Here is a 72089-nt window from a genome sequence, read left to right as displayed (position 1 = left end):
AACATCAGCTTTCATACCCGGCCACCAAAAATGTTTCTTGAGATCCTTGTACATCTTCCCCGTTCCATGATGTATTGAGTATCTGGTTTTATGAGCTTCTCTAAGTACCATTTCTCTCATATCTCCAAATTTTGGTACCCAAATCCTTTCAGCCCTATACCGGGTTCCGTCTTCCCGAATATTAAGATGCTTCTCCGATCCTTTGGGTATTTCATCTTTTAAATTTCCCTCTTTTAAAACTCCTTGTTGCGCCTCCTTTATTTGAGTAGTAAGGTTATTGTGAATCATTATATTCATAGATTTTACTCGAATGGGTTCTCTGTCCTTCCTGATCAAGGCATCGGCTACCACATTTGCCTTTCCCGGGTGGTAACGAATCTCAAAGTCGTAATCATTCAACAATTCAATCCACCTACGCTGCCTCATATTCAGTTGTTTCTGATTAAATATGTGTTGAAGACTTTTGTGGTCGGTATATATAATATTTTTGACCCCATATAAGTAGTGCCTCCAAGTCTTTAATGCAAAAACAACCGCGCCTAATTCCAAATCATGCGTCGTATAATTTTGCTCTTGAATCTTCAATTGTTTAGACGCATAAGCAATCACCTTCGTTCGTTGCATTAACACACAACCGAGACCTTGCTTTGATGCGTCACAATAAATCACAAAATCATCATTCCCTTCAGGCAATGACAATATAGGTGCCGTAGTTAGCTTTTTCTTCAATAACTGAAACGCTTTCTCTTGTTCATCCTTCCATTCAAATTTCTTCCCTTTATGCGTTAATGCAGTCAAGGGTTTTGCTATTCTGGAAAAGTCTTGGATGAACCTTCTGTAGTAACCAGCTAGTCCTAAAAACTGGCGTATGTGTTTCGGAGTTTTCGGGGTTTCCCACTTTTCAACAGTTTCTATCTTTGCCGGATCCACCTTAATACCTTTTTTGTTCACTATGTGACCGAGGAATTGAACTTCTTCCAACCAAAATGCACACTTTAAAAATTTAGCGTACAATTCTTCCTTCCTCAATACTTCTAACACCTTTCTCAAATGTTCACCGTGTTCTTGGTCATTCTTTGAGTAAATAAGTATGTCATCAATGAAAACAATGACAAACTTGTCAAGGTATGGTCCACACACTCAGTTCATAAGGTCCATGAACACAGCTGGTGCATTAGTTAAACCAAACGGCATGACCATAAACTCGTAATGACCGTAACGTGTTCTGAAAGCAGTCTTTGGAATATCATCTTCTTTCACCCGCATTTGATGATACCCGGAACGTAAGTCAATCTTTGAATAAACAGTTGAGCCTTGTAGTTGATCAAATAAGTGGTCGATTCTCGGTAGTGGGTAGCGGTTCTTGATGGTAAGTTTGTTCAACTCTCGGTAGTCGATACACAACCTGAATGTACCATCTTTCTTCTTGACAAACAAAACAGGAGCTCCCCAAGGTGATGTGCTTGGTCGAATGAAACCACGCTCTAAAAGTTCTTGTAATTGGCTTTGCAGTTCTTTCATCTCGGTGGGTGCGAGTCTATAAGGAGCACGTGCTATTGGTGCAGCTCCTGGTACAAGATCTATTTGAAATTCAACAGATCGATGTGGAGGTAGTCCCGGTAATTCTTTCGAAAATACATCGGAAAATTCTTTTGCGACGGGAACATCATTGATGCTCTTTTCTTCAGTTTGTACTTTCTCGACGTGTGCTAGAACAGCATAGAAACCTTTTCTTATTAGTTTTTGTGCCTTCAAATTACTAATAAGATGTAGCTTCGTGTTGCCCTTTTCTCCGTACACCATTAAGGGTTCTCCTTCTTCTCGTACAATGCGAATTGCATTTTTATAACATACGATCTCTGCTTTCACCTTCTTCAGCCAGTCCATGCCAACTATTACATCAAAACTCCCTAACTCTACTGGTATCAAATCAATCTTAAATATTTCGCTACCCAGTTTAATTTCTCGATTCCGGCATATATTATCTGCTAAAATTAATTTACCGTTTGCTAATTCGAGTAAAAATTTACTATCCAATGGCATCAATGGACAACTTAATTTAGCACAAAAATCTCTACTCATATAGCTTCTATCCACACCCGAATCAAATAAAACGTAAGCAGATTTATTGTCAATAAGAAACGTACCCGTAACAAGCTTCGGGTCTTCCTGTGCCTCTGCCGCATTAATATTGAAAACTCTTCCGCGGCTTTGTCCATTCGTGTTCTCCTGGTTCGGGCAATTTCTAATAATGTGGCCCGGTTTTCCACATTTATAACAAACTACATTGGCATAACTTGCTCCGACACTACTTGCTCCGCCATTACTCATTCCGACACCATTTTTTCCTTTCGTTCTGTTAACCCCTGGTCTGTAGACCTCACACTTCGCTGCGCTATGACCATTTCTTTTATACTTGTTGCAAAATTTGGTGCAGAACCCCGAGTGATACTTTTCACACCTTTGGTATAGCTGCTTCTGATTGTTGTTGTTGTTGCGGTTGTTATTATTATTGGGATGATTGTTGTTGTTGTTGCTATTGTTGTTGTTGTTGTTGTTGTTGTTGTTGTTGTTGTTGTTGTTGTTGTTGTTGTTGTTGTTGTTGTTGTTGTTGTTGTTGTTGTTGTTGTTGTTGTTGTTGTTGTTGTTGTTGTTGTTGTTGTTGTTGTTGTTGTTGTTGTTGTTGTTGTTGTTGTTGTTAGGCCGTTTGTTGTAGTTGCGATTGATGTTGCGATTGTTGGGATAGTTGTTGCGATTATTGTTGTAATTTCTGTTGTTGTTGTATTGGTGATTCTTATCACCGTTTTCCTCCCACTTTCTTTTGACTTGCTTCACATTGGCCTCTTCAGCCGTCTGTTCTTTAATTCTTTCCTCAATCTGGTTCACTAGTTTGTGAGCCATTCCACATGCATGTTGTATGGAGGCGGGCTCGTGTGAACTTATATCTTCTTGGATTCTTTCCGGTAATCCTTTCACAAATGCGTCGATCTTCACTTCCTCATCTTCTAACGCTCCCGGACACAATAGGCACAATTCTGTGAATCGTCTTTCGTACGTGGTAATATCAAATCCTTGGGTTCGTAACCCTCTAAGTTCTGTCTTGAGCTTATTGACCTCGGTTCTGGGACGGTACTTCTCGTTCATCAAGTGCTTGAATGCTGACCACGGTAGTGCGTAAGCATCATCTTGTCCCACTTGCTCTAGATAGGTATTCCACCATGTTAACGCAGTACCTGTGAAGGTATGGGTAGCGTACTTCACTTTGTCCTCTTCAGTACACTTACTTATGGCAAACACCGATTCGACCTTCTCGGTCCACCGTTTCAATCCGATCGGTCCTTCGGTTCCATCAAATTCTAAAGGTTTGCAGGCAGTGAATTCTTTGTAGGTGCATCCTACACGATTTCCTGTACTGCTAGATCCAAGGTTATTGTTGGTATGTAGCGCGGCCTGTACTGCGGCTATGTTTGAAGCAAAAAAAGGCACAAAATTCCTCTTCACTCATATTCAAGGTGTGTCGAGTAGTCGGTGTCATTTCCTTCAAAATAGTCAAATGAAATGAGTTAATCATATAGAATATCAAGAGTAGTCAATAGTATTTCGTAGCGTAATATGAACTTATTTATAAAAGCTCTTTCTTCATATTAGCATTTTATACTCTTTAATTAGGGTAGAACCTACCCGTTAAGTTCATACTTAGTAGGTAACATACCATTTCGACTACTACAATTCTATATCAAAAACTAATCACAAAAAAAAAAAAAATCATATTCAAACCTTTATACAATAACTTGCAAACTTACAATACCGCTATTTTACATATAGCATGAAATATAGCACATAAAACTTTGATACAAAGTAGTTGCAAAGATAATTCTAGTTAATAAATAAGGCGTTCAGCAAAGGCAATAAAGACACGTAATTCATACATCCAGAAACAAGTCATACATTCTGGTTTTACTAATACCACTTCACATCCTTGGTTTTGTGGAACATAATCGTTGTGACCAATAGTAAGACAATGTGTTGTAACGTCGTCAAAAGGATGAAGGTTACGTAATGACCAACAGTCTCGTAATAACCTAAAAACCTCATTTCTTATCCCAATTACCGACTACGTAAGCATAACATGCTTCTTTATGTTGCATGTTAGCCACTTTTTCTAAATCACGAAGTCCTATATTCGGATATATTGAGTCAAAATAATTTCTTAATCCGTTGCGTAAAATAGCATTTGGGTTTCCCGTAATATATATGCGTCAAAGTAAACAAATCGTAACTTATGGATTTCCCAATGTGATATCCCCCATCTTTCGAACGAAAGCCTTTTATAAACCAAGACATTCTTGGAACGTTCTTCGAATGTCTTACAAACTGATCTCGCCTTAAATAGTTGTGCCGAGGAATTCTGACCGACTCTAGACAAGATTTCATCAATCATGTCTCCGGGTAGGTCTCTTAAAATATTAGGTTGTCTATCCATTTTGTGTTTTTATACTGTAAAATAGACAAGAGTTAGATTCATAAAAAAATACTTATTAATACAAGCAATTTTTACATATATCATAAAGCATAAGCACACTATATTACATATATTACACCACACGAATACAACTATCTTATTCCGACTCGCTCGTTTCTTCTTCTTCGGTTTTGGTTCGTTTTGCCAAGTTTCTAGGGATATATGATGTTCCCCTAATATGAGCCGTCATTTTCCACATTGGTTTAGAAAAACCTAGTGGTTTAGAGGTTCCCGGGTTATTGTCACAACTTAAGAAATACGAGTGTTGACGATACATATAAAGTTCATCGGGTTTGGAATCAAATTTCTCTATTTTTATGCCCTTTCCCTTATTGTTTTCTTTTGCCTTATTAAATTGTGTTGGGGTAATTTCTATAACATCATCGAAATCCTTATCGGGATCCGATTCATCGGAGAATTGGTAATCCTCCCAATACTTTGCTTCCTTGGCGGAAACACCATTGACCATAATTAACTTATATCGGTTGGTTGAGGATTTTCTTCTACTTAACCGTTTTATTATTTCCTCCACTGGTTCTATTTCTTCTTCCGGTTCTGATTCTTCTTCCGGTTCCGATTCTTCTTCCGGTTCCGACTCTTCTTCCGGTTCCTCTTCGGGAACTTGTGAATCAGTCCACGAATCATTCCAATTTACATTTGACTCTCATTATTATTAGGTGAGTCAATGGGACTTGTTCTAGAGGTAGACATCTATCACATAATATTAAACATGTTAAGAGATTAATATATCACATAATATTCACATGTTAAAAATATATAGTTTCCAACAAAATTTGTTAAGCAATCATTTTTCAAGTAAACACGGTTGAAGTCCAGACTCACTAATGCATCCTAACAAACTCGATAAGATACACTAATGCAAAATTCTTGTTCTCTAAGACCAACGCTCGGATACGAACTGAAATGTCCCGTTCTTATTGATTAAAAACGTTCCATATTAATTGATTTCGTTGCGAGGTTTTGACCTCTATATTCGACGTTTTTCAAAGACTGCATTCATTTTTAAAACAAACCATAACCTTTATTTCATAAATAAAGGTTTAAAAAGCTTTACGTAGATTATCGAATAATGATAATCTAAAACATTCTGTTTACACACGACCATTACATAATGGTTTACAATACAAATATGTTACATCGAAATCAGTTTCTTGAATGTAGTTTTTACACAATATCATACAAATATGGACTCCAAATCTTTTCCTTATTTTAGTATGCAACAGCGGAAGCACTTAGTATTCACCTGAGAATAAACATGCTTTAAACGTCAACAAAAATGTTGGTGAGTTATAGGTTTAACCTATATATATCAAATCGTAACAATAGGCCACAAGATTTCATATTTCAATACACATCCAATACATAGAGATAAAAATCATTCATATGGTGAAAACCTGGTAACCGACATTAACAAGATGCATATTTAAGAATATCCCCATCATTCCGGGATCCTCCTTCGGACATGATATAAATTTCGAAGTACTAAAGCATCTGGTACTTTGGATGGGGTTTGTTAGGCCCAATAGATCTATCTTTAGGATTTGCGTCAATTAGGGTGTCTGTTCCCTAATTCTTAGATTACCAGACTTAATAAAAAGGGGCATATTCGATTTTGATAATTCAACCATAGAATGTAGTTTCACGTACTTGTGTCTATTTTGTAAATCATTTATAAAACCTGCATGTATTCTCATCCCAATAATATTAGATTTTAAAAGTGGGACTATAACTCACTTTCAAAGATTTTTACTTCGCCGGGAAGTAAGATTTGGCCACTGGTTGATTCATGAACCTATAATAATATATACATATATATCAAAGTATGTTCAAAATATATTTACAACACTTTTAATACATTTTGATGTTTTAATTTTATTAAGTCAGCTGTCCTCGTTAGTAACCTACAACTAGTTGTCCACAGTTAGATGTACAGAAATAAATTGATAAATATTATCTTGAATCAATCCACGACCCAGTGTATACGTATCTCAGTATTAATCACAACTCAAACTATATATATATTTTGGAATCAACCTCAACCCTGTATAGCTAACTCCAACATTCACATATAGAGTGTCTATGGTTGTTCCGCAATATATATATATAGATGGGTCGACATGATAGGTCGAAACATTGTATACGTGTCTATGGTATCTCAAGATTACATAATATACAATATAAGTTGATTAGGTTATGGTTGGAATAGATTTATTACTAACTTTCACGTAGGTAAAATGAGCAGTTTTTATCAATCTTGTTTTACTCGACATTTCTTCGTTTCTAATCCGTTTTGAGTGATTCCAGTGGCCACGATTTCGTATTGAACTTAAATTTATGAATCTAAACAGAAAAAGTATAAGTTTATAGTCGAAAATACAAGTTACAAGTCATTTTTGAAAGAGGTAGTCATTTCCGTCGAAAGAACGACATCTTGATGACCATTTTGAAAAAAACATACTTTCACTTTGAGTTTAACCATGATTTTTGGATATAGTTTCATGTTCATAAGAAAAATCATTTTTCCAGAAGTATAGCTTTTAAATCAAAGTTCTTCTTAGCTTTTAATTATCCCAACCAAAACAGCCCCCGGTTTTACTACGACGGCGTATATCCAGTTTTATGGTGTTTATCGTGTTTCCGGGTTTTAAATCATTAAGTTAGCATATCATATAGATATAGAACATGTGTTTAGTTGATTTTAAAAGTCTAGTTAGAAGGATTAACTTTATTTGCACACAAGTTTAGAATTAACTAAACTATGTTCTAGTGATTACGAGTTTATAACGTTGAATAAGACAGCTTTTTATGTATGAATAAAATGATGTTATGAACATCATTACTACCTCAAGTTCCTTGGATAAACCTACTGGAAATGAGAAAAGTGGATCTAGCTTCAAAGGATCCTTGGATGGCTTGAAAGTTCTTGAAGCAGAATCATGACACGAAAACAATTTCAAGTAAGATTTCCACTCGAAATAAGATTGTTATAGTTATAGAAATTGAATTAAAGTTTGAATATGATTATTACCTTGTATTAGAAAGATAACCTACTGTAATTAACAAAGTTTTCTTGATCTTGGATAATTACTTGGAATGGATTTAGAAAACTTGGAAGTAAACTTGCAATCTTGGAAGTATTCTTGATTTTATGAAACTAGAACTTTTAGAATTTATGAAGAACACTTAGAACTTGAAGATAGAACTTGAGAGAGATCAATTAGATGAAGAAAATTGAAGAATGAAAGTGTTTGTAGGTGTTTTTGGTCGTTGGTGTATGGATTAGATATAAAGGATATGTAATTTTGTTTTCATGTAAATAAGTCATGAATGATTACTCATATTTTTGTAATTTTATGAGATATTTCATGCTAGTTGCCAAATGATGGTTCCCACATGTGTTAGGTGACTCACATGGGCTGCTAAAAGCTGATCATTGGAGTGTATATACCAATAGTACATACATCTAAAAGCTGTGTATTGTACGAGTACGAATACGGGTGCATACGAGTAGAATTGTTGATGAAACTGAATGAGGATGTAATTGTAAGCATTTTTGTTAAGTAGAAGTATTTTGATAAGTATCTTAAAGTCTTTCAAAAGTGTATAAATATATATTAAAACACTACATGTATATACATTTTAACTGAGTCGTTAAGTCATCGTTAGTCGTTACATGTAAGTGTCGTTTTGAAACCTTTAGGTTAATGATCTTGTTAAATGTTGTTAAATCATTGTTTATTAAATCAAATGAGATGTTAAATTATTACATTATCATGATATCATGATGTATTAATATATCTTAATATGATATATATACATTAAATGTTGTTACAACGATAATCGTTACATATATGTCTCGTTTCAAAATCATTAAGTTAGTAGTCTTGTTTTTACATATGTAGTTCAATATTAATATACTTAATGATATGTTTACTTATCATAATATCATGTTAACTATATATATATATCCATATATATGTCATCATATAGTTTTTACAAGTTTTAACGTTCGTGAATCACCGGTCAACTTGGGTGGTCAATTGTCTATATGAAACCTATTTCAATTAATCAAGTCTTATCAAGTTTGATTGCTTAACATGTTGGAAACACTTAATCATGTAAAATAACAATTTCATTTAATATATATATATATATATATATATATATATATATATATATATATATATAAACATGGAAAAGTTCGGGTCACTACACATGTAGGGTATATATAATGTATTTAATCACTTCTTAAGGACTTAAATACATAAAATAATATAAGTATATTCACAAAAAATAGCTATATTTGAATTCTCATTCCGTTTCCTCAAGATTTCTATACGTATATCTAGGGTATATGTACCCGTATCATACCCAGCTTCTATATGTAATTACTATTGGTATATACACATCAAATCAACATCCTAATCAACATTATTACTGCCCTAGATATGAGGTAACTAGGATTTGTCAAGTAGCATGAATTATTAGTAAGAAAATAAAATTAGGAATCCTTTTCTTTCTTTATAAACTAAAAACGTTTTTATGAATGAACACCATTTCTTCACTCCATTTTCTCATACCTACACCCTCATTTCTCTCTTAAAATACTCCTAACTTCATACTTGATCATCTCCAAGCATTTTCCCCATCATTTAGCTTCAATAACAAGCCTTAAACACCATAAGAAAACTCTTTCAAGAACATATCAAAATAACCACCCATTTGAAGAAGTATACTTCCAACCTTTTGATCTAACTTCACCACTCTTTGAATCCAAGATTTTTTCTTATCTCTTACAGTAACTTGAGGTAGTAACCTTGTTCATAATCTTGTTCGATTCATAATTATATAGCTATCTTATTTTATGTTGTAAAATTTTAACAACAAGAACATAGTTTGAATGATTTCAAACTTGTTTGCAAACTAAATAGATCCTTCTAACTTAACTTTTAAAACACTTCAAGACCTGTAATATATCATAATGATATTCTAACTTAACAAGATATAACTTAGTTTTACAAAGAACACCTTAAAAAATGAATCTACGTCGTCGGAGTGCAACCGGGGGCTGTTTTGGGTTGGATAATTAAAAACCATCTTGAACTTTGAATTGGAAGTTAATGTTCTGGAAAAATGATATTTATTATGAATATGTTAACACATAAAAATTTCATAGTTTAACTCAAAGTGTAAGTATTTTTAGAAAAATGATCATTAAATGTTGTTTTTATGATGGAAAATGATCACTTTCATAAGTTTTACCAAAGTTTGACCTATAACCTGTGATTTTGAATACAAACTAAGGTATTTTCAGTTCATATTCTTAAAATTTGACTCGATCCAAGGAAGTGGCAAGTTGAACCAACAAAAACAGAGTTGTAATGAAGAAACCACGACTAAAATAAGATTGGGTATCCGAAGCTAGTTTAGCTACGAAAATATTTGGAGATAAAGTAAATTAATCATATCTTTTCTAATTAATATAATATTTTATATATAATTACTTATGATTTGATTTTATATATTTCAGGACCACCCGTAAACAACACGAGAAGATTAATCATAAGACCTCATGATTGTACGCAACACGTCATTTGACAACATGGTACTTTATGTACGCAACACGTCATTTGACAACATGGTACCATGGGTCGAGATTAATTCTGATCAATACGAATACGATGGGGTCTTTATTTATTTTATTGAGCAACTAATTGTGGACCACTAACATCGGACTGCTAACTACTGACTAAGAAAATATTAAAAGTATTATAAGTATATATATACGTAACGATTACTTGAAAAGAAAATATGTTGATATATTATATATATATATATGGTTAGGTTCGTGATATCTATCGGAGACCAAGTCGAGTTAAATACCTTCAAGGCAAAAGTGAGTATATAGTCCCACTTTTAAACTCTAAATATTTCGGGATGAGAATACATGCATTTTATGATTTACGTTATGGACACAAGTGATAAAAAAAAATATATTCTACGTTGAGTTGTACCACTGGCATACTTCCCTGTAGCTTGGTAACTACTATTTACATGTGGTATTGTAAACGCGAATCCTATTGATAGATCTATCGGGCCTGACAACCCCAACCGGACTGGACGACCAGTATTCAACGGTTGCACAGTACTTCGTTTCGGTGACTACACTTGGTACAGTGTAGTGAGATTTCATAATAAAGGGAATATGCGACGTTGATTAAATGTTAAGTATGGTTATCAAGTGCTCAACCACTTAGAATATTTTTATTAAAACGTTTATGTATATGAAATCTTGTGGTCTATATTTATAACGCTGCTAGCATTAAACCTATATCTCACCAACTTTATGTTGACGTTTAAAGCATGTTTATTCTCAAGTTCCTAGAAGTCTTCCGCTGTTTGAATATATGTTAGAGAAACCATGTGCATGGAGTCATACATGTTTTATTAGAGGAAGCATTGTATTCACAAAATCATCACCGTGTATTTATTTTGACTGCATTGTCAATGGAAGTATTCTTGTAAACTGTTATTTACGGTGATTGTCTATATGTAGAAATCATCAGATGTCGAAAACGTTGAATTTTAAATATTCATTTATGGTATATCTTTTCAAAAGATTGTAATGTTTATAAAACTTATCATATAGAGGTCAAATGCCTTGCGATGTAATCATATGTTATTGTATTCATCCCTATGGATTGGGTCGGGTCGTTTCATGTGGTATCAGAGCGGTGGTCTTAGCGAACCAGGTCTGCATTAGTGTGTCTAACTGATAAGTCGTTAGGTTGCATTACTGAGTCTGGACTTCGATCGTGTCTGCATGTCAAAATTTTGCTTATCATTTTGTGTCGAAAATCATCTACTTATCATCTGTAGGAAATTACCTACTTATCATCTTAAGTCTAAACGCGTCTTACTGCATTCATTGCCTGAATGGTGTATAGACAAAATTCATATCTTAGCGTATTTGCTAATTCATATCTACGCGTATCTGTTACTGTAAACTTTGTCTGACATATTCTGTAAATCCCTCCGTAATCTATGAGATCTTTTGTTCTATATATGTAGATATTCTATATAATTAGAATACCACCCGATAGCCGGAAAATCATTTCATATCGAAAAATCCTTTATTCAATCATACGAAATGGAACTCGTCACTAGTTGAAGTCCCTCCGATTCCGATATGGAATACCACTCATGCTCCGAAAGCTGTGTGACCGGAATGGATCAACCAATCAGTCATCATCTATTTTGGATGGATTGGGGATGGGTTCGTAGCCTCCTCAATCATTAGAGACAAGAAGAAGGTGATCCCTTCCATCCACCAAATTGCCCTCTTGACGATAAACCTGAAGCACTTACCGGCGAACCTGTTCGAGAAACCATTTTCTCTCTCATTTCCAGAGTATCTCGTCACGATTATATACTACATCAAATTCTAGATTTTATTTATCCGCTCGTCCGAACCGACAATCACCCCGGTGTAATAGAAGAAGTCAACGAGCTTCGCACTCGGGTAGTGGCTTTGGAGAATACGGTACGAAGGTTACAAACACCGTCAGCAGCATCAGCAGCATAACCAGTACCGTCAATAACATCAACATCGCAAGCCTCAATACCCTAAGCGCCAGCAGCCTCACCAGCATCAACGTTATCACCATCATCAACACCAACAGGATCATTACCACCACCAACAATCACATCCGCATCACACGCTTCAATATCACCATCCGTACCTCGGATATCAACGTCACACGCACCATAGATTCCAAGAAGTACCAAAAACAACAAACGATGAAGTATTGATTCATAACTTCATCGGAGAAACATTCTATGGTGATTATGTAATCTCTAAAGACATAGAGATTACCTATTTCTGCCTTAACCATAAATCAGATGAGTGGACAGAAATGATAAAAGGAAGAGTAGAAACCCCGACAAGAATGATGCGTAAGGTACAAGCTAGACTTGTTTTACCAACTGCATCAGCAGTACCCTCAGCCTCACCAACACAGTCAGTGCTGTCAACATCGTTAGAATCGTCAGCAACTTTAACATCACAAGCTCCACCAGTTCAAGAATCATCGTGGACATCATCAATAACGCGTATATTGCATCAACGAGTTATGAAGTATTAACTCATTCTTCTGAAGAATTTATATAAATATTTTATATATATGAATTCGGAAACTAAAATAAATCTTTTCGTACTAAGCTATTAAGTATGAATTGAAAAAGGGTAGATACTACTCGTTTAAATTCATACTACAAATATGCAATGATGTACGTCCTTCGTCAGCAACTTAATCATCATTAACTACAATCCCTGTTTCAATTCAATTTATTTCGTTTTATAATAAACCAAGTGTATTATTCAATAATATGTTTGATTTTACACTTTCATCTTCAATGTACTCGAAGCTTACTGGGAAACAACATTCATATCTTGCGAAGTTAGCAAGAGTTCAATGAGTATCAGGATGATTCACTAAGGAAATATATATAAGAATAAATAATGAAGTATTGATCCATAACTTCATTAATATTCTGTGAAGAATATGTGGTTCCTAATCGTTTGAGAGATTACTTATTCTAGCTCAAACCGAAAATCAAATGAGTCTAATATTATATTGACTTATTAAATTCATGATTACATCTGAAGAAGATATATATGTACATATATTTTCATAAAGATTGTAATAAAATTCTCTGGTACAAAACATTACTTGTGAAAATTTTTAACGGGTAGGTAATACCCGAGAGATATATAAATTCACAATTAATATGATTATATTCTTCGACTCTGATTCAACAATCATCAAATATACTCACTACCTTCACAATAATATACATTCTTTCATAGAAATCAAAACAACCATTTTCATCCAAATTTGATTACGACAAAACGAAATCCAAGTCAAGACTTAACAGAAGACATCACTCTTAGGACTCTTACATCTTTCAAAACTATACTTTGACTTCAAAACTATGCTAGAGCATCATTCGATTCTTGGAACCCAGAAAAATATTTGTATCATTCAAAGTCCTAAAACATCATATGTATATTAACAATTACAATCTATGATCAAACCCTTCGAAATTCCTGAAGACACTTCAAATAATGGACAATCGAGATGATGATCCAACCACACATTACCCGCAGTCTTGCACCTGAAAAGCTCTCGAAACCAAGGACATAATTTAACACGTATCCGTGTTAAATCTTTTAGCATTTATTAGCAAAAATAACTTTGCGATTCCTTTTCAAAATAGCAAATTTTGTCACAGTTTCAGCAAGTCAACCTCGACTTTCCATTCGAAGTAGACTTATTATAAACTGTAATACATACGATTACCCTTTTGTTATCAGGGAACCTTTTATATTCCACGACATTATCAGCAGATGTACCAGCAACTCGTTACCCCTTTGGCGGAATCAACAATTGGTATTTTGAAATCCCGCAGCATTTCTATTTCGGCAGTTATATATATATATATATATATATATATATATATATATATATATATATATATATATATACAATGTCTATCCCCAAGAATTACATATTTCAAATGTGAAGTTTCTGAAAAATGCTCCAGTCTACGAATTAGTGCTATTAAGTTTTGGAAAAGACTGATAAAGTGGTAAAGACAGTAGACAACAATTACGGTCAGAAGTTTGACAATAAAGAATAATAGATTGGAAAAGCTCGAACGAAAAATTTGGTACTGGAAAACGGATTGAGCAAAGTATAAAGGAGGTCGTGGACAAATCACAATGACGAAATCTACCTTCAAAGGATTCAAATGATTCAGTGTCTGCTGAAACCGTTAGTAAGAACCTTACTCCTTATTCTAAACCTTCACAGACAGATTTTCCGCGTCATTCCATGATCTTAGATATTCTAAGATATCATCGTATTTTTCATTATAAATATCTCCAATATTCCTGAAGATATATTCCCAACTATCCTCATCAAAAATCATTTATCTCTTCACAATATTTGCGTTACAATATAAAAGAAACTGTGTTAGTTTCTAAATTCTAAAAAATTCGAGTTTAAAATATGAATGTTTTGAAGTAGTGTTGGAAACTGAAGCATGAATTAGTATAATATAATGACACTTGATCAACGTGATTATATTACAGTAATTCATGCTGAGTTTCTAGATGGAACATAATGATTCACAGATCATAACGTCATCATGTGCCATGTTACACAACTCTTACATTCTACCCAATCTCCAAACATATTAAGAACATATCTCCTTGATAATTCTATCTTTTCGGACATTTTGGTAACTTACCAAATCAAGATCGTGCAATTACTATTTTCTTCTTAGAACATTAACTATGTTTATTTCAAAATCCATACCTACGAATTCCGGACCATTATTCGCTTGACTCGAAGTCGGGAAGAGGAAACAGAAGTATGGAACTGTTGAATATAAAAGAAAATATAAAGCTCGACAACAACAAATAAATTACAAACCGTGTATATCAATACTTATTGCAACGTAAAGGCACGAGAGAATTAATAATACTATAACCCCAAGGTAATAGTAGAAATAAATAAAATCCTCCGGAGGTAGATGAAAAAGAAGAATGACAGAGATGAAAGTTAAGAGTATATCCAGGATCAGTACTGGATGAAGCATACTGATAAATGTTTTAAAGTATGAATTGAGGAAGGAAGAATAGAAGGTATGAGTTGTAAGGAAATGAAGGGAGGTGGATTTATAGTAAAAGATCCGACAGAGCAATCAAAACAGATGATCGCATTTAAAGCGGATTCTAATTTCCTTGATTATCGAAGAATCAAATCTCATTATGAAGATTTTACTCCAAATCTCTTGAACTTGGAAATCAATCCTATCTACGTCAAAAGATATGACGAATCTATACCTACTCATTTCACCCTTTGGTGATAGCCTCACTCGTACTCTTCCCAAAAATCAAATTGCTTTATCAATATTACTTGATGATAATAAAACTCTAATTTCCAACTCGTATACATCATGAAAACATACTTATTGTCAGCCATGACCATCCCATTCAAATTTCGGGACGAAATTTATTTAACGGGTAGGTACTGTAACGACTCGGATTTTTCCAATCGTTTTATACTTATGGGATTAATATTTACATAAATTAAACCTTACCAACATGATAAGCAATCCAAATTGTTGAGACTTGTGTTTTTGAAAAGAGTTTTACACAACGTTTGACCGTCCAATTTGACCGATGATATCAAGAACTATATAACATACGATAATTATACGTTTGTGTATATATATGTATTTATATATATTTAACATGATATAAGGATGGTTTAACATCTCATTATGTACTAATGACAATGAGTTATAAGTATATTTTGAAACTACTAACTTAAGTTTTCAAAACGATAACTATACGTAACATTCTTTGATATATATACTTATAACCTATAATGCTTATACGTGTATCGTATATATAATGTATTTAATCACTTCTTAAGGACTTAAATACATAAAACAATATAAGTATATTCACAAAAGATAGCTATATTTGAATTCTCATTCCGTTTCCTCAAGATTTATATACGTATATCTAGGGTATATGTACCCGTATCATACCCAGCTTCTACATGTAATTACTATTGGTATATACACATCAAATCAACATCCTAATCAACATTATTACTGCCCTAGATATGAGGTAACTAGGATTTGTCAAGTAGCATGAATTATTAGTAAGAAAACAAAATTAGGAATCCTTTTCTTTCTTTATAAACTAAAAACGTTTTTATGAATGAACACCATTTCTTCACTCCATTTTCTCATACCTACACCCTCATTTCTCTCTCAAAATACTCCTAACTTCATACTTGATCATCTCTAAGCATTTTCCCCATCATTTAGCTTCAATTACAAGCCTTAAACACCATAAGAAAACTCTTTCAAGAACATATCAAAATAACCACCCATTTGAAGAAGTATACTTCCAACCTTTTGATCTAACTCCACCACTCTTTGAATCCAAGATTTTTTCTTATCTCTTACAGTAACTTTGTCCAAGTAACTTGAGGTAGTAACCTTGTTCATAATCTTGTTCGATTCATAATTATATAGCTATCTTATTTTATGTTGTAAAATTTTAACAACAAGAACATAGTTTGAATGATTTCAAACTTGTTTGCAAACTAAATAGATCCTTCTAACTTAACTTTTAAAACACTTCAAGACCTGTAATATATCATAATGATATGCTAACTTAACAAGATATAACTTGGTTTTACAAAGAACACCTTAAAAACTGAATCTACGTCGTCGGAGTGCAACCGGGGGCTGTTTTGGGTTGGATAATTAAAAACCATCTTGAACTTTGAATTGGAAGTTAATGTTCTGGAAAAATGATATTTATTATGAATATGTTAACACATAAAAATTTCATGGTTTAACTCAAAGTGTAAGTATTTTTTAAAAAATGATCATTAAATGTTGTTTTTATGATGGAAAATGATCACTTTTATAAGTTTTACCAAAGTTTGACCTATAACCTGTGATTTCGAATACAAACTAAGGTATTTTCAATTCATATTCTTAAAATTTGACTCGATCCAAGGAAGTGGCAAGTTGAACCAACAAAAACAGAGTTGTAATAAAGAAACTACGACTAAAACAAGATTGGGTATCCGAAGCTAGTTTAGCTACGAAAATATTTGGAGATAAAGTAAATTAATCATATCTTTTCTAATTAATATGATATTTTATATATAATTACTTATGATTTGATTTTATATATTTCAGGACCACCCGTAAACAACACGAGAAGATTAATCATAAGACCTCATGATTGTACGCAACACGTCATTTGACAACATGGTACTTTATGTACGCAACACGTCATTTGACAACATGGTACCATGGGTCGAGATTAATTCTGATCAATACGAATACGATGGGGTCTTTATTTATTTTATTGAGCAACTAATTGTGGACCACTAACATCGGACTGCTAACTACAGACTAAGAAAATATTAAAAGTATTATAAGTATATATATATACGTAACGATTACTTGAAAAGAAAATATGTTGATATATTATATATATATGGTTAGGTTCGTGATATCTATCGGAGACCAAGTCGAGTTAAATACCTTCAAGGCAAAAGTGAGTATATAGTCCCACTTTTAAACTCTAAATATTTCGGGATGAGAATACATGCATTTTATGATTTACGTTATGGACACAAGTGATAAAAAAATATATTCTACGTTGAGTTGTACCACTGGCATACTTCCCTGTAGCTTGGTAACTACTATTTACATGTGGTATTGTAAACGCGAATCCTGTTGATAGATCTATTGAGCCTGACAACCCCAACCAGACTGGACGACCAGTATTCAACGGTTGTACAGTACTTCGTTTCGGTGACTACACTTGGTACAGTGTAGTGAGATTTCATAATAAAGGGAATATGCGACGTTGATTAAATGTTAAGTATGGTTATCAAGTGCTCAACCACTTAGAATATTTTTATTAAAACGTTTATGTATATGAAATCTTGTGGTCTATATTTATAACGCTGCTAGCATTAAACCTATATCTCACCAACTTTATGTTGACGTTTAAAGCATGTTTATTCTCAGGTTCCTAGAAGTCTTCCGCTGTTTGAATATATGTTAGAGAAACCATGTGCATGGAGTTATACATGTTTTATTAGAGGAAGCATTGCATTCACAAAATCATCACCGTGTATTTATTTTGACTGCATTGTCAACGAAAGTATTCTTGTAAACTGTTATTTACGGTGATTGTCTATATGTAGAAATCATCAGATGTCGAAAACATTGAATTTTAAATATTCATTTATGGTATATCTTTTCAAAAGAATGTAATGTTTATAAAACGTATCATATAGAGGTCAAATGCCTCGCGATGTAATCATATGTTATTGTATTCATCCCTATGGATTGGGTCTGGTCGTTTCAGTTGAGACGTTGAATGATTATGATTGCGAACTTTTATATCATCCTGGAAAGGCCAATGTTATGGCCAATGCGTTAAGTCATAAAGAGAGGGCTGAACCTCGCAGGTTTAGAGCCTTGAATATGAAAATTCGAACAAACCTCGCTAGGCAGATTCTTGAGGCACAACAAGAAGCCTTGAAGGAGGAGAATTTTGTGAACGCGAAAGTCAGAGGCATGGCTAAGAAGTTTGAGATACTAGCAGATGGTACTAGGTACTTTGCGGGACGTCTTTGGGTTCCAAAATTTGGTGATCTGCGACAACTTGTTTTAGATGAAGCTCATAAATCGAGATACTCTATTCATCCTGGTTCAGGAAAGATGTATCATGATCTTAAGGAGCTGTATTGGTGGCCTAATTTGAAAGGTGATGTGGCTACGTGTGTGGCTAAGTGTTTAACCTGTGCTAAGGTTAAAGCTGAACATCAGAAACCGTCTGGAATTTTAGTGCAACCTGAGATTCCCGAGTGGAAGTGGGAAGGTATTACGATGGATTTTATTACAAAGTTACCGAGAACTGTGGGTGGTTATGATACCATTTGGCTAATTGTTGACCGACTCACAAAGTCAGCTCATTTATTACCGATTAAGGAAACGGATTTGATGGAGAAGCGTACTCGTTTGTATTTAAAGGAGATTGTTTCTAGACATGGTGTTCCTGTATCTATTATTTCAGACCGAGACAGTCGATTTATATCGAGGTTTTGGCAATCCTTACAGGAAGCTTTAGAAACTAAGTTGGATATGAGCACCACTTATCATCAACAGACGGATGGTCAGAGTGAAAGGACCATTCAAACGTTGGAAGACATGTTACGGGCGTGCGTCATTGATTTTGGTAATGGGTGGGATAGATATTTGTCGCTAGATGGATTTTCTTATAATAACAGTTATCATGCAAGTATTAAAACTACACTGTTTGAAGCTTTGTGTGGTAGAAAGTGTAGGTCTCCTATCTGTTGGAATGAGGTTGGGGATGCTCAACTCACATGCCCATAATGTAGTGACCCGAACTTTTCCATGATTATTCCATGATTATATATTAAATGAAAACTATATTTGCATGATTAAATGTTTCCAACATGTTAAGCAATCAAACTTGTTAAGACTTGATTATTTGAAATGAGTTTCATGTAGACAATTGACCACCCAAGTTGACCGGCGATTCACAAACGTTAAAACTTGTAAAAACTATATGTTGATATATATATGGACATATATGTAACGATTATCGTTGTAACGACATTTTAAAGTATATATCATATCAAGATATATTCATTGTTGGTGATTTATGTCACCAATATGATTTAATTGTAATGGGATTAAATTGTTAACCAAAATAACCTTGTTAAATATCGAACAAGTTTGGGGAAAGTGTGGAGTGCACAATTGTTTGAACTTATCTTAATTATGACGGGGGTTCGGGGGCAGCGCCCCTGATAGCGGGGTCCAAGGGGTGACAACCCCTGGCGGGGTCCAAGGGGCAGAGCCCCTGGCTGGGGTCGAGCTGTATTATACACATATCCATTCATTAAAAATGTGTTAAAAATTTGATTTTAAGATTTCAACAACATTAAATAAGATCGTTAACTAAGACACATATCAAAGTACTTCTACTTAGCAAAAATGCTTACAATTACATTTCCATTCATTTTTCATCAACAATCGTACCCGTATTATACACAGCTGCTAGACGTACTTACTATGAGTATATACCAATAGGAACTAGCATGAGATTCCACTCTTGATTATGTCATGCATGACTAATCAAATTTAACTTCTACCATGAACTAGTCAACTAACTAGAGCTCCTTTTAACCCCACTCACCACTCATCATCCACCACTCACCAATCAATCCATTTCACTTCCAATTCTCTTTATAATTCTCTCTAAAGACACACACACTTAGGAACGAAATTTCCAGTAAACTAATCATCATCTTCATCAAAAATTACTTCAAGAATCAAGCTATAATCATGATAGGAAGAACACTTCAAGAACACTTCGAAAATCCTTTCAAGTTTGCTAGTTTACTTTTAATCTTGCAAATCCATTCCAAGTAATCATCTAAGATCAAGAAACCTTTGTTAATTACAGTAGGTTATCTTTCTTATTCAAGGTAATACTCATATCTAAACTTTGATTCGATTTCTATAACTATAAACTATCTTGATTCGAGTAATAATCTTACTTGAAATTGTTTTCGTGTCATGATTCTGCTTCAAGAACTTCCAAGCCATCAAAGATCCATTCAAGCTCAAGATTATTTTTGTCATTTACAGTAGGTTTACCTACTATACTTGAGGTAGTAATGATGTTCGTAACATCATTCGATTCATATATAAATAACTATCTTATTCGAAGATTTGAAAACGTAATCACTAGAACATAGTTTAGTTAATTCTAAACTTGTTCGCAAACAAAGTTAATCCTTCTAACTTGACTTTTAAAATCAACTAAACACATGTTCTATATCTATATGATATGCTAACTTAATGATTTAAAACCGGAAAACACGAAAAACACCGTAAAACCGGACATACGCCGTCGTAGTAACACCGCGGGCTGTTTTGGGTTTGATAATTAAAAACTATGATAAACTTTGATTTAAAATTTGTTCTTCTGGGAAAATTATTTTTCTTATGAACATGAAACTATATCCAAAAATCATGGTTAAACTCAAAGTGGAAGTATGTTTTTCAAAATGGTCACCAAGACGTCGTTCTTTCGACTGAAATGACTACCTCTTACAAAAAATGACTTGTAACTTATATTTCCGACTATAAACCTATACTTTTTCTGTTTATATTCATAAAATAGAGTTTAATATGAAACCATAGCAATTTGATTCACTCAAAACGGATTTAAAACGAAGAGGTTATGGGTAAAATATTGTAACAATTCTATACAAATTATATCCTAGCTAACTTATATTGTATTATACATGTATTCTAATATAGTATGTAATCTTGAGATACCATAGACACGTATGCAAATGTTTTGACATATCATATCGACCCATGTATATATATTATTTGGAACAACCATAGACACTCTATATGCAGTAATGTTGGAGTTAGCTATACAGGGTTGAGGTTGATTCCAAAAATATATATGCTTTGAGTTGTGATCTAGCCTGAGACGTGTATACACTGGGTCGTGGATTGATCCAAGATAATATATATTGATTTATTTCTGTACATCTAACTATGTACAACTAGTTGCAGGTTATTAACGAGGACAACTGACTTAATAAGCTTAAAACATTAAAACGTATTAAAAAGTGTTGTAAATATATTTTGAACATACTTTGATATATATGTACATATATGTTATAGGTTCGTGAATCGACCAGTGACCAAGTCTTACTTCCCGACGAAGTAAAAATATGTGAAAGTGAGTTATAGTCCCACTTTTAAAATCTAATATTTTGGGATGAGAATACATGCAACTTTATAAATGTTTTACGAAATAGACACAAGTAAATGAAACTATATTATATGGGTGAATGATCGAAGCCGAATATGCCCCTTTTAGCTTGGTAGCCTAAGAATTTGGGAACAGACCCCCAAATTGACGTGAATCCTAAAGATAGATCTATCGGGCCCAACAAGCCCCATTCTGGAATTTGGAATGCTTTAGTACTTCGAAATTATCATGTTCGATGGGTGTCCCGGAATGATGGGGATATTCTATATGCATCTTGTTAATGTCGGTTACCAGGTGCTCACCATATGAATGATTTTTATCTCTATGTATGAGATGTATTGAAATATGAAATCTTGTGGTCTATTATTATGATTTGATAATATATAGGTTAAACCTATAACTCACCAACATTTTTGTTGACGTTTTAAGCATGTTTATTCTCAGGTGATTATTAAGAGCTTCCGCTGTTGCATACTAAAATAAGGACAAGATTTGGAGTCCATGCTTGTATGATATTGTGTAAAAACTGCATTCAAGAAACTTATTTTTGATGTAATATATTCTTATTGTAAACCATTATGTAATGGTCGTGTGTAAACAGTATATTTTAGATTATCATTATTTGATAATCTACGTAATGCTTTTTAAACCTTTATCGATAAAATAAAGGTTATGCTTGTTTTAAAAAATGAATGCAGTCTTTGAAAAACGTCTCATATAGAGGTCAAAACCTCGCGACGAAATCAATTAATATGGAACGTTTATAATCAATATGAACGGGACATTTCACATAAATTATTCATGAGACTACCGAGAATATCATACAGATTAAAGAAAGATTGAGAACCGTCAGAAGTTGGCAAAAGTGCTATGCCGATAAGAGAAGGAAAGATATAGAATTTCAAGTTGGTGACCGTGTTATGTTGAAGGTATCAACTTGGAAAGGTGTGGTACGATTTGGTAAAAGGGGAAAGTCGAATCCTCGTTTTGTTGGACCGTTTGAAATTATTGAGAGAGTTGGACCCGTGGCTTATCGTTTGAAATTTCCACAAGAACTCAGTGCTGTTCACGACGTTTTTCATGTATCGAATTTGAATAAGTGTTTAGTCGAGGTCAATGAAACTATTCCTCTTGAGGAGCTTCATGTTGATAAACAACTCTATTTTATTGAGGAACCTGTTGAGATCATGGATCGAGAGGTTAAGACCCTCAAGCTGAGTAGAATTCCTATCGTTCGAGTTAGATGGAACACCAGATGCGGTCCTGAGTTCACTTGGGAGCGTGAAGATCAGATGAGGCAGAAGTACCCGAATTTGTTCTGAGATGCCGAGTCAACCCCTGCACCTGCTTAAATTTCGGGACGAAATTTCCGTAACGGGAAGTTACTGTCACGACCCTACTTTTTTCGTTATATTTTACCGTTTATTATTTAACGTCCATTAATTGTTATTTGTGCCACGTCATTTCTATGACCTATATTATTATTTTAGTAATAATATATTAATTATTATGTGTTAAATGAATATTTGTATTCATATTTTAAATTGTACGTTTCTACGTGTCGCGGATTTCTATCCGGCGAATCATTTCGGTTTTCAAACCAACGGTCAGACTTTTGAGATTTTTGAATCTTAATTATTTTAAATATGATATTTTGATGTCATATGAATATAGATAGTGTTTATATATTTTATTTTTCGCGTGTACGTTATATGTCCGAATATTTAATCGCGTAGCGGTGTTTTCGCGTTTCGGGCTTCGTTCGAGCGTTTGGGATAAACGATTTTAGTCTTTGTATCAAGATGGCCCACTAAGGGGGCCCACCATTTTGTTTTTGGCCGAAAATATCAAAGAGGGAGGGGTTGTTTTTGCTATTCTTTGTAATTTGTGATTTATTTGATCAAAATCACCAAAATGCTCCATTTAACCAAGCCTTTTTATTTTTCTTTTCTCCCTTCTTTCTCCTACCTCATTTTGGCCGATTTTTCTTATCATCATCATCAAATTCATCCACCATCATCTAGCATATAAGTGTTCTTCATCAATCAAGATCATCTACATAATCGGATTCACCGTCTCGCGATCTTTAATCTCCTTCTTCTCAATCTTTGATTAGGGTATAAACCCTAACCCTAGATTTTTCATTTCTATTTATTTTTACTCTTTTTAATCATATTATGATAGTATAGTGCTTGTGTATTGTTGTATTAATGATTGTATGCATAGAATCACTCGTTATTACATGTTTTCGGTTTGATTGATTGTGGACAGCAGACTAATTGTGACGACTCGGAAATTTCCAACCAAATTTAAACTTAATCTTTATATGTTTCTGACACGATAATCAAAGTCTGTAATGTTGAGTCTCGAAAACTTTGGAACTATGTTCATATATTCAATTGACCATTTGACTAGTTTCGACGATTCACGAACCTATAATTGTAAACAGAAATGTAAATATAAATAAATAACTATATTAAATATATTAACGAACTATTATGTAATTTAGTTACTATGAGAGATAACTTTAACCAACTAAAATTTGTTATTTTGAATACATAAAGTATATTAGAAATGAACGGTTTCAAATATAATTGTCAACGTTATCAAAGTATTACATGTATAATGTTATACTTTAAGTTTAATTGTCTAAGTTATATAATTAATTATCTACTTAATATTTAAAACATAACTGTATATATAGTTGTATATATATAAAAATCTATATATGATTTCTATTTATAAATATGATTATATTGTAATATATAAAATACATGCACATTAAATATTCAATGAATATTATCATATAATGTATTATATAATTATTAAATATTTACATGGTTAATGAATTGTAATATATATATATATATATTAAATGTGGTTTCAAGAAGAATATAGTTGTTATACTAATATTATTATCATTACCTCGTTATTGTTATAATATTCATGTTAACATTAACATCCGCATTATTAATAATATTAGATACGAAACTTGATACAAATAATGTGATAAAATTTCTAATATTATTATTATCATTAATAATATAAGTACTATTATTATTTATATTGTTATTACTAAATTATCATTATTATAATAATGATTTAAGTTATTAATATGATTATTTTTATTATTAGTATTATATTGATATTATTATTAATAATATCCTTAATATTAACTCTATTATAATTTTTACTAAATTATTAACAGTATTATAATTTATTAACATATTTATTTAATACTAGAATTAAGTTTAAAAATACAAAATCAGATACAGATTTATTTATAAGTTATAAAAATACAGATAATTCATATTCAGATAAATACACATATATAAAATACAGATACAATTAAATATAGATATAAATACTGTGATATATATATATATATATATATATATATATATATATATATATATATATATATATATATATATATATATATATATATATATATATATATATATATATATATATATAGCTGCAAATAAGAACGTATCTTATATTCTGTTTCCAATCGTTTTCAAAGCTGTACCATAATTTGTTTTACATCTACAATTCGATTCTCTTTGTCTCAGTATCAAACGAAATCTGTTTAGGGTTATATTCACCTTTTATTTTTTTATTCCTTCTTCGTACCTGATCAATATTTTCTGTCGACTATAATTGTTGTAAAATCTGACTAAATTCATGTAATTGATACCAAACAATGACATTATCAATAAACAACTACAATTACCCTTTAAAGAGGCTCAATTGTCAAAACTAAGCCAAATATCGAAGAACACCCAGACAATCACTCTCTTCGTGTAAATTTTTCTTATTTCTTCAAATTTTTAACAATTTTAAAAATCTATTAATGCAGTTATGTTATAAAAATTTCATATAAACTATCTGGAAAGTTTCAAGGTCCACTTTTTCTTATCACGTTCGAATTTTGGAGTCAAAGTTGATTTTTTTTAAAAGTCAAACTATATGTTCTTGGTAAAATTCGAGGTCAGTTTGATGATTTGAGTCAAATTAAAGATTCAGATAGTTTCTAGGAATCATTTACAACTTCTTTCATGTTATAACCTTTATCTAAAACGAACTAGAATTTAGGATTTGAATTTGAGTTCATAATCGATTGTTTTTCACTGTTACAGCGTTTAAATTTATTTTTGTTTCTGTTAATAGAGTTTAAAACCCATTGAACCATTTCTATTTAGATTAGGAATCCAAAAACAATCAAATACAATGTTTTAGTAAAGAGTTGATTACCTCTGGTCAATTTATTCTCGGTGATTGAGTTACGAAGGAGGAGAAGGAGATGAGGGATAACTGGTACGGGTTTTATTTTATATTGTCTGGGTTATAATCAAGAAAGCAGATACGGATTAATGGTTGGGTGTTGGTTCGGGTTACGATAGGTCGTGGGTTCGAGCCCCGTCATGGGCATTTCTTTTTGGAAAAACATTTGAAAGGGGTATACACTCTTAAATTTTACTTCTATTATTATTAGTAATTAACATGATTATTATTAATGTTATTATTATTATTATTATTATTATTATTATTGTTATTATTATTGTTATAATTCTTATCATTAGTATTATCATCAATTTAATTATTATTACTAGAATTATTATTATTATTGATATCGAAGTTATGATAACTATTATTATTATTATTATTAATTATAGTTATTATTAATAAGTAAATTATTATTATTATTAACAATTATACATGTTATATCATTATCATTATTAAGTTAGTTATTATTATTAACTATATTAGTATCATCATTTAGTATTATCATTACTAATATTATTATTTATAGTATTATTAATTGTGTTATTTTTGCTAGTAATATTATTAGGATTTCAAGAATACTAAACAAGTTAATTTATAATAAAAAGTATTATGATAAAGATTAGGAGATTGATTATAATTATATGAATACATGTAGATTATGATAATGAATACAAATTAATATTAAAAGGAACTATAGTCATTAGCTTATAAATTAAACACGAAAGTTATGATTATTATAACTATGAATATACAGGTTTAATAATATTGTTAAGGTTGAAAAAATAGAAATTTTAGATATAAATATTATTATGAAAATTATTAAAATCTTAACTAAAGTATGTTTTAAAAGAATTATTATAATTAATATTATCATAGTTACTTTAATACGATTTAATATTATTATCATTATTAATATCGTTATTAACATTATTATTATCATTTTTATTATTATTATTATAAAGTATCAATATTATTACTAATATTAGTATTAATGTAATTATTAGTTACAAACAAGTAATCCCCATATAAAAAATATATTTAACTTAACTATATTAATAATTTATATATAAAAATGAAAATATATAAATGAAACTTATAAATTATTAAATATATAAATTACATCACTAAAAATAATATATATTTAATCGATTACGATTATATGTATTAATGAATATACAAATGATATAGGTTCGTGAATCCGAGGCCAACCCTGCATTGTTCAATGTCGTCATATGTATTTTTACTACAAAATACAGTATTGTGAGTTTCATTTGCTCCCTTTTTAAATGCTTTTGCAATATATATTTTTGGGACTGGGAATACATGCGCTGTTTTTATAACTGTTTTATGAAATAGACACAAGTAATTGAAACTACATTATATGGTTGAATGGATCGAAGCCGAATATGCCCCTTTTAGCCTGGTAATCTAAGAATTGGGGAACATCACTAATATTGAGAATTAGTGCACCCCTAATTGACGTGAATCCTAAAGGTAGATCTACGGGAACTAACAACCCCCATTCTGGAATTTGGAATGCTTTAGTACTTCGAAATTTATCATGTCCGATGGGTGTCCCGGAATGATGGGGATATTCTATATGCATCTTGTTAATGTCGGTTACCAGGTGTTCACCATATGAATGATTTTTATCTCTATGCAGTTTGCGAAATGCCTGATATGAGATGTATATTTATGGAAAAATGAAAATCTTGTGGTCTATTAAAATGATGGAAATGATTGATTATAATAAACTAATGAAATCACCAACCTTGTGGTTGACACTTTAAAGCATGTTTATTCTCAGGTACGAAAGAAATCTTCCGCTGTGCATTTGCTCATCTTAGAGATATTACTTGGAGTCATTCATGACATATTTCAAAAGTCGTTGCATTCGAGTCATTGAGTTCATGAAGAATATTATCATGTCATTTATAGTTTAGATATATTATGAAATGGTATGCATTCCTGTCAACTTTCGATGAAATGAAAGTTTGTCTTTTAAAAATGAATGCAATATTTGTAAAATGTATCATATAGAGGTCAAGTACCTCGCGATGTAACCAAATGTAATGTATTCGTCCAGATGGATTAGGACGGGTCTTTACACTAATTGACCATTTTAGTACACTTAACTGATGTTTTTGATAAAGTAAAGTGTTTAGATGTGTTCCTCTCATCAAGACATTGATTTTAGACTCCGGATTCATGTTATTTCGATTCCCGGAACCTAAGATATGATTAAAATGGTGTTTTCAAGAAATCAAAATATATAAACGAACGTGTTCAGGTTTGGTCCGACTTTTTGACCACTTTTAGAGTCTCTAGGGTGTACTAATGTGTTAGGATTGATAATTGGATGAACATTCATGTTCGGGTCATCGAAATCCGAGCCATGGATCACCCGGTATGACTAAAACATGTTTTTGGTCGGATTAAAGTCCCAAGTTGAATTAGGGCTGTTGGTCACGACTTGGGGATGTTCTTAGGGTGTTCTTGAGTGCACTAATGTGTCGGGTGGTTTGGTTAGGCGGATATATATATAAGACTCGTCGAAAACCGATACTCGGGCCTCAAGTTATGACCCGATGAACTTGTAATTAAAACTTATGGTTATAACATCTAACTTATGATATAAAATAATGATTTTCATTATCATTAAATTACTTATGATATAAAAGTGATTAATTATACTTAAGACTTATGATATACATATTTATTATATCATTTATTAATTACATTTTGATTAATGAAACTTTTAATTAAACTTATGATTAATAATACTTTTATTATTAATGAAAAATACTTATGGTAAGTATTAAGCTTATGTTATGAGATTATTATAATAAGACTTATAATAAGAATTAGTTAATTATTTAATTATTATAAGGCTTAGTTATTATTTAATTATAATTCAATTATTAAATACTTATGATTTAATAATTTTAATTAAAACTTATGATATGATTAATAATTCATTATTGATTAATAATACTTATGATATGATTAAAATTTATTATTTATTAATAATAATTATGTTATGATTAATATTTAATTAATTAATTAAATACTTATGCTATATTACTTATATCATTTAAACTTATGTAACTTTAATAATTCATTTTAATTTAATTAAACTTATGATATGACATGATTATACATATATGACTTTAAATAATATTATAACTTATATTATTAATATAATTTATACTTTAAAATTCAATGTTGACTATGTTTGAATAAGGTTGACTTTTGAGTTGACTTTCGGTTAACTTTGACTTTCAGTTGACTTTTGTTGACTTTCTAATTAAGGAAACTTTCCTAAAATAGAAACTTTCTAAAAATAGAAACTTTCCTAAAATAGAAACTTTCTTAAAATAGAAACTTTCCAAAAATGAAAACCTGCTAAAAATAGAAACTTTCTAAAAATAGAAAGTACGTGTCCTTACGCTGTTCTGATCAAACCGAAGCATACTGAGTGTTATTCTATGTCTACTTGCAACAAGTACTATAGCTATCATACTAAGACTTGACATAAGTTAGTTATTTATATCGACCTTCTTTGTTTATATGTCGGCGTGTTCGCATTTTAATGTGGTTACTTCATTTGCTGTTCGCATTTTAATGTGGTTACTTCATTTGCTTTAAGGTGAGTTATAGTCCCATTTTTACATACTTTTCAAAGTATATTTTTGGAATGTGATTACATGATTTTATTTTACGTTTAGACACAAGTGGCAATTAAAGTTAAATTATTCATTATGAGTTGAACAAAAATATTCCCTAGTCTGGTAACTGTAATCACTGGTTTCTACTAGTGAACGCGAATCCTACGGATAGATCTATCGGGTTTGACAACCTCATTTCGAGCTAGTCGCGCTAGCAATTTATAATCGGAATGTTTAGTACTTCGTATTTAGTTGAAGATACACTTGTTCAGTGTATATTATTTATTGTGTTTGGCAAGGGTAAATAAAGGGTTAAGTGGTTACCAGGTGGCTCATTGATAATGAAATAATGTTTTATGATTTCTAACATTTTAAATCTTGTGGTCTAAAGCTTATACGTTTATTTAAACCTATAATTCACTCAACATTTTTGTTGACAGTTTAGTCGCATGTTTTTACAGGTACTTGAGTTTGTTTGATGCTTCCGCTGTGTTAGAAGAGTCTGCATGCATTTGGGCAGATTTTGTTAAACATTTATGAAACTTTGAACTTGCATTCTATTTTTGAATAATTTAAACTTGTGGGATTTATTGACAATGTTTTAATGTCAACTTTGGTTATTAATATGTTGGGTTGTTCAAACTACATATTTTGGTATGTTCCTTTTTTGGGAAACTTTTAAAATAAAAGAATGCAACGTTGTTTATTAAATTCATTTAAGTTCGATCAAGCTGTGGGATCAAGATAACGATGGTCATCAAGTGTACTTTGATGGGTCGTTATAAGAGGAGATTGTGATTTTGAGAGAGGATTATAAGAATGTTTTGGTACAAGAAAAGCATTAGCCTAGGTCTCTATTTATAGGTGAGGTTAAAAGAATCTAGAATTAGGGTTTAGTTAGGAGTGCTTAGGGAACAAGTTAGGGTTTAAGGAGGAGGTGATGGTGGCCGATTTTTAGAGGGGCAAAAAGGTTATTTCATCCCTTTTTTTTTATTCGGCTAGGGCAACAAGGATGGGTTTTGAACTTTTTCATTTTAGTCCTTGTACTTTTGGTTAGTTAAAATGGCTCCTTAACCGTTCTAGTTTAATTGTTTGAATGCAACAAGTTTTTGAGTATTACATTTTGTTCACGAAAGTTAATTAGATTATTATTTCCATCTTTTATTAACTTGTCAATTATTACACAAAGTTAATTAATATGTTTTATAATTTTTAATACTTAAAAATTGTTGATTAGAGTTTAATCATTAAGTTTTAATTATATTGTTGGGCATTTAATATTGGAAAAATATAGAATGGAAAAATGAGGGTCGTTATAGTACCTCCCCGTTATTAGAAACTTCATCCCGAAGTTTTAGGTAGACTTCTCGGATGCATCAGCGTTTGAGAAGAGATGGGGATATTTCCGTATCATTTGGTCTTTGCGTTCCCATGTATATTCGGGGCCTCTACGCGAATTCCAATGGTCTTTAACGATAGGTATGTTGCTTTTACTCGTTTGTTTGACCTCTTCATTCATGATTTCTATAGGTTCTTCAACAAAGTGCATTTGCTCATCAATGCGGATATCATCCAAAGGAATAACAAGTGTGTCATCAGCAAGACACCTTTTAAGATTCGAGACATGAAACACATCATGTACTTGGCTAATTTTAGTTGGTAGTTCTAATTGGTACGCTATGGGACCGACTCTTTGAGTGATTGTGAAAGGTCCAACATATCATGGACTGAGTTTACTTCGTTTACCGAAGCGGATGACACCTTTCCAAGGGGACACTTTCAACATGACTTTATCTCTAACTTGGAATTCTATATCCTTCCGATGTTTATCAGCATAGCTCTTTTGTCGGCTGCGGGCAGTTTCTAATCGTTGCTTAATCTGGACGATCTTTTCGGTAGTTTCATGAATAATTTCAGGACCAGTTAAATGTCTGTCCTCGAGTTCATCCCAACACAAAGGGGATCTACATTTCCGACCGTATAAAGCTTCAAAAGGTGCAGCTTTAATGCTAGAGTGATAACTTTTGTTATAAGAAAATTCAGCTAGAGGTAGATGTCTATCCCAACCTTTGCCAAAATCGATTGCACAAGCACGTAGCATATCTTCCATTGTTTGAATGGTTCGTTCACTTTAACCATCAGTTTGCGGATGATAGGCTGTACTCATGTCGAGTTGAGTTCCAAGAGCAGATTGCAAAGTTTTCCAGAATCTAGAAACGAATCGACTGTCGCGATCAGAAATAATTGAGATAGGAACTCCATGACGTGAGACAATTTCTTTAATATAGTGTAATGACCCGCACTTTTTCGATCGTTCTATACTTATAAGATTAATATTTACATAAATTAAACCTTACCAACATGATAAGCAATCCAAATTGTTGAGATTTATGTTTTTGAAAAGAGTTTTACACAACGTTTGACCGTCTAGTTTGACCGATGATATCATGAACTATACAATATATGATAATTATACGTTTGTGTATATATATGTATATATACATATTTAACATGATCCAAGAATGTTTTAATATCTCATTTTGTATTAATAACAATAAGTTATAAGTATATTTTGAAACTACTAACTTAAGTTTTCAAAACGATAACCATACGTAACGTTATTTGACATAAATACTTATGACCTATAATGTTTATACATATATCGTATAAGTAATGTATTTAATCACTTTTTAAGGACTTAAATACATAAAACAATATAAGTGTATTCACAAAAGATAGCTATATTTGAATTCTCATTCCATTTTTCACAAAATTTCTATACGTATATCTAGAGTACATGTACTCGTATCATACCTAGCTTCTATACGTATTTACTATTGGTATATACACATCAAATCACCACCAACTAGCCCTTGTTCAATGCCTTATGTATAAGGTAACTACTTTTGTTATCTAGTATGACAATTTCACATGATTAAAAGATTTTTTTCACAAAATTACAAACTTATACACCTTTTACATCACCATTTATACTCCATCCATTTTCAATTTTTGATTCATTTTTACCTCAAACCTCTAGCTAAAAACACACACACTTTTAAGAGTCTTAAACTCCATAACCATTCAGCTAATATCCATGAAGATCTAGCCATAAAAACATCACTTAAACACCATAAGAAAAACCTTACAAAAACACTTCAAGAATCCTTCCAAGAACACAAACTTACTTCCAATCTTTCATCCAATTCCATCACTCTTTTGGTTCTAGGTTTTTACTCCTCTTTTACAGCAATCTTGTCCAAGTAACTTGAGGTAGTAACTTTGTTCATAACCTTATTCGATTAATATATATATAGCTATCTTATTTTATGGTATACAATTTTAACAACAAGAACATAGTTTGAATGATTTCAAACTTGTTTGCAAACTAAATAGATCCTTCTAACTTAACTTTTAAAATACTTCAAGACCTGTAATATATCATAAATATATTCTAATTTAACAAGGTATAACTTGGTTTTTCAAAGAACACCTTAAAAACTGTTTTTACGACATCGGAGTGCAACCGGGGGCTGTTTTGGGTTGGATAATTAAAAACTATTTTGAACTTTGAATTGGAGGCTTATTTTCTGGAAAATTGATATTTACTATGAATATGTTAACACATAAAAATTTCATGATTTAACTCAAAGTATAAGTATTTTTAGAAAAATAATCATTTAAGGTTGTTTACATGATGGAAAATGATCAACTTCATAAGTTTCACTAAAGTTTGACCTATGACCTGTGATTTCGAATACAAACTAAGGTATTTACAGTTCATAGTCTTAAAGAGGGACTCGATCCAAGGAAGTGGCAAGTTGAATCAACGAAAACGGATTTGTAACGAAGAAACTATGACCAAAACGAGATCGGATATCTAAGACTAGTTTAGCTACGAAAATAATTGGAGAAAATTAAATAAATCACATCTTTTTAAAATAACATGATATTTTATATATATGTACTCATAATTTAATTTTATATGGTTCAGGATCACCCGTAAACAATACGAGAAGATTAATCATAAGATCCCATGATTGTACGCAACACGTCATTTGACAACACCGGTACTTTATGTACGCAACACGTCATTTGACAACACCGGTACCGTGGGTCAAGATTAATCTCGACCAATATATATACGATGGGGGTTTTTATTTATTTCATTGGGGGTTTATTAAACACCTAAAAATGAACCATTAAAATTGAATTACTAACATCGGACTGCTAACTACGGACTAAGAAATTATTAAAAGTATTAAAAGTATAATAAGTATATATATGTGACGATTGTTTTAAAAAGAAAAGGTATTGATATATTATATATGGATAGGTTCGTGATATCAATCGGAGACCAAGTCAAAATTACATATCTTCAAGACGAAAGTGAGTATATAGTCCCACTTTTAAACTCTAAGTATTTCGGGATGAGAATACATGTATTTTATGTTTTACGTTATGGACACAAGTAACTGAAAAATATATTCTACGTTGAGTTATACCACTGGCATACTTCCCTGTAGCTTGGTAACTATTATTTACAGCGGTATTGTAAACGCGAATCCTGTTGATAGATCTATCGGGCCTGACAACCCCAACCGGACTGGACGACCAGTATTCAACGGTTGCACAGTACTTCGTTTCGTAACTACACTTGGTACGGTGTAGTAAGATTTCATAATAAAGGGAATATGCGACGTGATTAAATGTTAAGTATGGTTACCAAGTGCTCAACTACTTAGAATATTTTTATTAAAATGTTTATATATGAAATCTTGTGGTCTATATATATATATATTGCTGCCGGCATTAAACCTATATCTCACCAACTTTATGTTGACGTTTTAAACATGTTTATTCTCAGGTAATAACTAGAAGCTTCCGCTGCAATATGTTAAATTTAAGCAGGATCTTGCGTACTCATATTTGTGTCAAAAACGAAACTGCATATCCGAGGATTTGTATTGTAAAATATGCTAGAAATCGTGTTGTTATCATCATATGTAAAGTTTGTAAGTCTAAGATTATCGCTAAACGATAATCATCTTTTTATTGTCTAAAGCTTGTATCAAAAATAAGAATTATGGTTTGTAATGTAAAATATATGCAGTTGTTCTTTTAAAAATGTCGCATATAGAGGTCAATACCTCGCTATGAAATCATACGTTATCTAACACGTTCTTATGGTTAAGGACGGGTTATGACATGTGGTATCAGAGCGGTGGTCTTAGCGAACTAGGTTTGCATTAGTGTGTCTAACTGATAAGTCGTTAGGATACATTAGTAAGTCTGGACTTTGACCGGGTCTGATTTAAAAACCATTGCTTATCATTGTTGGTTAAAATTTATATGTAAATATTATGTAGTACTAATGGGTTAGTTGTTGTGTGATAGATGTCGGGCTCAAAACTTGTTATCACATTCAGCGACTCCGAACCAGAATCTTCAGATGGTGTTCCAGTCATTAACCTATCCGATGACGAAAATAATATCTTTGGGGAAGACTCACAAATTCCGGATGAACCGACTATAGAGAACCCGGAAAGTGAACCCGAGGAGGAAAATGAACCCGAGGAGGAAAGTGAACCCGAGGAGTAAAGTGAACCCGAGGAGGAAAGTGAACCCGAGGAAGAAATACAGGAAATTACAAAAGATAAGTTCGAACTAGGAAAGAAACGAAAGGCTAATGAATTAGAAAATTCAAATCCCGAGTTTAGTAAGGATGATGTGGCACCAACTCCACTAGACACTACCACCCCTATTCCCGCTATTCCTATTCGTTCTATCCCGGCATCCAGTTCTTCAGTCCCACAGCCAAAATATAGGCAGACAGCTAGGATAAGCGTTAGGCGATTCATTGAACCTAAACGTCTTAGAAAATAGACCAAACGATGCGCTGCCGTATTAAATCATGGGATCATATAATGTTTTGTATAATATTATTAGTGTGGTTTGCTTAATGTTCGATGTAAGATAAGCATATGTAAAATAGTGAAGTGTGAAATGCAATAATTTTCCATGGTTAAGTATTATTTAGATGGTAGTAATTGATTCTGTACTAAGCTATTAAGTATGGACATTAACGGGTAGGTACTACCCTAGATATAATTATAAAATGCTAATAAGAAGAAAAGGCTTTTATAATAATACCTGGTTCATATTATTAATAAGCTATAATGTACTGTAAATATACACTACATCTATAATATTCCATGTGAATAATTATTTTCTTTTCATTCTTATAGAAGAATATGGCGCGATTGAACCGAATGACGGAACAAGAAATCCAGGAACTCATCAATCAGCGAGTGAACGACAGAATGTTATGGGTCGAGGCTGCAAGAGGTGCTGCAGTTAACCCAAATCCTCGTGTGGGGTGCACTTACAAAACTTTTCAAGCTTGCAAGCCCTCATCATTCAGTGGAACAGAAGGACCGATCGGTTTAACCCGGTGGATAGAAAAGATGGAGACTGTGTTTAAAATAAGTGGTTGTGTTGAAAAGGACATGACCAAGTATGCATCGTGCACTTTACAAGATAGTGCACTCACGTGGTGGAAAAATTATGTGAAGGCTGTAGGAGGAGATGTAGCTTATGATACTCCTTGGGAAGAATTCAAAACAATGTTAATCAACGAGTATTGTCCAAGGAACGAGGTTAGGAAGTTGGAAGATGAATTACGAAGCCTGAAGGTTGTTGGTACTGAAATCACCAACTACAATCAGCGATTCATGGAATTAGTTTTGCTATGTCCTGAATTGGTTCCAACCGAAGAACGGAAGATTGAAATGTACAAAGATGGTTTGCCCAAAAAGGTCAAGGCAAATGTTACAGCATCGAAACCTAAGACAATTCATGAAGCTATAACCATGGCAAACGAGCTAATGGATCAGGTCATCATGGATAAGAAAGTATCCAATACTGATGTGAAGGTATCAGGTAACAAAAGAAAGTGGAATGGAAATTATGATCGAGGTAACCAACAACAATCTTTTAAGAAACAAGAAATCACGCAAGGTGCGGGTAGTGGTTTAAGCTTTGGTTATAAAGGACAAAATCCTTTATGCAACCGATGCCACAAACATCACTCTGGTTACTGTAATGTGGTATGCAACAAATGTAATCGAAAGGGTCATCTTGCTGAAGATTGTAGGGCTCTCGTTACAAATACAAATGGTACCAAGACTCCTGCCACTAATGCAAATAGAACTGCTTTGGCTACTGTTACTTGTTATGGATGTGGGAAACAGGGTCATTATAAGAGCCAGTGCCCGAATCCAGAGAAGAATATCGGACCTGCACGAGGGAGAGCATTTGTTATTAATGCTAGAGAGGCGTGTGAAGACCCGGAGCTTGTTACGGGTACGTTTACCATTAATAACTTATCCGCATCTATTATATTTGATACTGGTGCTGATAGAAGTTACGTGTGTAGAGACTTTCACGCTAAATTGAATTGTTCATCATTACCTCTAGATTCTAAGTACATGATTGAGTTAGCTAATGGTAAACTAATTAAAGCCGATAAAATTTGCCGTGATTGTAAAATAAATTTAGCCGAAGAAACATTTAAGATTGATTTGATACCCGTAGAATTAGGAAGTTTTGATGTAATAGTCGGCATGGACTGGATGTCCAAAATAGGAGCTGAAGTTGTGTGCGCCAAGAAGGCAATTCGCATTCCTCGTAAGAATAAAACGCCAGTAATGATTTATGGAGAGAAGGGTAACTCAAAGCTAAAACTCATTAGTTATTTGAAAGCTCAAAAGTGCTTGAAGAAAGGGTGCTATGCTATCTTAGCACATGTTAATAAAGTCGAAAAGAAAGAAAAAGAGAAGTGCATCAATGACGTGCCTGTGGCAAGAGATTTTCCTGAAGTATTTCCGGAAGAGTTGCCGGGATTACCTCCATTTAGATCTGTAGAATTTCAAATAGATTTAGTACCAGGAGCTGCACCAGTGGCTCGTGCTCCATATAGACTTGCACCGTCCGAATTAAAAGAACTTCAAAGTCAGTTAAAAGAATTACTAGACCGTGGATTCATACGACCAAGTACTTCACCATGGGGAGCTCCGATTCTATTTGTTAAAAAGAAAGATGGATCTTTTAGGATGTGTATAGATTATCGTGAATTAAATAAGTTAACTATCAAAAATCGGTATCCACTACCGAGAATTGACGACTTATTTGATCAACTCCAAGGATCATGTGTGTACTCAAAAATTGACCTAAGGTCGGGCTATCATCAATTACGTGTCAAAGAAGAGGACATTCCGAAAACTGCTTTTCGGACACGTTATGGTCATTACGAATTTTTGGTCATGCCGTTTGGATTGACGAATGCGCCAGCTGTATTCATGGACCTCATGAATCGAGTTTGTAGTCCATATTTAGATAAGTTTGTTATCGTTTTCATTGATGATATTCTTATCTATTCCAAGAGTGAGCAAGAGCATGAGCAGCATTTAAGGTTGATATTAGAGTTGTTGAGAAAAGAACAGCTATATGCTAAATTTTCTAAATGTGCTTTCTGGTTGAAAGAAGTGCAATTTCTTGGCCACGTTGTTAGTAGCAAAGGAATTCAGGTTGATCCAGCAAAAATTGAAGCCATTGAAAAATGGGAGACTCCTAAGACAGCAACACAGATACGCCAATTTTTGGGTTTAGCCGGTTATTATAGAAGGTTTATTCAAGATTTTTCCCGAATAGCTAAGCCGTTGACAGCGTTAACGCAAAAAGGGAAGAAATATGAATGGACTTCTGAGCAGGAGAGTGCATTTCAATTACTGAAAAAGAAGTTAACTACGGCGCCTATTTTATCGTTACCAGAAGGGAACGATGATTTTGAAATATATTGTGACGCTTCGCGACAAGGTTTTGGTTGCGTTCTTATGCAACGGAAGAAAGTTATTGCATACGCATCCCGACAATTAAAGATTCACGAGCGGAATTATACGACGCATGATCTAGAACTGGGAGCAGTTGTGTTTGCATTGAAGATATGGAGACACTACTTATATGGGGTTAAATGCACTGTGTTTACTGATCATAAAAGCCTTCAACACATTTTTGATCAGAAACAATTGAACATGAGGCAACGTAGGTGGGTCGAACTGATAAACGACTATGATTGTGAAATTCGCTATCATCCCGGAAAAGCAAACGTGGTGGCCGATGCTCTAAGCAGAAAAGAACGAGAACCAATTCGAGTACGAGCGATGAACATAAAAATTCGCATGAATCTCAACTCACAAATCAAAGAAGTTCAACGAGAAGCACTTACTAAAGAAAATATAGGAAATGAAATAATAAAGAAGTATGAGAAGCAACTCGTTATGCGGGAAGATGGAATTCGATATTTTGCAAATCGTATTTGGGTACCGAAGTTGGGTGGATTAAGGAAGTTGATATTGAACGAGGCACATAAGACAAGATATTCGATACATCCTGGAGTTGGAAAGATGTACCAAGATCTTAAGACACATTATTGGTGGCCTAATTTAAAGACAGACGTTGCAACATATGTTGGGGAGTGTTTAACTTGTTCCAAAGTCAAAGCAGAACACCAGAAGCCGTCAGGGTTACTTCAACAACCAGAAATTCCAGAATGGAAATGGGACGGTATTACCATGGATTTCATCACGAAGTTACCAAAGACTGCCTGGGGATACGACACCATTTGGGTAATTGTTGATCGTCTTACCAAATCTGCACATTTCTTGCCTATAAAGGAAACAGATAGAATGGAGAAATTATTACGATTATATATAAAGGAAATAGTTTCAAGGCATGGAATACCTATTTCCATTATATCTGATCGTGATAGTAGATTTACCTCAAAGTTCTGGCAATCACTACAAGAGGCCCTAGGAACTCGTTTGGATATGAGCACCGCATATCATCCGCAAACCGACGGGCAGAGTGAAAGAACAATTCAGACTCTTGAAGACATGCTCAGGGAATGTGTGATCGATTTTGGAAACGGATGGGATAAGTATTTACCGTTAGCAGAATTCTCGTATAATAATAGTTATCATGCGAGCATTAAAGCTGCACCATTCGAAGCATTGTATGGAAGGAAGTGTAGATCTCCTATCTGTTGGAATGAAGTAGGAGATCGACAATTAACTGGTCCCGAGATCATACACGAAATGACTGAGAAGATAGTACAAATCAAGGAGAGATTGAAAACAGCACGTAGTCGCCAAAAGAGCAACGCCGATGTTCGAAGGAAACCATTAGAGTTTCAAATCGGTGACATGGTTATGTTAAAGGTGTCACCATGGAAAGGTGTAATACGTTTTGGAAAAAGGGGTAAACTAAACCCAAGATATGTAGGCCCGTTCAAGATTATCGAACGCATTGGACCGGTAGCTTATCGACTCGAGTTACCGCAACAACTCGCCGGAGTACATAATACCTTTCACGTCTCAAACCTTAAAAAGTGTCTTGCAAAGGAAGACCTCACCATTCCTCTTGAAGAAATCCATGTCGATGAGAAACTACAATTCATCGAAGAACCAATCGAAATCATGGACCGTGAAGTTAAACAGCTCAAGCAGAGCAACATACCGATCGTTAAGGTTCGTTGGAATGCTCGAAGAGGTCCTGAGTTTACTTGGGAACGAGAGGATCAGATGAAACAAAAGTATCCACACTTGTTTCTCGATGATGCAAAATAGGTACAATTTTAAAATTTCGGGACGAAATTTATTTAACGGGTAGGTACTGTAATGACCCGCACTTTTTCGATCGTTCTATACTTATAAGATTAATATTTACATAAATTAAACCTTACCAACATGATAAGCAATCCAAATTGTTGAGATTTATGTTTTTGAAAAGAGTTTTACACAACGTTTGACCGTCTAGTTTGACCGATGATATCATGAACTATACAATATATGATAATTATACGTTTGTGTATATATATGTATATATACATATTTAACATGATCCAAGAATGTTTTAATATCTCATTTTGTATTAATAACAATAAGTTATAAGTATATTTTGAAACTACTAACTTAAGTTTTCAAAACGATAACCATACGTAACGTTATTTGACATAAATACTTATGACCTATAATGTTTATACATATATCGTATAAGTAATGTATTTAATCACTTTTTAAGGACTTAAATACATAAAACAATATAAGTGTATTCACAAAAGATAGCTATATTTGAATTCTCATTCCATTTTTCACAAAATTTCTATACGTATATCTAGAGTACATGTACTCGTATCATACCTAGCTTCTATACGTATTTACTATTGGTATATACACATCAAATCACCACCAACCAGCCCTTGTTCAATGCCTTATGTATAAGGTAACTACTTTTGTTATCTAGTATGACAATTTCACATGATTAAAAGATTTTTTTCACAAAATTACAAACTTATACACCTTTTACATCACCATTTATACTCCATCCATTTTCAATTTTTGATTCATTTTTACCTCAAACCTCTAGCTAAAAACACACACACTTTTAAGAGTCTTAAACTCCATAACCATTCAGCTAATATCCATGAAGATCTAGCCATAAAAACATCACTTAAACACCATAAGAAAAACCTTACAAAAACACTTCAAGAATCCTTCCAAGAACACAAACTTACTTCCAATCTTTCATCCAATTCCATCACTCTTTTGGTTCTAGGTTTTTACTCCTCTTTTACAGCAATCTTGTCCAAGTAACTTGAGGTAGTAACTTTGTTCATAACCTTATTCGATTAATATATATATAGCTATCTTATTTTATGGTATACAATTTTAACAACAAGAACATAGTTTGAATGATTTCAAACTTGTTTGCAAACTAAATAGATCCTTCTAACTTAACTTTTAAAATACTTCAAGACCTGTAATATATCATAAATATATTCTAATTTAACAAGGTATAACTTGGTTTTTCAAAGAACACCTTAAAAACTGTTTTTACGACATCGGAGTGCAACCGGGGGCTGTTTTGGGTTGGATAATTAAAAACTATTTTGAACTTTGAATTGGAGGCTTATTTTCTGGAAAATTGATATTTACTATGAATATGTTAACACATAAAAATTTCATGATTTAACTCAAAGTATAAGTATTTTTAGAAAAATAATCATTTAAGGTTGTTTACATGATGGAAAATGATCAACTTCATAAGTTTCACTAAAGTTTGACCTATGACCTGTGATTTCGAATACAAACTAAGGTATTTACAGTTCATAGTCTTAAAGAGGGACTCGATCCAAGGAAGTGGCAAGTTGAATCAACGAAAACGGATTTGTAACGAAGAAACTATGACCAAAACGAGATCGGATATCTAAGACTAGTTTAGCTACGAAAATAATTGGAGAAAATTAAATAAATCACATCTTTTTAAAATAACATGATATTTTATATATATGTACTCATAATTTAATTTTATATGGTTCAGGATCACCCGTAAACAATACGAGAAGATTAATCATAAGATCCCATGATTGTACGCAACACGTCATTTGACAACACCGGTACTTTATGTACGCAACACGTCATTTGACAACACCGGTACCGTGGGTCAAGATTAATCTCGACCAATACATATACGATGGGGGTTTTTATTTATTTCATTGGGGGTTTATTAAACACCTAAAAATGAACCATTAAAATTGAATTACTAACATCGGACTGCTAACTACGGACTAAGAAATTATTAAAAGTATAATAAGTATATATATGTGACGATTGTTTTAAAAAGAAAAGGTATTGATATATTATATATGGATAGGTTCGTGATATCAATCGGAGACCAAGTCAAAATTACATATCTTCAAGACGAAAGTGAGTATATAGTCCCACTTTTAAACTCTAAGTATTTCGGGATGAGAATACATGTATTTTATGTTTTACGTTATGGACACAAGTAACTGAAAAATATATTCTACGTTGAGTTGTACCACTGGCATACTTCCCTGTAGCTTGGTAACTATTATTTACAGCGGTATTGTAAACGCGAATCCTGTTGATAGATCTATCGGGCCTGACAACCCCAACCGGACTGGACGACCAGTATTCAACGGTTGCACAGTACTTCGTTTCGTAACTACACTTGGTACGGTGTAGTAAGATTTCATAATAAAGGGAATATGCGACGTGATTAAATGTTAAGTATGGTTACCAAGTGCTCAACTACTTAGAATATTTTTATTAAAATGTTTATATATGAAATCTTGTGGTCTATATATATATATATTGCTGCCGGCATTAAACCTATATCTCACCAACTTTATGTTGACGTTTTAAACATGTTTATTCTCAGGTAATAATTAGAAGCTTCCGCTGCAACATGTTGAATTTAAGCAGGATCTTGCGTACTCATATTTGTGTCAAAAACAAAACTGCATATCCGAGGATTTGTATTGTAAAATATGCTAGAAATCGTGTTGTTATCATCATATGTAAAGTTTGTAAGTCTAAGATTATCGCTAAACGATAATCATCTTTTTATTGTCTAAAGCTTGTATCAAAAATAAGAATTATGGTTTGTAATGTAAAATATATGCAGTTGTTCTTTTAAAAATGTCGCATATAGAGGTCAATACCTCGCTATGAAATCATACGTTATCTAACACGTTCTTATGGTTAAGGACGGGTTATGACATATAGAGTTGTGATAATTTCTCCATCTTGTCGGTTTCCTTGATCGGTAAGAAATGTGCAGATTTAGTAAGACGATCAACTATGACCCAAATAGTATAGTTACCGTTTGAAGTCTTAGGCAACTTAGTAACGAAATCCATAGTGATACATTCCCACTTCCACTGCGGGATATCGGGTTGTGTCAACAGACCAGAAGGCTTTTGATGTTCAGCCTTGACTTACAAACAAGTGAGACACTTAATAACATAAGTAGCAATGTCGGCTTTCATGTTAGGCCACCAGTAGAATTCCTTCACATCGTGATACATATTACTGGAACTGGGATGAATAGAGTACCTAGTCTTATGAGCTTCGTCCAAGACTAGATTACGGAGATTAGCGAAGCGAGGAACCCAAATTCTGTTACCAAAGTACCGTGTACCATTAGCTTTCACTTGGAGTTAGTTCTCGAAACCGATAGGTCCTTCACCTTCGATAAGTGATGGTTTAATAGCTTCAAGCTGAGCTTCACATATTCGTGATATAAGATTTGATTTGATTTTCAGGTTTAAAGCACGAACACGTCTAACATTGTCTTTTCGACTAAGAGCATCGGCAACTACATTCGCCTTGCCAGGATGATATTGAAGTTCACAATCGTAGTCATTTAATAACTCAATCCAATGCCTTTGCCTCATGTTTAATTGCTTCTGGTCAAAGATATGCTGAAGACTTTTATGATCGGTATACACCATGATTCTAACCCCATAGAGGTAATGTCTCCACATCTTTAGTGCAAATACCACGACTCCTAATTCCAGGTCATGTGTGGTATAGTTCTTCTCATGTTTCTTCAACTATCTAGATACATAGGCAATAACCTTTTCACGTTGCATTAAAACACAACCAAAGCCTTGCTTTGAGGTATTGCAGTAAACAACAAAATCGTCGGAGCCTTCAGGTAAAGATAGAATCAGGGCTGTGGTCAGTTTCTCTTTCAGAACCTTAAATGCAGATTCCTGTTCTTCGGACCACTCAAATTTCTTCCCTTTGTGGGTTAACTTTGTAAGGGGTTTAGCAAGGAGGGAAAAATCTTTTATGAATCTCCGATAATAACCGGCAAGTCCCAAAAATTGACGAATATGCTTCGCAGTCTTTGGTATCTCCCAGTTCTGAATAGCGGTAATCATAGCTGGATCGACATATATTCCGTTACTATAAAAAACATGTCCGAGGAATTGTACGGTCTTGAGCCAAAACTCGTACTTTGAAAAATTAGCGTAGAGCTGTTCCTCTCGTAAGAGTTCAAGAATCATGCGCAAATGCTGCTCATGTTCTTTCTCACTCTTTGAGTAGATTAAGATGTCGTCAATGAAAACAATGACAAATTTGTCGAGATATGGTTTGCAGACACGATTCATAAGATCCATGAACACGGTAGGAGTAGTTGTTAAGCCAAAAGGCATGACACAAAATTCATAGTGCCCATAACTAGTACGAAAAGTAGTCTTAGGAATATCGGATTCCTTGACCTTAAGTTGGTGATAACCGGACCTCAGATTTTTGAATAAACACTCGACCCTTGAAGTTGGTCAAATAGATCCTCAATACGCGGTAATGGATAGCGGTTCTTGATAGTAAGCTTGTTGAGTTCGCGGTAAGCAATACACATCCTCAACGTACCATCTTTCTTTTTAACGAATAGAATAGGAGCTCCCCATGGGGACGAGCTTGGATGAATGAAACCTTTATCTAATAGTTCTTGGAGTTGGTTGGAAAGTTCTTTCATTTTGGAAGGTGCTAAACGGTATGGTGCTTTAGCAACAGGAGCAGCACCAGGAGATAAATCAATCTGAAATTCGACTTGTCGAGGAGGTGGAAGACCAGGAAGATCTTCAGGAAATACCTCAGAATAATCTCTAACCACCGGCACATCATCAATAAGCTTTTCCTTCAGTTCGACCATCTTAACATGGGCTAATATCGCGGGATAACCTTTCATAAGGCATTTACGGGTTTTGATGCAAGAAATGATGTTGAGCTTGGAACCACTCTTATCGCCTTGAATCACGAGAGTCTCTCCATTTCCCAACGGAATGTTAACGGTCTTATCGAAACACAAGATTGCAGCATTTAATGGACGTAACCAGTCCATTCCGACTACGACATCGAAGCTTGCTAAAAAGGTCAATCTTAAATTCTTGGTCGGCTAGTTTTAGATTACAGTTTTTATAGATGTGATCAACTTTCATAACTTTTCCGTTTGCTACCTCTACTAGTCGTTTAGTTTCTAGGGGTTGTGGTCTCTCGGTGAATAAGGTACAAAATTCACTAGACACATAACTCTTATCGGCACCCGTATCGAATAGAATGTTTGCGTAGCAATTATTGACAAAAAACGTACCCGTAATGACTTCATCTTCCTCCCAGGTTTCCTCAGCTGTTATGACAAACGCACGGCTCTTCGCATTGGTGGTATTGGCTCCAGTAGCAGGGGTATCTTTCTTCTTCGGGCAGTGAGGACTAATATGGCCCTTTTCTCCGCAGGTGTAACAAGTAGGAGGAGCTTTAGCAGGAACAATAGCTTTATCTTTCGGAGGAGTCTTACAAGTCTTAGCTACATGTCCCACCTTCTTACATAAGGAACAAGTAGCAGTGTACCGCCCCGGGTGGTGCCTTTCATAACGAGCACAATAGGGCTTAGTCCCTATATAACCGGTCCTAGTATTATCAGCAGGCTTCTTAGCAATATTCTGGTTTGAACCTTGAGACAGCTCAAATTTCCTTTTACCATCACTACTCTTAGTATCAACTTGCTTACTAGACAAAGCTCTTCTTCTTTTGGCCATCATCAGATTTTGAGCCATGAGAATCACGGCATCAAGGGTAACTTTCTCAGCAGCGATAACATTTCCCTGAACATCCTCAGGGAGACCTTCAATGTACCTTTCGATCCTTCTCGACTCAGTAGGAAACATTTCGGGACACAAGTTAGAAAGCTCAAGAAAACGATTAGTGTAGCTTTCAATGTCGGTACCTTTAACTTTGAGTTCCCAGAATTCGGCTTCAAGCTTTTGGACTTGACTTCTAGGAAAAAACTTATTAACCATCATGCCTTTAAGTTCATCCCATGGGGTTGCATTAGCATTATCGATTCCCACAGACTTAGCATGAGCGGTCCACCAAGTCATAGCATTGCCAGCTAATGAACTAGTGGCATATTTAACTCGGTCATTGTCCCCGCAGTTGCAGACACGGAAGATGGACTCTAGTTTTTCGAACTATCGGACTAGTTCAACGGCCTCTTCACTTCCCTTGAAAGCGGGAGGATTGCAGTTCATAAAGTCCTTGTAAGAACAAGGTTTTGGTTGATTGTTAGCATGATTAGGTTGGACGTTGCCTTGGGCGGCAACAAGTAACTGTTGAAATTGCTCATTGGTCAACACAATGTTGTTAACGGTAGGTGTGCGAGCCATGACACTTCACTACATAAAAGTGAACATAAGTTTGATAAGTTAACAAGTTATAAGTTTGAGCAATTACCAGTATGATAAGGATAAAGTATTGATATCAACATGATATAGATAAAACACTTTATATTATTAGAAACGAGGCATTAAATAAGCCTTTTTACTACACGAGTTGAATATAGAATTAGTCTTAGGCAAAGCCTTTACATAGATAAGAAATTGGAAAAAAATAAACTAGGAAATATTAAGATTGAAGTAGTCTTCATATTTCTTTTTCTCGTCCTCAACCTTCTTCATAAACTTCTCAACTTTCTCATTCTTCGCCTTTTGTTTCTCATGCAGGAACTCGAGATTATCATCGAGATTAGAGACACCATTGTTGATTACATGGTACTCGTAGTCCCTCATAGAAAGTTGATTATTCACGCGGTTTTCCTCCATCTTCAATCTAAAGTCAACATCTTCTCTTAGGTAGGAGAGAGATTGCTTCCCCCATCGGGCATTTCTATCACTGATGTGCTGAAACTATACCTTTATTTATGAACGGATTTGAGTTTTATTACACGAATTAATTTATTGAATATATGGTATTTTAATGAATTCGGGTTGATTTCACACATATATAGGCAACTAGTCCTATTTGCGTAGTTTAGTTTTATAGGTAAATCCGATTCGTTCCACAGGGAGATGGAGTGTTTAATGGTTTTTAATAGTCTTTGAAGTTAAACTAATTTTAAGGGGGTTTTGGATTAGGAATTTATTTTAAACAACAAAATAAAATACAAATTATTTAAATTAACTAAATAATAAGTTTTAATTAAATTAAAGATGAATGAAAGGAAATTATAATATTTAAACGAATTATAAATTAAGTAATTTAAAGTAATAATAAATGATTTAATTAAATTTTTAAACTAAAATATTAAACAGTGATAAAATTACACATACGCGTTTCGTGGAGTTTTATACGTGTTCCGCGTATATATAGGAACTACGCGTTTCGTGTGAAATTATACACGATCTGCGTAAGTTATAATTGATGTGGCAAAACAGTACATATTTGAACTGAAGGAAATTGATTTATAATTTAATTTTCTGAATAATGATAAGTAAAAATATAATAATAACTTGCAATATAAATAAATGGGAGTGTTCACTTAAATATTTCACCTCTAGATCCATTGATTGTTTTGAATTTAAGCCCAATTAAAATGTTTTAATATACAACTTTTGTATTTTCTTTCGAATATATAAAGTTTCAACTAACTAAATTAATAATAACTTGCAACTTTGTATTTTTCTAATTACGCATTCCGCGTAGGTCTACGCGTATCGTGTAGATTTTAGTTATACGCGTTCCGCGTGAAAACTTACACGTGCCGCGTAAGCATTAAGCCCAGAATATTTTTTTTTTTTAACTTATACCTTATTAAAAAATTTTAAAATATCCTTTATAAAAATTATATTTGGAGTAATGGAAATTTCGGTTGTTATACCTAGTCTTTATCCATTTATAAATTTTTAAATTCAATTTATAAAATTTTAATATATTTAAAGTTAAAGTTTTTAATTTTTTTGAAAACAAAATACAATCTATTTTTGTTGTTAAGAAGATTAACGTTTTTAAATTTTAAAACAAGTATATGAAAAATAAAAAGAAATATAGGGATTAAAATACACTCTATTTTTGTATACTTTTAAACCAACTAATTTTCAAACTTAAAACTTTGTTTTCTATCGACTAGGTAGAGATAAATTCGGTTGCTACACCTATCGTTATCCATGACAAAGATTACAAGTTGTATATTTTTACGGTTATTGATAAAAAAAAAATTTAGTAGAAAATTTTTCAAATTTTATCTTTTGTTTTTGTGGTTTACTATTTAATAGATGTCTTATGAATCCAATAAAAAATTTCGTGCAATTTGAAGAACGACAATTCAGTTGTCACACTTAACATTATCGTTTTCAATGAAAACAGGTTGAACTCAAGGTTCATCAATTTTTAAATGGTAAACCATTTTTTTATAAAAACACACAACAAGCAAATACAAACTAAAATACACCAAAACACAAACACACACAAACATACAATTGGCGAGAAAAAGATTTAGAGGGTGAAACCGCGTTGACTCGCCTCGTAGTAGAGTCGTACCATTTCGCTCCCCATGGCTTTGTAGGCGTACCCTCATTGGTTTAAGAGGTTTTCCTCTGAACATTTAAAAGGCCCTTCTCGGCACAAGGTTACGTACTCGTAATTAGAGTCCGTTTGGTTCTTTGGGCAATCTCCATAATGAGTCGGTTTTCCACGTTTTACACACTTGCCCAAATGACGCGCTCGACGCTTCTTAGCTGATTTTGATTTGCCTTTTGCATAATTTTTCTCATTAAGTTCTTGCCTTATTTCTTTTCTAGCCTGATCGCATCTATTTTTTATATCTAATACCACATTCCTCGGTAAAATATTATCGCACATCAAAAAGATGTGGTTGTAAACATATTGATCGCGCATCTTGAAAATAAATAAAAAAAATATAAGAACGAAAGAAAATAAAAAGGTAGAATGGAGGGAGAAGACTAGTTCTTTAATGTCTGCTAGGGAAAGACCGAACGAACCCCAATCTTAAAGATAAAAATAAAGATCGAGAATGGAGTTGAAAACCTTAAAGTTACCCCAAATTTACTTGTCCTTAGGGTAGAAGGTGATTTCTTCTCTTTCCGTAGTGTTGATTCCGTCAAAGTATAACTTGAGTCGATGACCGTTCACCTTGAAAGTTCCACCGTCTTTGCTATATAACTCTGCATATCCAGATGGAAATACCTGTTTTATTATATATGGCCCAGTCCACCGGGATATAAGTTTCCCAGGTGAAAACTTAAAACGTGATTGGAAAACTAATACTTTATCCCCTTGTTCGAATTCTTTCCTTTCTTTTAATCGTGCATCGTGCCATCTCTTAGTTTTCTCTTTGTATGTTTTAGAGTTTTCATAAGCTTGTAGTCTTAATTCGTCTAATTCATTAAGTTGTAAGAATCGGTTTTCTCCGGCTTCCACAAGGTCGGTGTTACATTCTCTTAGAGCCCAATATGCCTTGTGTTCAACTTCGACAGGTAGATGACACGCCTTACCATAAATTAATCAGAAAGGTGTAGTACCAATGGGCATTTTAAATGCGGTTCTAAATGCCCAAAGCGCATCATCTAACTTTCGATGCCAGATTTTAGGATTATTCTTAACTGTTCGTTCTGATATTCGTTTAAGACCTCAGTTTGTGTTTTCAACTTGTCCACTCGTTTGAGGGTGGTAGGAAGTTGAAAAACGGTGAGTAACTCCATATTTCATTAGAACTTTTTCTAATAGTTTATTCGTGAAATGAGTTCCTCGATCACTAATTAAGGCTTTTGGAAGCCCAAAGCATGAGAATAGGTTTTTTAGGAAGTTTACAACAACACGGGAGTCATTTGTGGGTAAAGCTTTTGCTTCGGCCCATTTGAAAACGTAATCAACTGCCACAAGGATGTATTTGCATTTATTTGATGCAGGAAATGGACCCATGAAGTCAATACCCTAAATGTCAAATACTTCACATACAAGAATACCTTTTTGTGGCATTTCGTCCCTCTTTGAGATCGGATCTTTGACATGCATCACATGTTTTAACCATGTGGTGTGCAACTTTGAAAATAGTTGGCCAATAAAAACCTGAGTCAAAGACCTTCTTAGCTGTATATCTAGGTCCGAAATGACCACCAGTGGGGCCTTGATGACAGTGCTCCAATATTTGTTGAGCTTCTTTACCATGTACGCATCGGTGGATACTTGATCTGCTCCTATTCGAAAAAGATTAGGACTGTCCCAGAAGTAAAACTTTAAGTCAGCAAAAAATTTCTTCTTTTGCTGGTACGTTTGGTTTTTGATTAAAACTCCTGCAGCGAGATAGTTTGCAAAATCCGCAAACCATGGAACTTCAAATTCGGTTTCTATTCTCATTAGAAATTCATCGGGAAAAGTGTCATGAATAACTGACTCGTCTAGTTTTTCTAGGGCAGGATTCTCAAGACGAGACAAGTGATCGGCAGCAAGATTTTTAGCACCCTTTTTATCCTTGATTTCTATGTCAAATTCTTGTAAGAGAAGAATCCAATGTATCAATCTAGGCTTTGCATCTTATTTCTTGAACAAGTACTTTAGGGCTAAATGATCGGTAAAAACAATCGTTTTGGACAACACAAGGTATGATCTAAATTTATCGAAAGCAAATACAACTGCAAGGAGTTCTTTTTCGGTAGTTGTATAGTTGAATTGTGCTCCTGTAGTGTTTTACTTGCATAATATATTGGTTGAAATTTGTTATCTTGGCATTGTCCTAAAACGGCTCCTAGTGCGAAATCACTAGCATCACACATTAGTTCGAATGGTTTGGACCAATCGAGAGATACTATGATAGGTGCATTCGTAAGTTTATCTTTTAGAATGGAGAAAGCTTGTAAGCATTCGTCATTGAAGTCGAATGTACTATCTTTCTCAAGAAGTTTAGTCATTGGTTGAGCGATTTTGGAAAAGTCCTTTATGAATCGTCGATAGAATCACGCATGACCTAAGAAACTACGAATTCCTTTAACGTTAGTTGGAGGGGAAAGCTTTGAGATTACATCGATCTTAGCTTTGTCTACTTCCATTCCATCTCGAGAAATCTTGTGTCCTAAAACAATGCATTCCTTCACCATGAAGTGGCATTTTTCCCAATTTAAAACAAGATTTGATTCCTTACAACGAATTAACATTCGCTCGAGGTTTGAAAGGCATGAATCGAAGGAGTCTCCAAAAACAGAGAAATCGTCCATAAAGACTTCCATACTTCCTTCTATCATGTCGTGAAAGATTGTCATCATACACCTTTGAAAAGTGTATGGCGCATTGCATAATCCGAACGGCATTCGTCGGTATGCGAAGGTACCAAATGGACAAGTAAATGTTGTCTTGTCTTGGTCTTTTGGATCAATGGGAATTTGAAAATAACTAGAGAATCCATCAAGGAAACAGTAATACTCCTTTCCCGCTAAACGTTCTAGCATTTGATCAATAAAAGGAAGTGGGAAATGATCTTTCCTTGTGGCATCGTTTAAACGACGGTAGTCTATACAGACTCTCCAACCAGTGACTGTTCTTGTAGGAACGAGTTCATTCTTATTATTAAGGATGACAGTTGTTCTCCCTTTCTTGGGTACCACTTGAACATGACTAACCCACGGGCTATCGGATATAGGGTATATTAACCCTGCTTCAAGTAATTTAATAACCTCCTTCTTGACAACTTCTTTCATGTTAGGTTTAACCTTCGTTGTCTTTGTACCACGGGTTTAAAATCTTCTTACATTAGAATCTTATGAGTACAATAAGCGGGGTTAATCCCTAGAATATCGGTTGTTTTCCAAGCAATTGCTTTCTTGTGAGTTTTTAGAACGGACATTAACCTACTCTTTTCGTTATCGGAGAGTTTTGATGAAATTATAACAGATAATTCTGACGTACCTTGGAGATAAGCATACTTCAAATGTTCTGGGAGTTCTTTAAGTTCCAAGGTTGGTGGTTCTTCCAAGGAAGATTTTATCCGAAACCTATTACCATCGGTAATTTCTTTAAAAGTTTTATCTTCCTTGAGAATTTCTTCCTCAACCTCATCTTCATCGATGACTACTTTCAACAATTAGTCAAGTTCAAGCTCTACATCAAATTCATTACTTTCACTCATTGGGGTGAAGTTCGAGGTGTCGACATTTAGTAATTCTTGTAATTCTTTTTCAACACAACAATCAACAATGTCTACCTTATAACATTCGTCATCGGAGGGGATAGGTTGTTTCATAGCTTTATCTACGTTTAAGGTAGCTCTATCTTCCCCTACACCTAGACTAAGTTTTTTATCTTTAACACTCACAATCGCGTCGGCGGTATTTAGAAAAGGTCGCACTAGAATTAGGGGAACCTTACTATCTTCTTCCATTTCAAAGACAACGAAATCGGCAGGGAAGATTAAATGATTAACTTTAACCGGTAGGTTTTCAGCAATACCAATAGGATAGTTAAAAGTTCTATCGGCTAGGCGTATACACATCCTAGTTGGTTTTAGATGACCTAGGTTTAGTTTTAAGTACAAGGAGTGTGGCATAAGATTAATACTTGCCCCTAAGTTAGCTAATGCATCGTACATTACTGAATCTCCCATCAGACACGGAATAATGAAACTACCAGGATCTCCGAGTTTCGGTGGCATTTTTTGCTTTTGCAAAATTGCTGAGCATTCCTCATTGAGGAATGTGGTTGAAACTTCTTCATATTTACCTTTAATGGCTATGAGATCCTTGATAAACCTTCCATAATTTGGCATACCCGCAAGAACATCTACAAGTGGTACATTGATACAAATTTGCTTAATCATTTCGGCAAACTTGTTGTACTCTGCTTGTAATTTATCTTTCTTCAAACGTTGTGGGTATGGAATTGGATGTTTGTATTCTTTTAATGGCGGTTGAGTTTTAGGTGCACTTGTCGTTGGCACTTTATCCTCTTCCACAGAAGAATCTTTTTCATTTGGAATTTGAATAGAAATAGGAGCATGAGGCTTTGGAACATCGAGGTTAACAGTTAACCCACTTCTCGTAGTTATGGAATTTACTTGCTCATTCCTTGTTTGACTGTTGTTGGGATTCACTTGAGTATTTGAGGGGAGAGCGCCTGGTGGTCTCTCTGCTAGTAACTGTGAGATCCTTCCAACATCTCTTTCTAAATTCTGTATCGTAGCTTGTTGATTTCGAATTTGCTGAGTTTGAAGTTCCGCAGTTTGCTCGTGCTTAACCATAAAATCTCTCAAAAGATCTTCTAATCCGGATTTCTTCTCGGGTTGTGGTTGTATAGGTGCTTGTGGTTGTGGTTGTGGTTGATTGTGTTGGAAATTATTTTAGTAATTTCGTTGAGGTTGATTTTGGTTATTTAGGTGATTGTAACCCGGTGGTGCATTTCTTTGATTTTGATATGAGAAATTTCGGTTATTTTGGTAAACCAGATTTCCTCCTTGGTAAGTATTATTGTTTGAACCCGAAGGTCCTCCTATTTGATAACTGTTGATTGGAGGATATTTTCTGTTCATTGCTTCAACCACCGGAAAATCGTTGAAATTCATTTCACCTTTTCGCAAGTAACCTAAGAAATTAACTTGCTCTTCCATTGTTGTTTGATCACAATCTCTAGTAAGGTGAGGACCTTGGCACAATTCACACCCTACCTTAATAGCATGCATTTCGTTGGTTACCTTCTCAATTTGCCTTCCTTGATTTGCCAATTGAACTTTTAAAGCAGCGATTTCATCGTTGCTTTCAATACTAGCAACAGTTGTTGATCTAGAGAACTCCATCTCTTGATGCCAATTATGAGAATGTGCTGCTATGTCGGTAATGATTGTGTGAGCTTCTTCGGGTGTTTTCTTCATGATTGAACCTCCTGCTGCAACATCAATATCTTTTCGAGTAGCCACATTGACTCCTTTATAGAATATTTGGACCTTTTGGAATGTATTCAACCCGTGTTGAGGACATATTCTAAGCATTTTATTGAATTGGGTCCAAGCTTCATAAAGAGTCTCATTAGTCTTTTGTTTAAAGTGATTTATGTCACTTTGTAACTTTGCTGCTTTTGAAGCAGGGAAAAACTCTGGAAAAAACTTGTCCATCATATCATTCCAATCTTCGATATAACTTTCTGGTAACGAGTCTAACCAATCTCTTGCATCATCCTTTAATGACCATGGAAAGATTTTTAAACATGCGACATCATCAGAGACATCTTTGATTTTGAATAGCTTGCAAATGCTTATAAATTTACGAAGATGCTCGTTAGCATCCTCATTCGGAGCTCCACCGAATTGGCATGTACTAGTCACCATGTGGAGAAATTAACCCTTTATTTCAAAGCCATCAGACATCGTGGGTTGAATAATTGCGTGGCCTTGACCTGTTCTTGTTGCCCTCATTAATGCATCCATCGTTTGATTTGTAGCAGCCATCTCTTCCTCTTCTTTAATAACTGGCTCTATGAATGGTTGAGTAACTGGTTCAGAGTTAGAATCCAAAGAAAGTGATTCTAAACCCTCAGCGAGAGACTCTAATTCTTGAGCTCTTAAGCATTTGTGAAATTCCTTTCGGGTTCATGATATGAAGGAGTTAAATCAGTGTTGGAAGAACATAAATTCATCCATTAATTTCTATTATGCAATCACAGCACCAAAAGCTTTTCTAGGAATTGAATTCCTACAAAAGGGTCGAATAACAATGATAAAAACCTTTAAACAAACAGATTTTTCTTCTGATTTTGCCCATGTTTCGAATAGCCAAAAGATGCAGCAGAGGGGCAGGATTCGTTTGGTCCCAATATAATTGGGTACTGTTTGGCTCCAATAACCCAGTCCACATACAAATCCAACTACTACTACGAATCAGAAAAATTATCTATTTATTTAACTGCCAGTTCCCCGGCAGCGGCGCCAAAAAGTTGATGTGCTGAAACTATACCTTTATTTATGAACGGATTTGAGTTTTATTACACGAATTAATTTATTGAATATATGGTGTTTTAATGAATTCGGGTTAATTTCACACATATATAGGTAACTAGTCCTATTCGCGTAGTTTAGTTTTATAGGTAAATCCGATTCGTTCCACAGGGAGATGGAGTGTTTAATGGTTTTAATAGTCTTTGAAGTTAAACTAATTTTAAGGGGGTTTTGGATTAGGAATTTATTTTAAACAACAAAATAAAATACAAATTATTTAAATTAACTAAATAATAAGTTTTAATTAAATTAAAGATGAATGAAAGGAAATTATAATATTTAAACGAATTATAAATTAAGTAATTTAAAGTAATAATAAATGATTTAATTAAATTTTTAAACTAAAATATTAAAAAGTGATAAAATTACACAAACGTGTTTCGCGTAGTTTTATACGTGTTCTGCGTATATATAGGAACTACGCGTTTCGTGTGAAATTATACACGATCCGCGTAAGTTATAATTGATGTGACAAAACAGTATGTATTTTAATTGAAGGAAATTGATTTATAATTTAATTTTCTGAATAATGATAAGTAAAAATATAATAATAACTTGCAATATAAATAAATGGGAGTGTTCACTTAAATATTTCACCTCTAGATCCATGGATTGTTTTGAATTTAAGCCCAATTAAAATGTTTTAATATACAACTTTGTATTTTCTTTCGAATAAATAAAGTTTCAACTAACTAAATTAAATCTAATTTTCATTTGATCTTATTTAGATAGTTAACTATTCCCCAAGTATTTAAATTGAGACCTAATCTAGTTTTGACTTTCACCAAAACCTTAAATCGTACGGTTTCCCTTTTTACAATTTCACTATTATATAACTAATGATATTACCCAAACCACCGAACCTTATTTCTAAATTGGTGTTAATAACTTATCCATAAGTTCGCCTAAACCACTTTTAGTGTTAAAGCTTAATTTATATTAATAGAAATAACTTTCGCTATTTATATCTAACAAATTAAATGATAAGGATTAAATATCTAATCGTATAACAATGGTTCTTTTGACTAGGCTCAATGTTAAAAATACTTAAGCTACATTTTAATATTTACAAAAGATAACAATCCATTTCTCTAGGGTTCTACATTTAAGTAAACACTATGGGAACTTAGCTACTCATTATACTAGGGTAGACATAAAATATAAATATACAAACATAATGATAACAATAATGATAATGATAAAAGATGATAACAATAATTTTCGTAGAACAAACTTACGAAAATCGTCACTTTCATTAACTTCAAATGGTAGAAAATTACAATAACAACACTCTTGCACTCGAACAATAATAGCCTTAATCACGAACAATACACCCTTAATATTGAAACTATCTTAAATCTTCAAACTTGAAATTAATACGGAACAGTACTAAAAACTAAATAAACTGATACGGAGTACTTTGAAATATTTGTAAATGAAACAGTGAGAGTATTCAAATGTTTGACTACTCTCTATTTTTAAACTAATCTCTGTATATTCTTGTGTCTTTCTCCCCTTTTTTCTTGTAACAGTAGTACTCGAATATATTAGAAAACTCAGCAGTGGTAGGTGAGGATATACGCATGCTTTGTATTGGTGGATTCCTCTGTAAATCCTGGACAAAGTATACTTATTATATTAAAAAGCAACTGGCCCATGTGTATTTCGAATCTGGAAATGTGTCACAATATTACGCGTTTCACGTGGATATATACGCGATCCATGTAAGTGTAAAACAGCAGTTTTTTTAATTTTTGTTCTCTGTTGACCCATTGTAGACGTGTACTATCTTGGACGATTTGTTTTAACTCTTTTTCTTTGGTCTTCTTCGTTCTTGAATTCGGATAAACGTTTTCTCGATAAATATTTGGTTTAAATCGACGTTTATACTCTTTTCTTCGATCTTTACTATCGTGTTTACTTTAGTCATTTTTCTCGTGAAATATGCAATTGAATGTCTTCGTAAACGGTAAAAGCCTATGAAATATAAATGATATTGCGTTGAAATATATGTACGTTTAGAGCAATATCAATCACTTTCATACTTCACCAACTTTATCTCTTTCTTTAGCTCAACATTTTCCTCCATGAGCTTCTTGATCGCTAGGTCTTTTTCCTTCATTTGAACATCGATCCTTGCAATATGGCGAATTAGGCCATCGGTAGTTTTTCGCAGATTCATGATCTCGTACTTGGCATCAACTTTATCGTAGGAAGGAGATCAGGATCTTTTCTTGGATGGACCAGTTTCCTCAGAACGTTTCCCTGTGATGCCCCGTACAAAACCATCGTGTACGAATCATCAACAACAGGATCATTACAAGGTTAAGTACTATATGCTGTAATAAAATAAGTTGCATTCACGATAAAAAGGTGATGTCATAACCGACATCAAATGTTTTACAAACCCAAAAGCATGCTTCACGAAGTGGAAGCAAATAATAAGTGTATGTGACCACAATGGTCGTTACAAGTCATAATTCAAAAGTACTAAAGTTTGAATGCAAGGTAAAGTAGTTCATGCGATGACAACTCTAAGCAGCGGGTGTCTACAACACGACTAGTACACAGCGGAAGCTAACCTCAAGCACCTGAGAAAAACATGCTTAAAACGTCAACACAAAGGTTGGTGAGCTATAGTTTAAGTATAACAGTAATATAAGGTAGGTCACGAGATTTCAGTGCTACAAAGAGCGTTTCAAAACGATATGATAAAGTATATGCTTAACCGTGGGCACTTGGTAACTAACTTAACGTTTATACCCCCTGAAAGTACACTTGGCAAGTGCGTATGATTACGAAGTATTAATCACTCGTTAAATGCTAGCGCGACTAGCCCGAGTGGGGATGTCAAACCCTATGGATCCATATCTAAGATTCGCGTTCACGGTTCCAAAAACCAATGATTAAACGTTACCGAGCTAAAGGGAATGTTTGTGCCGTTGTATAACCCACACATATATAAGTTTTTAAGTACTCGTGCCTAGTATGTAAAACATAAAATCCGCATGTATTCTCAGTTCCCAAAATAAGTTAACGTAAAAAGGGAATGCTATAACTCACAATGATAATGTAGTCGTAAAGTCGGTTCGGAAAGGTGTGCAAGTAATCGGTCCGAAAGTCCTCAACCTAAGTCAAATAGTACTAAGTCAGTAAATCGTCTTAATAGGTGTAAAAGTATGTAAATAAGGTCTTAAAGGTCATCATCAATCATCATCAAACGAAAGGTATAAGTATGTTTTGTTCATAAAAGAAGTTTTAAAAAAAAGGCTGAATTCGGTCAGTCACCACGGTCTCTATACCTACTGAAATAAGGTGAGACCAGTGGCCATGGCTCCGTCTATGAGTCCTTTAAGTGTGGTAAAATTTACAGAAGCAAACTCGTCTTCGTTTAACCGTGGTGACTGTTTAAGTGCGAGTAGGTCAGAATTTTCTGCACAACGTTAAAAGGACCTAGTGACGATCGGAGGGCCATAAATCCTAAACCGTAACTCGGATTAAGACGAGTCTTATATGAAAAATTATCTATACGAACTGAGATATCTGAAAATAAAGTTTACAGTAGCCCAGGTGTACTGGTCTGGTACAGAAACCAGAAAACAGAAACTGTAAACAGAAAACAGAAAAGTAAATGGACATAGTGACGTTCGGAGGGCCATAGACTCTAAACCGTAACTCGGATTAAGATGAGTCTTATATGAAAAGTTATCTACTCGAAAAGATATATTTTAAAATGATATTTACAACAGCCCAGGTCTACTGGTCTGTTACAGAAACAGTAAAACAGTAAGCAGAGAACAGGAAAGCAGAAAAAATGGGTTCCGGTGAGTTTGGTGCTTGATGTTCATCATGGTTCTCATCCTTGATGCCTTTAGCTTCAAGTGTACAACTCATTGATGTATTTACATCATTTTTACCATGGTTTGACCATCATAACTCAAGTGCAAGTCTAGGTAAAGTCATTAAGTTGAATCATAAGTACTAACACTTGAATCTTTACTTTAGTGAAACCATAAGTTACAAAACATTAATTATCAACTAGTAAAGTGTAATTAAAGTGCAAGAATGAAAGTGATAAACTAAATAAACAAGCAACAAGTTCATGAGTTTCATACTTTTAAAGATTCAAGCCTAGGTCTTGATCTTTAGAAAGTAAACTTTAAGTTTACTAACATGAATGCATGTATGATTTTTAGAACTTATGAACTTTAAATCTTTAAAACACTAATTGTAGAACCATAAACTAGAGAGTTTAGATCCTTGCATGTTCTTGAATAATACAAGATAAAATGAAGAATAAACTAAAGAGTTTAATTCTTGAATACTTGTAAGTAATAACTAAAATAACAAGTAAGTAATCTACAAACAAGAACAAGTAATTAAACATCAACAAAAACTAGTAAAAGAATGATGATGGTGGCGGTTTTTAAGAGAGAAAAAGAAGAGAAAAACTAGAACATGTTACTTACAAGTTGAGAGAAAAATGAGAGAAGGGAAGTAGCAAGGTGAAGTGTGTGTAAAAGTGAGAGTAAACTAGTGAATAAGTAATATATAAAAAAAATTTTGAACTCCCCTTTTACCCATCCAAAGTGGACGGTTTTGACACCAAGGGGGGAGGGTCAAATGCAATTTTCCATGTATGGGGAGAAGGTGTTTGTGTGGAATGGGAAAAGCTAAGTGCATGTGGGAATATTTACTAGCATGCTTAAGTGTTTATTATTAGTTTAAGCTAGCTATTCCAAGATTTATTTTAACAAATTACTAGCATAACATTGGGCTTCTAGTAGTCCATTTAGATGTAGGGTGGGCTTATATGTCCAATATCATGAGTCCATTAAATTTGTCAAGCCCAAGTTCAAGTATTTAACAAATAAATCCAATTAAAGCCCAAGTAACTAACTAATCACCATAGTTAATTAAAATGATTAATAAAAATAATCATGAATGTAAATAATACTTGAAAATATTATTCGGGTAAGTTCCGGGTGTCACAAAGACGTTTCGGGCAATTAAAGTCAAGTTCGGGCATTCATGGCAACATGCAAATGTATTGACATACATTCTTTAATCACACGTATTAATAATAATAATTATTAATAAATAAATGTTGGAGAATCCAGGTTCGTTACATTACCCACCTGTTAAAGAAAATTTCGTCCCGAAATTTTAAGCTGATGTAGGTGGAGGAGTCGGGAAAAGGTGAGGATACTTCTGCATCATTTGATCCTCTCGCTCCCAAGTAAATTCAGGTCCTCGTTTGGCATTCCATCGTACTCGGACGATCGGAATCTTGTTGCATTTCAAAGTTTTGATCTGACGATCCATAATTTCAACAGGTTCTTCCACAAAGTGGAGTCTGTCATCAATTGTAAGTTCTTCCAGTGGTATGATCAGTTCGGGTGCAGCAAGATACTTCTTCAAGTTTGACACGTGGAAGGTAGGATGAACTGAGCTCAATTGTTCTGGTAGATCCAAACGGTACGCAACGGGTCCAACACGTTCCAAGATCTCAAAAGGACCAATGTATCGTGGGTTTAACTTTCCACATTTTCAAAAACGGATCACACCTTTCCAAGGTGCAACCTTCAACATTACACGATCACCAACGTTGAATTCAAAGTCTTTACGTTTAAGATCGGCATAACTCTTTTGGTGATCGCGGGCAGTCTTAAGTCTCGCTTGTATCTGAGCAATCTTCTCCGTCATTTCGTGGACTACCTCGGGTTCGGTGATTTGCTTTTCGCCTACGTCAGCCCAACAAATAGGAGATCGGCACTTACGGCCATACAACGCTTCAAAAGGTGCAGCATTAATGCTCGAGTGATAACTGTTGTTGTACGAGAATTTGGCTAACGGCAAATGCCTTTCCCAGGCCTTTCCGAAATCAATGACACATGCACGCAACATGTCTTCCAAGGTTTGAATCGTCCGTTCACTTTGCTCGTCTGTCTGTGGGTGATAAGCAGTGCTCATGTCGAGACGAGTTCCCATGGCTTCTTGCAAAGAACGCCAAAATCTAGAAGCAAAACGGGGATCGCGATCTCAGATAATCGATAAAGGTACACCGTGTCATGATACAACCTCCTTGATGTATAGATGAGAAAGTCTTTCCATTGTATCAGTTTCCTTCATCGCTAGGAAGTGTGCAGATTTGGTAAGGCGGTCAACAATAACCCAAATAGTATCGTATCCGCCCACCGTCTTTGGTAGCTTGGTAATGAAATCCATTGTGATCCTTTCCTACTTCCATTGTGGGATCTCTGGCTGTTGAAGCAATCCAGAGGGCCTCTGATGCTCGGCTTTAACCTTCGAGCAAGTCAAACACTTACCAACATAAGTTGCAACGTCTTTCTTAAGATTCGGCCACCAATACTGTTCTTTAAGGTCGTGGTACATTTTGCCCGCTCCAGGGTGAATCGAATATCTTGATTTGTGTGCTTCATCAAGTATAAGGTTCCGTAGATCTCCATAAAGAGGTACCCAAATTCTTCCGGCATAACATCAGAGTCCAGACTCCCTAACCTCGAATCGAGAGACAAGTATGTTCAAATGTTCATGAGATATATTCTCCTCCTTGAGAGCCTCCTCTTGGGCTACTCGGATCTGGCTATTGAGGTTCGAATGGATGGTGATGTTCAGAGCCCTAACACGAAGAGGTGCCGTCCTCTCCTTTCGGCTTAAAGCGTCAGCTACAATATTGGCCTTGCCAGGGTGATAACGGAGTTCACAATCGTAGTCGTTGAGCGTCTCGATCCACCGACACTATCTCATATTCAGTTGCTTCTGATCGAAGATGTGATGGAGACTCTTGTGATCGGTGAAGATAGTGCTCTTAGTTCCATACAAATAGTGTCTCCACAATTTAAGCGCAAAGACAACGGCTCCAAGTTCGAGATCGTGAGTAGTGTAGTTCCGTTCGTGAATCTTCAATTGTCGGGATGCATAGGCAATAACCTTTGATCTTTGCATCAATACGTAACCAAATCCATTCTTCGATGCATCGCAATAAACAACAAAGTCGTCACTGCCTTCAGGGAGTGATAAAATAGGTGCAGAGGTTAACTTCTTCTTCAAGGTTTGAAATGCTGATTCGTGTGCGGGTTCCCAAATGAACTTCTTTCCATTATGAGTCAGCGTGGTCAAAGGATGCGCAATCAGAGAGAATCCTTCTATAAACCTTCAGTAGTAGCCGGCGAGACCTAGAAATTGGCGGATGTGAGTCGGAGTGGTGGGGGTTTCCCACTTGCTGATAGCTTCAATCTTAGCGGGGTCAACTTTGATACCCTAGTCGCTCACAACATGACCCAGAAACAGGACTTCCTTCAACCAAAATTCACACTTGGAGAATTTGGCGTATAGTTGCTCTTGTCTCAAGAGTTCAAGCACTAATCGGAGGTGTTGCTCATGCTCTTCTACACTCTTAGAGTAGATGAGGATATCATCTATGAAGACGATAACAAACTTGTCCAAGTACAGCTTGCAGACACAATTCATGAGGTCCATAAATACGGCAGGTGCATTGGTCAATTCGAATGGAATTACGAGAAATTCATAATGACCATAGCGTGTCCTAAATGCAGTCTTCATCACGTCACTCTCTTTCACCCTCAACTGGTGATAACCGGATCGCAAATCGATCTTAGAGTAAACGCTCGATCCTTGCAGCTGATCGAAAAGATCGTCAATTCATAGTAGTGGATACCGATTCTTGATTGTCAATTTGTTGAGTTCACGGTAGTTGATACACATACAGAAGGATCCATCCTTCTTCTTCACAAAAAAAATAGGTGCGCCCCACGGCGAAGAACTTGGTTGAATAAACCCTTGATCTTAGAGTTCCTGTAGTTGGCTTTGTAACTCTTGCATCTCGGAAGGTGCAAGTCGGTATCGAGCTACAGGTGCAGCTCCTGGCACTAAATCGATCTGAAATTCCACTGCCCTTGGTGGTGGTAATCCAGGTAACTCTTCTGGAAAGACATCAGGAAACTCGTTCACAATCCGTACGTCGTTCACACTCTTTACCACGGTTTCTACCGTTTTCACGTATGCTAGGACAGCAAAATGTCCCTTCTTCATAATCTTTTGTGCCTTCACGTAACTAATGAGGTTCAACTTCGAGGTACATCTCTGTCCATAAATAACCAGCGGATCGCCCTCTCCTTGTGGTATACGAAGAGCTTTATCTCCACAAATAATATCGGCCCTTACTTTGGTCAACCAATCCATACCGACGATCACGTCAATACTTCCCAGTTTGATAGGTATCAAGTCAATTTTGAAATTCGCACCAGCTATATTAATAATAGCTCCTCGGCCAATTTGGTCAACCTTTTCAAGTTTACCGTTGGCTACCTCGACAAGCATACTTTCTTTTAAAGGGACTAACGACCAATTTATCTTATCACAAAAGTGTCTACATACATAACTTCTATCGGCACCTGTATCAAATAGGACAGAAGCTAAAAGATTGTTGATAGTGAATATACCTGTCACCAAGTCGGGGTTCTCGCGTGCATCCCTTGCATTAACATTAAAAGCTCTACCTCGCGGTGGTCCGCCGTCTTTTCGCTTGTCGGGACACTCATTCCTGAAGTGACCTGTCTTTCCGCATCCGTAGCACTTCTTCGGCCCGGTGGGGTTCGCCCTTGCATTCAAAGTTGTGACCTTGCAATCCTTGCCTATATGTCCAGACCATTGGCACTTCTCACAAACCACATTACAATACCCAGTGTGGTGTTTGTAACACCTCTTGCATTGTGGTAAGGTTCCCTTATAGTTTGGGTTGGAGTTGGTGTTGTTGTTGGGGTTGGGGTTTCCACCGTTGTTGTGCCTCTTGGCGGGGGTCTGGTCATAGGTTCTCCCCCTGTTGTTGTGGTGGTTGTTATTATCCCACTTTCGCTTTTCGCTACTACCAGCTTCAAACTTAGCCTTCTCTAGCTCATCAATAAGAATCTGATTCATGAGGGTATGCGCCATGTGCATTGCTTCGGGAACATTTGGTGGTTTGGACGATGTGACGTTTCCTTTGATGGACTTAGGGAGTCCCCAGAAATATCTCTCCATACGCTTGAATTCCGGGGTGACCATTGTCGGACACATAAGAGCTAGTTCTAAAAATCTCCTGTTGTAACCATCAAGGTCGTTCCCAACGGCCTTTAACTGCATGAATTCCATTTCCATCTTTTGTATTTTGGTTCTCGGACAATACTCATCAATCATTGCCGCTTTGAATTCCTCCCATGGCGTAGCATACGCCTCATCAATGCCTATCGCTTGAGCTAACGTGTTCCACCACGTTAGCGCACCGTCAGATAGCGTGCACGAAGCAAACTTGGTCTTGTTGTCCTCCGAGCAGTTGCTCACTCGGAATACCGATTCAAGTTTCTCGAACCATCTGGTGAGACCAACCGGTCCCTCGGTTCCACTGAAGTTATGTGGTTTGCAGCTCTGGAATTCCTTGTAAGTACACCCATTTCGAACGGGTGGGATAACCGGTGGTGGTGGCGGTGGAGCTTGGAGGTTTCTTTCTGCTAGGGCTGCGGCTATACGTTCTTGGATCATCTCTTCAATTTGAGCAGCAGTAGGTGTGGATCGACCGTTAGCCATGGTGTTCTATACAAACATTTCGACTCAAGTCAAAATCCAGCATTCAATATATAATAATATAGTATATAACAACCAACATGTAAACAGCACAACACATGTTAATTAAGTAACGCAAGTTGATACAAGTACCGCAAAACACCATACAGTAACGTAAGTTGAACACTTGTGCAAAAAGTAACATCACAAAGTTTCCATTCATTAAAAATAATAAGTTTCATACATCTGAATAAGTTCGTACAATACATAAGTGAAATATGAAACTACAACTAGATTACATCATGAAATCTAATACAAAAGGTCCTACGGTGGAGGTGGGTGTAGGATGTCTAAAACCTGAGCCAACTGCTCCTCGAGCTTAGTAACCCGAGCTCGGAGAATCTCCACCTCCCTTGTCAATTCCTCGACAGTGGGAGCTGGTGGGGCGGGCGGTGCTGGTGGTGCAGGTGGGGCCGGTGGAGCGGATGGTGCTGGCGGAGCGGGTGGTGCAGACCACACGAAACGGGGTGCAGATGTCCCGGCTCCAGAAATAGTCAGCACGTAACGAGGTGCCTTACGTATGAGTGGGTCGGCAGGGTACGGCACGAGCCGCTTACGGGCAGTAACCCTCCGACGTCGACCAAAAGCGTCAGTGAAAGCATGACCTCCATTCACCCCTGGAATGACGGTGCCATCAGGATGGTACCGCTTCTTTGGCGGGGTGGAGGGTGCCTGAATAGGTATATCAGCAGGGTCCTCATCATCACTGGAGTCATCCGAAGAGGTGTCGTCTGATGGAGCATCAGTGGAAGACTCGTCGTCTGAATCATGTGGTGGAGACACGGGTGGCTCAACTGGCAGTCTGAAGGCGGCCAACATCTGTCTGTGTCTGCCTGGCGGAATTGGTACTAAACGTCCGTCGGGAGTGCGTCGGCAAGGCGTGCGCATATGGTTACGAAATGGCCCTTCCCCGAACTCCGCGAGAATCTCAATCCCACCGATGCTGGGCTGTGACCCCGAGGGTCCAGGAGCAGATGGAGCTGGAATCTCCGTAGGGCCCACGTGTCCATCAGAAGTAGTCACTGGTGCAGGCGGCTGGCTGCTAGTCCTGGAAGATGAAGCGCCGGGGTCACTCGTGCGTGTCGGGATCGGTGGATCGGCAACGGTGGTAGGTGGAGTAGCTGAAGAGTCTAAACTGCCCAAAACGCTAGCAGGTGGTACATCCGACATCTGAACAAGGAAAAATAAATTTTCCATGTTAGTAAGTCATAAAGCAAGCACGTATTAGGCCAACAGTTTAAATCATGTATAAAAATAAGTAGCATGGCAATAATAACGAATCATACAGAAGTAGCATGCAATCGAAAGAAAGTAATATCATGTAGTAGTGAAATCATGTAGTAGCATACAGCACATAGCAGTAAAAGTAAACAGCAGCATGCAGTAAGTTCAGCGGAAACAAGTAAACTAGCAAGTTGTAGATTAGTCCTATTAGTGAATCCTACTCGGGTCGGTCTTAGACTCACTAATGCAACCTAATTCCCTACAACCAATGCACTGATACCAAATGTGATACCCCGTACAAAACCATCGTGTACGAATCATCAACAACAGGATCATTACAAGGTTAAGTACTATATGCTGTAATAAAATAAGTTGCATTCACGATAAAAAAAAAGGTGATGTCATAACCGACATCAAATGTTTTACAAACCCAAAAGCATGCTTCACGAAGTGGAAGCAAATAATAAGTGTATGTGACCACAATGGTCGTTACAAGTCATAATTCAAAAGTACTAAAGTTTGAATGCAAGGTAAAGTAGTTCATGCGATGACAACTCTAAGCAGCGGGTGTCTACAGCACGACTAGTACACAGCGGAAGCTAACCTCAAGCACCTGAGAAAAACATGCTTAAAACGTCAACACAAAGGTTGGTGAGCTATAGTTTAAGTATAACAGTAATATAAGGTAGGCCACGAGATTTCAGTGCTACAAAGAGCGTTTCAAAATGATATGATAAAGTATATGCTTAACCGTGGGCACTTGGTAACTAACTTAACGTTTATACCCCCTGAAAGTACACTTGGCAAGTGCGTATGATTACGAAGTATTAATCACTCGTTAAATGCTAGCGCGACTAGCCCGAGTGGGGATGTCAAACCCTATGGATCCATATCTAAGATTCGTTTTCACGGTTCCAAAAACCAATGATTAAACGTTACCGAGCTAAAGGGAATGTTTGTGCCGTTGTATAACCCACACATATATAAGTTTTTAAGTACTCGTGCCTAGTATGTAAAACATAAAATCCGCATGTATTCTCAGTTCCCAAAATAAGTTAAAGTAAAAAGGGAATGCTATAACTCACAATGATAATGTAGTCGTAAAGTCGGTTCGGAAAGGTGTGCAAGTAATCGGTCCGAAGGTCCTCAACCTAAGTCAAATAGTACTAAGTCAGTAAATTGTCTTAATAGGTGTAAAAGTATATAAATAAGGTCTTAAAGGTCATCATCAATCATCATCAAACGAAAGGTATAAGTATGTTTTGTTCATAAAAGAAGTTTTAAAACAAAGGCTGACTTCGGTCAGTCACCACGGTCTCTATACCTACTGAAATAAGGTGAGACCAGTGGCGATGGCTCCATCTATGAGTCCTTTAAGTGTGTTAAAATTTACAGAAGCAAACTCGTCTTCGTTTAACCGTGGTGACGGTTTAAGTATGAGTAGGTCAGAATTTTCTTCACAACGTTAAAAGGACCTAGTGACGATCGGAGGGCCATAAATCCTAAACCTTAACTCGGATTAAGACGAGTCTTATATAAAAAATTATTTATACGAACTGAGCTATCTGAAAATAAAGTTTACAGTAGCCCAGGTGTACTGGTCTGGTACAGAAACCAGAAAACAGAAACTGTAAACAGAAAACAGAAAAGTAAATGGACATAGACTCTAAACCGTAACTCGAATTAAGACGAGTCTTATATGAAAAGTTATATACTCGAAAAGATCTATTTGAAAATCATAATCACAACTGCCCAGCTCTACTGGTCTGTTACAGAAACAGTAAAACAGTAAGCAGAGAACAGGAAAGCAGAAAATAATGGGTTCCGGTGAGTTTGGTGCTTGATGTTCATCATGGTTCTCATCCTTGATGCCTATAGCTTCAAGTGTACAACTCATTGATGTATTTACATCATTTTTACCATGGTTTGACCATCATAACCCAAGTGCAAGTCTAGGTAAAGTCATTAAGTTGAATCATAAGTACTAACACTTGAATCTTTACTTTAGTGAAACCATAAGTTACAAAACATTGATTATCAACTAGTAAAGTGTAATTAAAGTGCAAGAATGAAAGTGATAAACTAAATAAACAAGCAACAAGTTCATGAGTTTCATACTTTTAAAGATTCAAGCCTAGGTCTTGATCTTTAGAAAGTAAACTTTAAGTTTACTAACATGAATGCATGTATGCTTTTTAGAACTTATGAACTTTAAATCTTTAAAACACTAATTGTAGAACCATAAACTAGAGAGTTTAGATCCTTGCATGTTCTTGAATAATACAAGATAAAATGAAGAATAAACTAAAAAGTTTAATTCTTGAATACTTGTAAGTAATAACTAAAATAACAAGTAAGTAATCTACAAACAAGAACAAGTAATTAAACATCAACAAAAACTAGTAAAAGAATGATGATGGTGGCAGTTTTTAAGAGAGAAAAAGAAGAGAAAAACTAGAACATGTTACTTACAAGTTGAGAGAAAAATGAGAGAAGGGAAGTAGCAAGGTGAAGTGTGTGTAAAAGTGAGAGTAAACTAGTGAATAAGTAATATATAAAAAAAAATTTGAACTCCCCTTTTACCCATCCAAAGTGGACAGTTTTGACACCAAGGGGGAGGGTCAAATGCAATTTTCCATGTATGGGGAGAAGGTGTTTGTGTGGAATGGGAAAAGCTAAGTGCATGTGGGAATATTTACTAGCATGCTTAAGTGTTTATTATTAGTTTAAGCTAGCTATTCCAAGATTTATTTTAACAAATTACTAGCATAACATTGGGCTTCTAGTAGTCTATTTAGATGTAGGGTGGGCTTATATGTCCATTATCATGAGTCCATTGAATTAGTCAAGCCCAAGTTCAAGTATTTAACAAATAAATCCAATTAAAGTCCAAGTAACTAACTAATCACCATAGTTAATTAAAATGATTAATAAAATTAATCATGAATGTAAATAATACTTGAAAGTATTATTTGGGTAAGTTTCGGGTGTCACAAAGACGTTTCGGGCAATTAAAGTCAAGTTCGGGCATTCATGGCAACATGCAAATGTAATGACATACATTCGTTTAATTACACGTATTAATAATAATAATTATTAATAAATAAATGTTGGAGAATCCAGGGTCGTTACATTCCCCTTGTCTTCAGTTCTCGGGGTTGGATGGTATTCGGGAGACTTAGGTGAATCTTGAAGAGTATTTGGACTATAGTTCAATGGTGGTGAGTCAGGACCATAAAGAGGGCTTCAGACTGGTCTTGCAGTTGAAGAGTATCCAGTACCTACTTCGATGGTAGGTTTAAAGTGAGCCATTAATTCAGATGGTTTAAAGAGAGTTGTTTTGTTTGGTTGATTAATGCTTGACTTCCTAACATTAGGAAAGAGACTTTGATTAGAATTTTAAGCCGAGATCATTAAAACAAAGTTGTTAAGATTATAAGGCAATCCTAAGTGCTTTAAGTCTAAGGCAGGAAAGGTTATAGTTTCCTAGATTGCTAAGGCACCTTAGCTAGCAAGTAAGGCACACATAAAGATGCAATCTTGGTTCTCTATAACAGCCTAGTTATGCTCTGATACCAATCTATCACACTCACAGTTAGGGCCTGGGTGAATGTGACATTAATATCAAAAATACCAACATATTATGTAATGAGAACGACACTATATGATAAAAACAAACTTTATTGAGTACGCAGCGGAAAAATAGAATGTCGTTACAAGAATTGAAATTACGATAAATGCATAAATAATAAATGTGACTCTTTCTTCAAGTCCTAGAGTCCAAGTAGCATCACATAGATAAGAGCAAGCTGATCAACCTGAGACAAAACATGCTAAAGTGTCAACCAAAAAGGTTGAGTGAAGTTCATAGGTTTAACAAAATAGTTGACCGTTGTTTAGACCACAAGATTTTTATTTTCAAAGGTAGATCTCGCAGGGATCTAAAAGTAGTGCCAAGTTTGTGATATTTAGACTAAACAGTTTCAAAGTTTGCCCCGTGACAAGTTATACTGTCCTTGTCGGTTTGAATCATTATTAAGTAATACAATGACTTGGTCAAATGTATCGGGGACGTTACTCCCGATAGGCCTACCCCCAATAACTAAGAATGCGTTATGTAAAAGCAATTAAAAATATCACAGTGGGGACTTGCAGGACATAGCTAGGTATAGAACAGTTTAATAGTTGGTGCTTGTGTATAAGTTGTAAATATTAAAAGTAGCATGTGTCTCACCCAGTAAGTTAAAATAAATTGCTAGCAATAAAGAGTGGGGCTATGAAGTTCACCTTAGTAAGTAGGATAAGAGTTTGTTATTCCTCGAAATAGAAGAGTTGTATGAATGTGAGCAGAAAGTCAACCTAATGACATTTAAGAGTAGTTAAATGTTTGCCCAAGTTTAAGTTTAAGTATGCAAGTGTTTAAGTGTAGTTCGTTTTATGAAGTTCCCATTTTTAGTAAGTTTCCACTTTTAATAAGTTTCCATGTTTAGTAAGTTAGTGTTGAACACTAGTGAATTGTCCTTAATAAATCCACCACTTATTCAGTGTGCAAGTGCAAGTGTTGTTCACTTAGTGAGTGTATGATTACTATAGTCGGGTTTGATATTGTGTACCATACCCAAACATCTATGCCACCACCGAGTCACTTGAATGATCAATTGTTACCGGTTGGCCCAGGATCTCTTGACCAAAATCTAAGTTTGGCATTCGAGATCCACAAGCGTCCCATAATGGTACCAAGGATCACCCTAGGCCTTAAGTAGCATTGACGTTCGAGTAATTTCGCGCTATCGTGAATGACTATTGTAATCGTATGTTATAATCTTATAATCTAAGTATTATAATATAAGTAGTACATTATATGTGTTACTAATAGTACTCGTATTATTATAATATAAGTATTTAATATTTAATATAAGTATATAGTTTAAGTATATGTGTTATATTATGAAATGTTACTATGTAGTTATAATAGATGTGTTATATTATAAGTATAGGTTTAAGTGTTATTATATATTATAAATGTATAAGTGGTAAGTAATAATAATAATATTATTATTAAGGTGTTATTAGTAAATAAGTAGGTGTAAGTAGTGATTAATATTAAATGATTAGGTTATAATTAAATAAGTAGATTTAGTTAGTTAGGGTTAAGTAGTATTAAATGTTTTAAATAATATTTAAGTAGTATTAGGTTTAGGGTTTATATAATTAATGTTTAGGGTTTAAGAAGTATTAGGGTTTTCATTAATAAATGTTTATGTATATGTATATGTCGTGTATATGTATATATATATATGTGTTTTGTTTTTTTTTATATATATATATGTATATATAGCCGTATATGTATATATATGTATATGTTTATATATATATATATATATATATATATATATATATATATATATATATATATATATATATATATATATATATATATATATCTGTGTGTGTGTGGTATATGTATATATATATTTTGTTACCATTTTAAACATTAACAAAATCTTGGTTAATCATTAGGGTTTCTAAGATCTAAACATTTTTTTTAAACCGTATGTATGTGTATGTATATGTA

This window comes from Rutidosis leptorrhynchoides, chromosome 4, assembly GCF_046630445.1.
Source record: "Rutidosis leptorrhynchoides isolate AG116_Rl617_1_P2 chromosome 4, CSIRO_AGI_Rlap_v1, whole genome shotgun sequence".
Taxonomy (NCBI): Eukaryota; Viridiplantae; Streptophyta; class Magnoliopsida; order Asterales; family Asteraceae; genus Rutidosis; species Rutidosis leptorrhynchoides.
The sequence above is the reverse complement of the archived record's forward strand: the minus strand, read 5'-3'. Positions refer to the sequence as shown.